Source organism: Dipodomys merriami, unplaced genomic scaffold (assembly GCF_024711535.1).
Source record: "Dipodomys merriami isolate MVZ:Mamm:240054 unplaced genomic scaffold, mDipMer1.0.p SCAF_105, whole genome shotgun sequence".
Lineage (NCBI taxonomy): Eukaryota > Metazoa > Chordata > Mammalia > Rodentia > Heteromyidae > Dipodomys > Dipodomys merriami.
In genome coordinates this window covers 2,222,229-2,291,077 of record NW_027202327.1, presented here as the reverse complement: position 1 = coordinate 2,291,077, position 68,849 = coordinate 2,222,229, and positions in this window count along the sequence as shown.

Below are 68,849 nucleotides of genomic sequence, written 5' to 3'. Positions count from 1 at the left end.
CACCCTAACCATAACCCTAAACCTCAACCTAACTCTCATTCTAAACCTAACCCTAACCCAACACTCACCCTATCCCTAACCCTAAACCTCACCCTAACCGTCACCCTAACCCTCATCCTAACCCTCACCATGAACCTAAACCTCACTGTCAAAATAACCATCATCCTAGCCCTAACCCTCAAACAAACCCTAAACCTCAGACTCACCAGAACCCTAAACCTCACCCTCAACCTCAAAATCACTCTAACCCTAACCCTCACACTAACCCTAACCCGAAAACTCACCCAAACCCTAACTTCACCCTCACACTCACCTTCACCCTGAGCCTAACCCTAACCCAGCACTAATCCTAAACCTATCCCTCACCCTAATCCTAACCCTAAACCTAACCCTCACCCTAACCCTAAGCCTAACCCTATCCCTCACTCTTACTCTAAACCTCACTCTAACCCTAAACCTCACCCTCACACTTACCCTCACCCTAAGCCTACCCCTAAAGCTAACACTAATCCTAAACCTAACCCTAAACCTGATGATAACCCTAACACTAAACCTAACCCTAAACCTCACACTCAGCCTCAACCTCACCCTCAGCCTAACCCTCACCCTAACCCTAATCCTAACCCTAGCACTCACCCTAAACCTCATCCTAACCCAAACCCTAAACTTAAACCTAACCCTCACCCTCACCTTCACCCTAAAACTAATCCTAAACCTAACCTTCACCCTAACCCTCATCCTAACCCTAATGCTAACCCTAACCCTCACCCTAAACCTAACAATCAACCTAAATCTTACCCTCACCCTAACAGTAACCCTAACCCTAACCCTCACAATCACCTTAAAACTCACCCTAAATATAACCCTAACCCTTAACCTCATCCGAACCCTACCCCTAACCCTAACCCTCACACTAAACCTAACCCTCACCCGAAACCTAACCCAACCCCTCATCCTAACCTTAAACTTATCCCTAACCCTAAACCTAACCCTCACCCTAACACTCACCATCACCCTTACACTCACCCTATACCTAACACAACCAATCCCTAACCCTTACCCTCACCCGAACCCTCACCCTCACCCAAACCCTCACCTTCACCCTAAACCTACCCCTCAGACTAAGCCTCAACCTAACCCTAACCCTCACCCTAAAACTAAGCCTAACACTAAACCTAACCCTCACCCTAATCCTAACCCTCACCCTAACTATTAACCTCACCCTAACCCTAATGAGAACCCTAACCTTAACGCTCACACTAAACCTAACCCTCAACCTAACCCTAACCCTTACCCTCACCCTAACCCTAACATTAACCCTAACCCTCACACAAATCCTAACCCTCACCCTCACCCTAACACTAACCCTAAGCCTCACCATAACCCTAACCCTAACCCTCATTCAACCCCTCACACTAAAACTAATCCTAATCCTCACCCAACTCCTCACCCGTTCCCTAACCTTAACACAAAGCCTAACCCTCACTGTCACTCTAACCCTCACCCTAACACTAACCCTAACCCTCAACTTAACCCTGACCTTAAACCTAAACTTAACCCTAACCATCAACCTAACCCTCACCATAACCCTAAACTTCAACCTCACCCTATCCCTCACCCTAATCATTGCCGTAACCCTTACCTTAACCCTAACCCTAACCCTAACCCGAACGCTCACCCTAACCCTAACCCTAACCATAAACCTTAACCTAACCCTTAAAATAACCCTAAACCTAACCCTCACCCTAATCCTCACCCTAACCCTAACGCTAACCCTAACACTCACCCTAACCCTTAACCTCAACCTAGACCTAACCATAACCCTAACTCTCACACTAACCCTAACCCTCACCCTAACCCTAACCCAACCCAGCAGTCTAATCCTCACTCTATCCCTAACCCTAACCCTAAACCTCACACTAACCCTAACCGTAACCCTAACACTCACCCTCACCCTAAACCTCACCATCACCCTAACACTAACCCTAATCCTAAACCTCACCCACACCCTAACCCTCAACCTCACGGAAAACTCACCCTCACCCAAACCCTCACCCTCAACCTAAACATCAACGTAACCCTAACCCTCACCCTCACCCTCACCCTAAACCTAAACCTAACCCTCACCCTGACCCTAACCATCACCCTGACCCTAACCCTAACCGTAACCCTCACCCTAAACCTACCCCTAAACATCACCCTCACCCTCAAGCTCACCCTCAACCAAACACTAGTCTTAAACCAAATCCTTACCATAATCCTCACACTTACCCTCACCTTAACCCTAACCCTAAAACTCACCCTCACCCTCACCCTCACCCTAACCCTTAGCCTTACTCTCACCCTCACCCTAATTCTAACCCTAAACGTAAACCTCACCCACATCCTAACCCTAACCCTAACCCTATCCCTCAACCAACCCTCACCCTAAACCTAACCCTAAACCTCACCCTCACCCTAACCCTCACCCTATCCCTGACCCTCTCCATAAGCCTAACCTAACCCAAAATCTAACCGTAAACCTCAGAATTAACATAACCCTCACCCTAACCCTAACCCTACACCTCAGATTAACCCTCACCCTAACCCTAACCCTAAACCTAATTCTCACCCTATCCCTCACCATAACCCTAACCCACACACTCATCCTAGACCTCACCCTAACTCTATCCCTAACCCTAACCTTCACGCGAACCCTCACACTCACCATCACTGTAACCCTAACCCTACCCCTACCCCTAAAACTCCCCCTTCTCCTTCCCACTCATCCTCAGCCTAACCCTAACCCTAATCCTAATACTAAACCTAACCATCACTCCCACCCTCACTCTAAACCATGTCACACTCACCCTCAACCTAACCCTAACCCTAAAACAAATATTAATCCTAAAAATAACCATTACCCTAACCCTCACCCTAACACTCACACTAATCCTAACACTAACTCTAAACTTCACACTAAACCTAATCCTCACCCTAACCCTAAAACTACACCTCATGCTAACCCTAAGCCTAAACCTAACCCTAACCCTCACCCTAACCCTAAGCCTAACCCTAACACTCACCCTCACCCTAGCCATAACCCTAACAATAATCTTAACCCTAAACCTCGCCCTAACCCTAACCCTCATTCTAACCCTAACCCACACCCTATACCTAACCCTCACCCTAAACCTAACATTCACCCTAACACTTTCCCTAATCGTAAACCTAACAATAACCCTAACACTCACCCTAACCCTAACCGAACCTTAACCCTAACTCTCACCCTAACCCTCACTCTACCCCTAACCCTAAACCTAAACCTCCCACTCATCCTAACCCTCAGCCTAACCCTTATCCTCACCCTCACCCTAACCCTAACATTAACCCTAACATCACCCTAACCCTAAGCCTAACCATCACGCTCACTCTAACCGTCACTGTCACCCTAATCCTCACCCTAACCCTAACCCTCACCCACACACTAACCCTCACCCTAAACTTAATCCTCACTCTCACCCTAACCCTCAACCTAAGTCTAACCCTAACCTTAACACTAAACCTAAACTTAACCCTCACCCTCACCCTCACCTTAACACTAACACTAATCCTCCCCCTAACCGTAACCCTCAACCTAACCCTATCCCTAACCCTAACCCTCACCCTAACACTCACACTCACCGTAACCCTAACCCTAAACCTAACACTCACCCTAATCCTAACCCTAAACCTAACCCTCACCCTCACCCTAAACATCAAACTTTACCTAACCCTCACCCTAACCCTAAACCTAACCCTCATCCTAACCCTTATCCTCACCCTCACCCTCACCCTAAGTCTAACCCTAAACCTAACACTAATCCTAAACCTAACTCTCACCCTCACCGTCACCCTCACCCTAAGGCAAACCCTAACGCTAAACCTAACCCTAACTCTCACCCTCACCCTAGCACTCTCCCTAACCCTAAGCCTAAACCTAACCCACACCCTAACCCTAACCCTAACCCTTACCCTCACCCTAACCCTAAACCTCACCCTCACCCTAACCCTCTCCCTAACCCTTACCCTCACCCTAACCCTAAACCTCACCCTCACCCTAACCCTCTCCCTAACCCTAACCCTCATCCTAACCCTAACCCTACCCCTCACTCTAACCCTATCCCTCACCGTCACACTAACCCTAAACTTCAACCTAATCCCAACACTAACACTCACCCTAATCCTAACCCTCACTGTCACCCTCACCCTCAGCCTAACCCTAACCCTAATTCAAATCCAAACCCTATCCCACACTCTCACCCTCACCCTAACCCTAAACCTAACCAATACCTCAACCTCACCCTCACCCTCAGCCTTAACCTAACCCTAAAAATAACCCTAATCCTAACCCTAAACCTAACCTTCACACTAAACCTAAGGCTAACCCTTAACTTCACCCTAACCCTAACTGTAACCCTCACCCTCACCCTAACCCTAACCCTAACCCTCAACCTAACACTCACCCTAACACTTACGCTATCCCTAACCCTCATTGTCAAGCAAACCCTCACCCGAAACCTTATCCTCACCCTAACACTCACACTAAACCTAAGCCTCACCGTAACACTAAACCTACCCCTCACCATAACCCAAACCGTCAACTCAACCCTAACCATCACCCTAACCCTAAGACTAACCTTAACCCTCACCCTAACCCTACGCCTCACCCTAACCCTAATCCTAACCCTAAACCTCAACCTAACCGTAACCCTCACACTAACCCTAACCCTCACCCTAACCCTAAGGCTAAACTTAAACTTAACCCTCATCCTAACCCCACCCACATCCTCACCCTAATCCTAACCCTCTGCCTCACCCTAACTTCAATCTAAACCTTACCCTTACACTCACCTTAACCCTCAAAATAACCCTAACCCTCATCCTAACCCTAACCCTAACCCTCACCCTCACCCTCAAGCTCATCCTCAGCCTAACCCTAATCCTAACCCTAATCCTTACCCTAACCCTCACAATCAACCTCCCCCTAAATCTCATCCTCAGCCTAACCCTAATCCTAACCCAAAGCCTTACCCTAATCTTTACCCTTACCCTCACCTTAACCCTAACCGTCAAACTCACCCTCACCCTCACCCTCACCCTAATGCTCAGCCTCACTCTCACCGTCACGCTAACCCTAACCCTAACCCTCACCCTCACACGAACCCTAACATTAACCCTAACCCTCAACCAACCTTACCCTAAACCTAACCCTAAACCTCACCCTAACCCTAACCCTCACCCTAACCCTTACCCTCACCCTAAGCCTAAACCTAACCCTAAACCTAACCGTAACCCTCAGACTAAACCTCAACCTCACACTAACCCTAACCCTAACCCTAATTCTCATCCTATCCCTAACCATAAACCTAACCCTTACACTCACCATAGCCCTCATCCTAACTCTATACCTAACCCTAACCTTCACTTGAACCCTCAACCTCACCTTCACCCTAATCCTAAAAATAACTTTAACCCTAACTCTCACCGGAACCCTAACACTAAACCTACCCCTAACCCTAACCTTCCCCTTCCCTTCCCACTCACCCTCAGCCTAACACTAACCCTAATCTTAATTCTAACCCTAACCCTCTCTCCCACCCTAACCCTAACCCTAACCCTCACCCTCACACTAACCCTAACACTAACCCTAACCCTCAACCAACCTTACCCTAAACCTAACCCTAAACCTCACCCTAACCCTAACCCTCACCCTAACCCTTACCCTCACCCTAAGCCTAAACCTAACCCTAAACCTAACTGTAACCCTCAGACTAAACCTCAACCTCACACTAACCCTAACCCTAACCCTAATTCTCATCCTATCCCTAACCATAAACCTAACCCTTACACTCACCATAGCCCTCATCCTAACTCTATACCTAACCCTAACATTCACTTGAACCCTCACCCTCACCTTCACCCTAATCCTAAAAATAACTTTAACTCTAACTCTCACCGGAACCCTAACACTAAACCTACCCCTAACCCTAACCTTCCCCTCCCCTTCCCACTCACCCTCAGCCTAACACTAACCCTAATCTTAATTCTAACCCTAACCCTCTCTCCCACCCTAAACCTAACCCTAACCCTCACCCTCACACTAACCCTAACACTAACCCTAACCCTCAGCCAACCTTACCCTAAACCTAACCCTAAACCTCACCCTAAACCTAACCCTCACCCTAACCCTTACCCTCACCCTAATCCTAAACCTAACCCTAAACCTAACCGTAACCCTCAGACTAATCCTCAACCTCACACTAACCCTAACCCTAACCCTAATTCTCACCCTATCCCTAACCATAAACCTAACCCTTACACTCACCCTAGCCTTCATGCTAACTCTATACCTAACCCTAACCTTCACTTGAACCCTCACCCTCACCTTCACCCTAATCCTAAAAATAAATTTAACCCTAACTCTCACCGGAAACCTAACACTAAACCTACCCCTAACCCTAACCTTCCCCTCCCCTTCCCACTCACCCTCAGCCTAAAACTAACCCTAATCTTAATTCTAACCCTAACCCTCTCTCTCACCCTCACTCTAATCCTAACCCTATCCCTAAACCTCACCCTCACTGTCAACATCACCCTCACCTTAACCCTAACAATAACCCCAAATCTAAACCTAACCCTAACCCTAACACTCACCCTAACACTAACCCTAACGCTAACTCTCACATTAAACCTTACCCTCACCCTAAAGGTAACCCTATCCCTCAGCCTAACCCTCACACTAAACAGAACCCTAACACTAATCCTCACCCTACCCTTAAACCTAACCCTAACCCTATCCCTCACCCTGACCCGCACTGTCACCCTAACCCTAACCCTCAACCTCAACCTCTCTCTAATATAAACCCTAACCTTAATCCTAATTCTAACACTATCCCTCACCCTCACCCTAACCCTAAACCTAACACTAACCCTAACAGTAACCCTCACGCTAACCCTCACCCTAACACTCATGCTAACCCTAACACTCACTCTCACCTTAAACCTCACCCTCACCCTAAACCTTACCCTCACCCTAAACCTAAACCTAACCCTAACACTCACACTAAACATAACTCTAACCATAACTCTAAAACTGCAACTCACACTAACCCTAAACCTAAACCTAACCCTAACCCTCACCTTAACCCTAAAGCTAACCCTTACCCTCACCTTCACCTTAGCCCACACCCTAACCATAATCCTAAACCTAAACTTCACCCTAACCCTAACCCTCAATCTAACACTAACCTGCATCCTAAACCTAACCCTCACCCTAACCCTCACCCTCACCCTCACTCACACACTAATCCTAACCCTAAACTTAAACCTAACATTCACACTAAACCTAAAACTCATACTAACCCTAAACCTACCCCTCAATTAACCCTAACCCTAATCCTAAACCTAAACCTTACTCTCACCCTAAGCCTAACCCTAACCCTCACCCTGACGCTAGCCCTCACATTAACCCTAACCCTAACCCTCATCCTCACCCTCACCCTCAGCCTAACACTAACCCTAACAAATCCTAACACTAACCCTCAGCCTCACCGTCATCCTAAGCCTATCCCTAAACCTCACCCTCACCCTCACCTTCATCCTAACCCTCAGCCTCACCTTCACCAGCACCCTAACCCTAACCCTCACCCTAACACTAAACCTCAACCTAACCCTAACCCTCACTCTCACATTAACCATAACCCAAACCCTAACCTTCACCTTATCCCTCACACTAATCCTCATGCTAAAACTAAACCTCAAATTCACCATAAACCTCACCCTAACCCTTACCCTAACCCTAAACCTAACCATGCCCTAACCCTAAACCTCACCCTAACCCTAACCTTACACCTCAGCCTAACCCTCACCCTAACCTTAACCCTGACTATAATTCTCAACCTATCCCTAAACCTAACCCTAACACTCAACCTCACCCTAGCCCTCACCCTAATTATAACCCTATCCATAACCCTCTTCCGAACCCGAACCCTCACCCTAACTCTCACCCTCATACTAAACATCACCCTAAACCTAACCCTAACCCTCACCCTAACCCTAACTCCAACCCTCACCCTGTCCCTAACACTCAACCTAAATCTCACCCTCAACCTAATCCACAACCTAACCAAAAACAAACCCTTTCATAAGCGAAACCCTCACTCTCACTCTCACCCTCACCCTGACCCTCACCCTAACCCTAACCCAAAACCTCAACCTCACCCACACCCTCACCCTAACCCTAAACCTAACCCGAATCCTCAACCTAACCCTAAACCTCACCATAACCCTAACCCTCACCCTCACCCTAACCCTAACTCGAACCCTAACCCTAACCCTCCCTCTTACTCTCACACTAAACCTGAGCCTAAGCCTAACCCTAATCCTAATCCTAACCCTAAACCTCACTCTCACCCTCACCCTAAACCTAACTCTAACCTTAAACCTCACCCACACCCTAACCCTAACCCTAACCCTAATTCTAACCCTAAACCTCACACGAAACTTAACACTCACCCTAACCCTAACCCTACCCCTCAGCCTCACACTCACCCTAACACTTACCCTAACCTTAAACCTAACCTTCACCCTGACCCTAACACTCACCCTAACACTAACCCTAACCCTAACCCAATCCCTCACTCTAACCCTCATCCTAACCCTAACCTTAACCCTAACACTAACCCTCACTCTCCCTAATCCTCACCCTAACCTTTACCCTCACCCAAACCCTCACCCTAACCCTAACCATAACATTAACCTTAACCCTCACCATAACCATCACCCTAACCCTAACCGTAACCCTCAACCTCAACCTAACCCTCACGCTAACCCTTACCGTCTCGCTAACCCTTACTGTCTCCCTAAACCTAAACTTAACCCTAACCCTAAACCTCACAGTAACCCTAACCCACACGCTCATGATAATCCTACCCCTCGTCCTAACCCTCATACTACCCCTAACCCTAACCATCATTCTTACCCTCACCCTAACCCTAAACCTAACCCTCAACCTAAACCAAACCGTCACCCTCAACCTCACCCTCACCCTCAGTCTAACTCTAACCCTAATCCCACCCTAACCTTCACTCTAACTCTAACCCTCACCCAAACCTAACCCTCAATCTCACCCTGACCCAAACCCTCAAGCTAAACATCACCCTAAACATAACCCTCACCCTAAACCTAACCCTAATGCTCACACTCACCCGAACCCTCAACGTCACCCTAACCCTCACCAGAAACCTAACCCTCACCCTCACCCTAACCCTAACACTTACTCACCCTAAACATAACCTTGAGCCTTAATCTCACCCTCACCCTAAGCCTAACCCGAACCCGAACCCTAATCCTAAACCTAACCCTCACCCTCACCCTCATCCTAAACCTAAACCTAAACCTCACTTAACCTAACCCTAACCCTACCCCACACCCTAACCCTAACACTCACTCTAACCATAACCCTTAACCTCACACTCATCCTAACCTTAACACTAACCCTCAACCTCACCCCAACCCTCACGCTAACCCTAAGGCTAACCCTGACACTCACCCTCACCCTACCCCTCACCCTAACCCTTATCCTAACACTAACCCTAACCCTAACGCTAACCCTCACAGTAACCCTAACCCTCACCCTAACCCGGACCCTACCCCTCATCCTAAACCAAACCCTAAAAGTATCCCTAACCCTAAACCACACCCTAACCTGAATCCTACCCCTAATCCTCACCCTCACACTAAAACTTATCATCACCGTAACCCTCACTCTAAATCTAACCGTCACGAACAACCTAACCCTCACCCTCACCGGAACCCTCACTGTCACTCTAACCCTAACCCTTACCTAAACGTCACCCTAACCCTAACCCTCACGCTCACCCTACCATAACACTCACCCTCACCCGAACCCTAACCCTGAAACTCACCCTAACCCTCAAACTCACATTCATGCTAATCTTAACCCTCTCTCTCAGTCTAAACCTCAGCCTAACCCTTACACTTACCCTAAACCTAACTCTAACCCTAACACTAACCTCACACTAAACATAACCCTCACCCTAACCCTAACCTTAAACCTAGCCCTCACCATAAAACTCACCCTAAACCTAACCCTCACCCTAACCCTAACCCTAAACCTCACCCTCACCATAGACCTCATCCTAACCCTAATCCAAACCCTAACCCTAAACCTAACCCTTACCCTAACCCTAAACCTCAACCTAACCCTCACCCAAACCCTAACCCTAAACCAAACCCTCACCCTAACCCTAACCCAAATGCTAAGCCTAACCCTCACCCTCACCCTAACCCTCATCCTAACCCTTACCCTCACCCTCAAACTAAACCTCACCATAGGCTTAACCATCAAAGTAAGCCTAACCCTAAACCTCACCCTCAACTTCACCCCAAACCTAACCCTAAACCTGAACCTCACCCTAACCCTAATCCTCACACTAACCTTAAACCTAACCATAACCCTAACCCTCACCTTAACCCTTTCCCTAATCCTAATCTTAACACTAACCCTCACCCTAACGCAAACACTAACCCTAACCCTCACCCTTACCCTAACCCTCACCCTCAACCTAACCCTCACCCTAAACCTAAACATAATGCTCACCCACACGCTAAACCTCACTCTAACCCTCACACTCACCCTAACCCTCAACCTCACCCTCACCCTAATCCTAAACCTAACACTAATCCTCACACTAAACCTAACTTTCACCCTCACCCTCACCCTCATCCTTAACCTAACCCTAAACCTAACCCTAATTCTAAACCTAACCCTCACCAGCACCCTAAACCTAAACCTAACCCTAAACCTCACCCTCACCCTCACACACAACCTTACCCTAACCCTCACCCTAACCCTCACCCTAACCCTAACTCTAACCCTCACCCTAACGCTAATCCTAAAACTAACCCTAAACTTCACCCTAACCCTCAACCTAACCCTAATGCAAATCCTAACCCTCACCCTTACCCTAACCCTCTCCCTAAACCTTACCCTCACACTAACCCTAATCCTAACCCTAATCCTCACACTAACCCTAACCCTAACCCTAAACCTCAAACTCAACCTAACCCCAACCTTCACGCTAACCCTCACTCTAAACCTAACCATCACACACAACATAACACACACCTAACCCTCACCCTCACCCTAAACTTAACCCTAACCCTAACACTCACCCTAACCCTAACCCTACCCCTAACTCTAACCCTAAACATAACCCTCACCCTCACCCTAACCCTAACCGTAACCCTATCTCTCAACCTAACTCTACACCTAATGCTATAGCAAAACCTCACCCTAACCCTAACACTCACTCTAACCCTTAAACTCACCCTAACCCTAACTCTAATCCTAAAACTAAACCTCACTCTAACCCTAACCCTAACCCTAGCCCTCACCCTAACCCTTACCGTCACTGTCACTCTAAACTTCACCGCAAACCTAACCCTCACCATTGACCCTAATCCTCACCCTAACCCTAACCCTAACCTTAACCCTAACCCTAACATTCACCCTAAACCTAACCCTAACCTTAACCCTCAACATAACCCTCACCCTCATCCTCACCCTAAACCTAAACATAACCTTAGCCCTCACCCTAACCATAACCCTATCCCTAATGCTATCCCTAACTCTCACACTCACCCTAACCCTCACCTTAAACCTCACCCTCACCCTAACCCTAACACTCACCCTCAACCTAACCTTCATCCTAACACTGACCCTAACCCTAACCCTAACCCTCACACTAAACCTAACCCTGAAACTCACTCTAACTCTACCCCTCAGCCTAACGCTCACTGTAACCTAACCCCACCCTAATCCTCACCCTATCCTTAACCTTAACCCAAAACCTCACCCTAACCCTCACCCTCACCCTAATATTAATGTTAACCCTAACCCTCACACTCACCCTAACCCTCACCCTAACCCTTAGGCTCACCCTAACCCTAACCCTCACCCTCAACCTAACCCTCACCCTAACATTTACCCACACCTTAACCCTCACCCTAACCCTCAACCTAACCCTAACCCTAACACGCACACTAACCCTAAACCTAACCCTCAGCCTAAACTTAACCCTAAAACTAACCCTCACCCTAACCCTAACCCTAACCCTAATCCCTACCGTAACCCTAACCCTCACCCAAACACTAACTCTAACCCTAAACCTAACCCTAACACTCACCCTCAACCACACCCTCACCCTCACCCTAACCCTCACCCTCACCCTAACCCTCAACCTCACCCTAAACATCACCCTAACACTAACCCTCACGCTAACCATAACCCTAAACCTCACCCTAACCCTACCCCTAAACCTAACTTTCACCCTAACACTCACCCTAACGCTAATCCTCGCCCTTACCTTAAACCTCACCCTAAGCTTTACCCTCACCCTAACCCTTACCCTAACACTAAACCTAACCCTCATACTAAACCTAACCCTAAACCTCAGCCTAACCCTTATGCTAACCCTAAACCTAACTCTAACCCTCACCCTAACCCTAACCCTAACCCTCACACTTACCCTAACCCTAAACCTCAGCCTAAACCTCATCCTACCCCTAACTTAAACCCTAAGCCTCATCCTAATCCTAACCCTAACCCTCACCCTCCCCATCACCCTCAGCCAAACTAACCCTAATCCTAACCCTAATCGCTACCCTCACCCTCACCCTCACCCTAACTATATAGCTAAACCTAACCCTAACACTCCCCCTCAACCTCACCCAAACCCTAAACCTCACCCTTTACTTCACCCTCACACTAACCCTAACCCTCACCCGAACCCTCACCCAGACTCTAACACTCACCCTAACCCTAAACCTAACCCTAATCCTAAACCTAACCCTCACACTCAAACTCACCCTAACTGTAACGCTAACCCTCCCCGTCCCCCTCCCCCTAACCCTCACACTCACCCTAAACCTCACTCTAACCCTAACCATAACCCTAACCATAACCCTCACACTAACCATAACACTCACCCTAACCCAAACCCTAAGCCTAACCTTCACCCTTACCCTGACAGTCACCCTCAGCCTAAACTTAACCCTAAACATATTCTTATTCCTAACCCTCACCCTCACCATCACCTTAAAACTAGGTATAAAACTATACCTAACCCTAACCCTCACCCTCACCCTCACTCTCACCCTAAACTTCACCCTCACCCTAACCCTCATCCTCACCCTAAACATCACCCTACCCTAACACTCACCGTAACCCTAACCCTAACCCTCACCCTAAACCTAACCTCACCTTATCCCTCACCCTCACCCTAATACTCACCCTAACCCTCAACCTTACCCCAAACTTCACCCTAACCCTTACCTTCACCCTAACCCTTACCCTCACCCTAACCCTAAACCTCATCCTCACCCTAACCCTCACCCTGACCTTTACCCATCCTAAACCTAAAACTAACCTTCACACTAACCCTAACCCTAACCCTCAGCCTAACACTTATCCTAACCCTAACCCTAACCCTAACCCTAATCGTAACCCTCACACTTACCCTAACCCTAACCCTCAACCTAACCCTCATCCTAACTCTAATACTAACCCTAACACTCACCCACACCGTGCCCGAACCCTAACACTCACCCGAACCCTAACCCACACCCTCACCCTCCCCATCACCCTCAGCCTAACCCTAATCGTAACCCTAATCCTAACCCTCACCCTCAGCCTCACCCTAATTCTAAAGGTCAACCTAACCCTAACACTCACCCACACCGTCAAACTAAACCTAACCCTATCCCTATCCCTCACCCTAACCCTAATTCTCACCCTATACCTCACCCTCACCCTAACCCTCACCCTAACCCTCACCTAACCCTAAAACTAACCTTAACCCTCATCCTCACACTAAACCTCACCCTAACCCTTACTCATACCATAACCCTAACCCTAACCCTAATCCTAACCCTAACACGAACCCTCTCCCACACCCTAACTCTCAAACTCACGCGAACACTCACCCTCACTCTAACATTCTACCTAACACTCACCCTCACCCTAAGCTTAGGGTGAGGGTGAGGATTCGGGTGAGGGTTAGGGTGATGTTTATGGTGAGGGTGAGTGTTAGTGTGAGGGTAAGCGTGAGGGTGAGGTTTAGGTTTAGGTTTAGGGTTTGGGTTAGGGTTAGGTTGAGGATGAGGGTGAGGGTGAGGGTTTGGTTTAGGATTAGGGTTACGGTGAGGTTTATTGTGAGTGTTAGGGTGAGGATGAGGGTTCGGATGATGGTGAGGTTTAGGGTGTGGTCGAGGTTTAGGGTTAGGGTGAGGATTAGGGTAAGAGTTAGGGTTAGGGATATGGTGAGGGTAAGGGTTAGGGTGAGGTTAGGGTGAGGGTCAGGCTGAGGCTGAGAGTTAGGGTTAAAATTAGAGTTAGGGTGAGGGTGAGGGTTAGGGTGAGGGTTAGGGTGAGTGTTAGGGTTAGGGTTAGGGTGAGGGTGATTGTGAGGGTGAGGGTTAGTGTTAGGATTAGTGTTAGGATTAGGGTGAGTGTTAGGTTAGGCTGTTGGTTAGGGTTAGGGTTATGTATATTTTGAGGGTGAGGTTTAGGGTGAGGGTGAGGGTTAGATTTAGGGTTACGGTTATGGTGAGGTTTAGGGTTAGTGTTAGGATTAGTGTTAGGATTAGTGTGAGGGTTAGGTTAGGCTGTTGGTTAGGGTTAGGGTTATGTATATTTTGAGGGTGAGGTTTAGGGTGATGGTGAGGGTTAGATTTAGGGTTAGGGTTATGGTGAGGTTTAGGGTTAAGGTTAGGGTTAGGGTGAGAGTTACGGTGAGGTGTAGAGATAGGATTAATTTGAGGGTTAGGGTCAGGGTGAGGGTAATGTTTAGCATTAGGGATAGGGTGTGGGTTAGGTTGAGGGTGAGGGTTAGGGTGAGTGTGAGTGTGAGAGTTTCCATTGGGTAAGGGTTAAGGTTATTTTTAGGGTGAGGATTAGTTTGAGGTTGAGGGTTAGTGTTAGTGTTAGGGTTAGGGAGAGGGTTACGGTTAGGATTTGGGTGAGGGTTAGGGTTTAGGTGATGTTTAGGGTGAGGTTTAGGGTTAGGGTGAGGGTGAGGGTGAGGGTTAGGGTGTGGATGAGGGTTAGGTTTAGTTTGAGTGTTAGGGTAACGGTGAGGGTTAGGTTGAGGGTGAGGGGTAGGGTGAGGGTTAGGGTTAGGATTAGGGTGAGGGGTAGGGTTAGGATTAGGGTGAGGGTTAGGGTTAGTGTGAGGGTTAGGTATAGGGTTAGGGTGAGGGTAAGGGTTAGAGTGAGGGTTAGGGTGAGGGCTAGGGTGAGTGTCAGGGTTAGGTTGAGGGTGGGGGTGAATGTGAGGTTTTCAATTAGGTAGGGTTAGGTTGAGGTTTAGGGGAGTGTGATGGTTAGGTTGAGGTTCAGATTTAGGGTGAGGATTAGGGATAGTGTTATGGTGAGTGTTAGTGTTAGGGTGATGTTTAGTATGAGGGTGAGGGTTACTGTTAGGTTTAGCCTTAGGGAAAGGGTTAGGGATAGCGTTAGGGGTAGGGTGAGGGTTAGAGTGATGGGTAGGGTTACCGTTATGGTTAGCGTGAGGTGTAGGGTTAGGGTGAGGGATAGGGTTAGGTTTAGTGTTAGGTTTAGGGTTAGGGTGATATTTAGGGTGAGGTTGAGGGTTAGTGTAAGGGTGAGGGTGAGGGATAGTGCGAGGGGGTTGGAGAGGGTGAGGTTGAATGGGAGGTTTAGGATTAAGTTTAGGGTGAGGGTGAGGGTTAGAGTTAGGATAAGGGTTAGGGTTAGGGTTAGACTGAAGTTGAGGGTGAAAGTGAGGGTGAGGGTTAGGGTTAGGGTGAGGGTGAGGGTTAGGGTTAGTGTGAGGGTAAGTATGATTTTGAGGATCAGGATGAGAGTGAGGGTTAGAATGAGGGTGAGGGTGAGGGTGAGGGTGAGGGTTAGGGTTAGGATTAGGTTTAGGGTGAATTTTAGGGTTAAGGTTATGGTTAGTGTTAGGGTTATTGTCAGGGTTAGGGTTAGGGTGAGAGTGAGGGTGAGGGTTAGCTTTAGGGTTAGTGTTAGTGTTAGAATGAGGGTGGGGTGGAGGGTTAGGGTTAGGATTAGGATTAGGGTTAGGGTAAGGCTGGGGGGTAAGGGGAGGTTGAGGGTGAGGGTAAGGGTTATGGTTAGGGTGAGGGCTAGGATCATTGTGAGAGTGAGGTTGAGAGTGAGGATGAGAGTTTCCGTTAGGTAAGCGTTATGGTTACGGTGAAGATTAAGGTGAGTCTGAGGGTTAAGATTAGGGGGAGGTTTAGGTTTATGATGTTTAGTGTGATGGTGAGGGTTAGTGTGATGGTGAGGATTAGGGTGAGGTCGAGGGTGAGGGTGAGGGTGAGGGTTAGGGTAATGGTTAGGTTTATGGTGAGGGTGAGGGTTAAGATTAGGAATAGAGTTAGGGTTAGTGTTAGGCTGAGGGTGAGGGTCAGGTTGAGGGTGAAGGTTAGGGTCAGGTTTATACTTATGTTTAGGGTTATGGTGAGGGTTATGGTTAGTGTGAGCATTACGGATAGGGTTAGGGTTAGTGTTAGGGAGAGAGTAACATTAGGGTGAGGGTTAGGGTGAGGGTGAGGGTTAGGGTTAGGGTTAGGGTTAGGGTGAGGGTTAAGGTTTGGGTGAGGTTTATTGTAAGGGTGAGGGTTAATGTGAGGATGAGGGTTCGGGTGAGGTTTCGGGTGAGGGTGAGTGTGAGGGTTAGGGTGTGGGTGAGGATTAGGATTAGGGTTATGGTTAGCGTTAGGTTTAGTGTTAGTGCGAGGGAAAGGGTTAGGGGTAGGGTTAGGGTTAGGTTGAGGGTTAGCCTGAGGGTTTCGGTGAGAGTTAGTGAGGGGGGAGATGTAGGGTTAGGGTGCAGTTTAGGGTGAGTGTAAGGGTTAGGGTGAGGGTGAGGGTGAAGGTTAGGGTTAGGGTTAGTGTTAATGTGAGTCTGAGGGTGAGGGTTAGGTTAGGATTAGGTTTAGGGTTTGGGTTAGGGTGAGTGTTAGGATGACGATTAGGGTTAGGGTTAGGGTTAGGTTTATGCTGAGGGTAAGGGTTAAGGTGAGGTTTAGTGTGAGGATGAGGTTTAGTGTTAGTGTTAGTGTTAGGGTGAGGGTCAGTGTGATGGTTAGGGTCAGGGTTAGGATTAGGGTGAAGGTAAGGTATAGGGTGAGGGTTAGAGTTAAGGTCAGGGTTAGGGATACATTTAGGGTTAGGGTGAGAGTGTGGGTGAGTGTTAGGGTTAGGTTTAGGGTTAGACTTAGCATGAAGGTGAGGGTGAGGGTTAGGATTAGGGTTAAGATTAAGGTTAGGCTGAGGGTGATGGGGAGGGTGAGGGTGTAGGTTAGGGTTAGGATGAGGTTAAAATTTAGGGTTAGAGTTAGGGTTATGTTTAGGGTTAGGATGAGGTTTAGACTGAGGGTTAGCGTTAGGTTTAGTGTGACGGTTAGGGTTAGGGTTAGGGTTAGGTTTAGGGTGAGGGTTAGGGTTAGGTTTAGGGTTAGTATAAGGGTTAAGCTTAGGGTTGGAGTTAGGGTTAGTGTGAGGGTTAAGTTTAGGGTCAGGGTAAGTGTTAGGGTGAGGGTAAAGGTTAGGGTGAGGTTTAGGGTGTGGATGAGGCTTAGGGTTAGATTGAGGGTAAGGTGAAACTTTTATGTTTGGTTTAGTGTGTGTTAGGGTGTGGGTAAATTTTAGGGTGAGGGTAAGTGTGAGGGTGAGTCTTAGGGTTCGGGTGAGGGTAAGGGTAAGGGTGAGGGTTAGGGTGAGAGTGAGGGATAGGGTGAGGGTTTGGGTTAAGGTTAGGTTTAGGGTGAGGTTTAGGCTGATGGGTAGGATTAGGTTAAGTGTGAGGGTTAGGTTTAGTGTGAGGGTTAGGATTAGGGTTAGGATGACGGTATGTGTTAGTGTGAGGGTTAGGGTGAGTGTGAGGTTTAGGGTTAGAATTAGGATTAGGGTAGGTTTAGTATGTGTGTTAGGGTTAGGTTTATGGTTAGGGTTAGGGTGAGGGTGAGGGTTAGGTTTAGGGATATGGTGAGAGTTAGTGTTAGGGTGAGTGCTAGGGTGAGAGTCAGGTTTAGGGTGAGGGTAAGGGTGAGGGTGAAGTTTTTGGTTAGGTAAGGGTTAGGGCTAGGTTTAGGGTGAGTATTAGGGTGAGGGTGTGGGTTAGGGTTAGAATGAGGGTTAGGGTTAGGGTGAGGGTGAGGGTGAGGGTGAGAGTTAGGGTTAGGATTAATGTGACGGTTAGGATTACGGTGATTGTTAGAGTTAGGGTGAGGGTTAGGATTAGGGTTTGGGTTAGGCTGAGGGCTTGGGTGATGGTGAGGTTGAGGGTGAGTGTTAGTGTTAGGATGAGGGTTAGGGTTAGGGTGAGCCTGAGTGTTCAGGTCAGAGTTAGGTTTAGGGTTAGGGTTAGGGATAGGGTTTGGGTGAGGGGTAGGGTTAGGTTGAGGGGTAGGGTTAGGGTTAGGATGATGGTTATGGTGAGGTTTAGGGTGAGGGTTAGGGTGAGGATGAGATGTAGAGGATTAGTGTTAGGTTGAAGGTGAGGGTTAGGGTGAGTGTTAGGAATAGGGTGAGGATTAGGGTTAGTGTGAGGGTTAGGGTTATTGTTAGGGTTAGAGTGAGGATAAGGGTTAGAGTGAGGGTTAGGTTGAGGATGAAGTGTAGGGTTAGCATTAGGGATAGTGTGAGCCTTAGGGTGAGGGTTAGGTTTAGGGTGAGTGTTAGGGTTAGTTTTAGGGTGACGGTTAGGGTTAGGGTGATATTTATGGTGAGGGTGAGTGTTAGGGTGAGGGTGAGGGTGAGGGTTAATGTTAGGGTTACCGTTAGAGTGATGGATACGGTGAGGGTTAGGGTTAGTGTGAGGTTTAGCGTTAGGATTAGGGTTAGGGTTAGTGTGAACATAAGGGTTAGGGTGAGGGTTAGGCGGAGGGTGAGGTGTAGGGTTAGCATTAGGGATAGGGTGAGCGTTAGGGTGAGGGTTAGGTTTAGGGTGAGGGGGAGGATTAGGTTTAGGTTTAAGGCTAAGTTTAGACTTATGATGAGGAGGAGGGGGAGGTTGAGTGTTAGGTTTAGGTTTAGGTTTAGAGTTAGAATGAGGATGAGCGTGAGTTTTAGGATTAGGGTTAGGATTAGGGTTAGGTTTAGGGTGAGGGTTATGGTTTGGGGTAGGGTTAGGGTTAGGTTTAGTATAAGGATTAGGCTGAGGGTTGGAGTTAGGGTTAGTGTGAGGGTTAGGTTTAGGGTTAGGGTAAGTGTTAGGGTGAGGGTAAAGGTTAGGCTGAGGGTTAGGGTGAGGGGTAGGGTGAGGGGTATGTTTAGCGTTAGGGTGAGGGTTAAGGGTGGGTGAGTGTTAGAGTTAGGTGTAGGTTGAGGGTATGGTTTAGGTTGAGGGTTAGGTTGAGTTTGAGTGTGAGGGTTTCGTTTAGGTAAGGGTTAGGGTTAGGTTGAGTATTAGAGGAGGGTGAGGGTTAGGGTTAGGGTGAGGGTTAGGGTTAGTGTTAGGGTGAGGGTTAGCCTTAGGGTGATGTTTAGTATGAGGGTTAGGGTTAATATTATGGTTACCTTTAAGGAAAGGGCTAGGGTTAGGTTAGGGGTTAGGTTGAGGGTTAAGGTGAGGGTTAGGGTTAGTGTGAGGGTAAGGGTTAGGGTTAGAGATAGGGTTAGTGTGAGGATAAGTGTTAGAGTGAGGCTTAGTTTGAGGGTGAGGTTTTGGGTTATGGTTAGGATTGGGGTGAGGTTTAGGGTGAGGGATATGGTTTGGGGTGGGGGAAGGGTTTGGGTGAGTGTTAGCTTTAGGGTTAGGGTGAGGGTTAGGTTTAGGATTAGGCTTAGTTTTAGGGTGAGGGTGAGGGTGAGGGTGATGGTTAAGGTTAGGCTTAGGGTGAAGGTTAGGTTGAGGTTGAGGGTTATGGTTAGGGTTAGGGTGAGGGTGAGGGTGAGGTTTAAGGTGAGGGTTAGGATGAGGGTAAGAGTTTGGGTGAGGGTTAGGGTGAGGGTGAGGTTTAGGATTAGGCTGAGGTTTATGGTGAGGGTGAGGTTGAGAGTGAGGTTTAAGGTTAGTGTTAGGGTGAGGGTGAGTGTTAGGGTTAGGTTTAGGTTTAGGGATAGGTTTAGGTTTAGGCTGAGCTTGAGGGTTTGGGTGAGGGTTAGGGTAAGGTTTAGGGGTGAGGGTGAGGGTTAGGTTTAGGGTGAGGGTTAGGGTTAGTGTGAGGGTTAGGGTGATGGTGATGTTGAGGGTGAAGTTTAGGGTGAGTGTGAGGAAGAGTGTGAGGGTTAGCTTTAGGATTTGTGTTAGGGTGAGTTTTAGGGTTAGGGTTAGTGTTATTGTTAGGAATAGGGATAGGATGAGGGCTAGGGTGAAGGTGAGGGTTAGGGTTAGGGTTAGGGTTAGGGTGAGGGTTAGGGTTAGTTTTAGGGTTATGATAAGGGTTAGGCTGAGGGTTGGAGTTAGGGTTAGTATGAGGGTTAGGTTTAGGGTTAGGGTAAGTGTTGGGGTGAGGGTAAAGTTTAGGGTGAGGGTTAGGTTGAGGGTGAGGCTTAGGGTTATTTTGAGGGTAAGATGAAATTTATGATTATAGTTAGGTTTAGTGTGAGTGTTAGGGTGTGGATAAGTGTGAGGGTGAGGGTAAGGGTGACGGTGAGTCTCAGGGTTCTGGTGAGGGTAAGGGTAAGGGTGAGAGTTAGGGTGAGAGTGAGGGATAGGGTGAGGGTTTGGGTTAAGGTTAAGGATAGGGCGAGGATTTGGGTTAGGGTTAGGTTTAGGGTGAGTGTTAGGCTGAGGTGTACGGTTAGGTTAAGTGTGAGGGTTAGGTTTAGTGTGAGGGTTAGGGTTAGGGTTAGGCTGATGGTAAATGTTAGGGTGACGGTTAGGGTGAGTGTGAGATTTAGGGTTAGAATTAGGTTTAGGATTAGGGTTAGGAAGAGTATTAGGTTTAGGTTTATGGTTAGGGTTAGGGTGAGAGTGAGGGTTAGGTTTATGGTTAGGGTGAGGTTGAGGGTTAGGGTTAGGGTTAGGGTTAGGGTTATATTTAGGGTTAGGGTTTTGGTGAGGTTTAGGGTTAACGTTAAGGTTAGAGTGAGAGTTACAGTGAGGTGTAGGGATAGGGTTAGGGTGAGGGTTAGAGTGAGGGTGAGGGTTAGGGTTAGCGATAGTTATAGGGTGAGGGTTAGGGTGAGGGTGAGATTTAGAATGAGGAAGAGGTTGAAGGTGAGGTTTTTGGTTAGGTAAAGTTTAGGGTCAGGTTCAGGGTGAGAATTAGAGTGAGGGTGTGGGTTAGGGTTTGGGTTAGGTTTAGGGAGAGGGTGTGGGTGAGCATGAATGTTACGATGAGGATTAGGTTTAGGGTGAGTGTGTGGGTGAGGGTTAGGGTTAGTGTGAGGGATAGGGTTACGGTGAGGGTTAGGGTTAGGGTGAGGGTTAGGGTTATGCTTAGGGTGAGAGTGAGGTTTAGGTTGATGTTTAGAGTGAGAGTGAGGGTTACGGTGAGGGTGAGTGTTCTGGTGAGAGTTAGGGTTAGGGTTAGGACAGGGATAGGGTTAGTGTGAGGGTTAGTGTTAGGGTGAGTCTTAGGGTGAGGGTGAGGGTGTGGTTTAGGGTGAGGTTTAGGGTTAGTGTTAGTGTTAGGGTTAGTTTGCGTGTTAGGGTGAGAGTAAGGGTTAGGGTGAGATTTAGGGTGAGGCTGAGGGTTAGTGTTAGGACGAGGGTATGGTTTAGGGTGAGGGTTAGGGTGAGGGTGAGAGTTAGGGTTAGCATTAGACTTAGGGTGATGGTGAGGGTTAGGATGAGGGTTGGTGTTAGTGCTAGGGATAAGGTGAGGATTAGGGTTAGTGTTAGTGTTAGGGTTAGAGTGAGGGTTAGTGTGATGGTAAGGGTCAGGGTTAGGATTAGGGTGAAGGTAAGGTATAGGGTGAGGGTTAGAGTTAAGGTCAGGGTTAGGGATACGTTTAGGGTTAGGGTGAGAGTGTGGGTGAGTGTTAGGGTTAGGTTTAGGGTTAGAGTTAGCATGAAGATGAGGGTGAGGGTTAGGATTAGGGTTAAGATTAGGGTTAGGCTGAGGGTGATGGGGAGGGTGAGGGTGAAGGTTAGGGTTAGGATGAGGTTAAGATTTAGGGTTAGGGTTATGTTTAGGGTTAGGATGAGGTTTAGACTGAGGGTTAGCGTTAGGTTTAGTGTGACGGTTAGGGTTAGGGTTAGGGTTAGGTTTAGGGTGAGGGTTAGGATTAGGTTTAGGGTTAGTATAAGGGTTAAGCTTAGGGTTGGAGTTAGGGTTAGTGTGAGGGTTAGGTTTAGGGTTAGGGTAAGTGTTAGGGTGAGGGTAAAGGTTAGGGTGAGGTTTAGGGTGTGGATGAGGCTTAGGGTTAGATTGAGGGTAAGGTGAAAGTTTTATGGTTAGGTTTAGTGTGTGTTAGGGTGTGGGTAAATTTTAGGGTGAGGGTAAGTGTGAGGGTGAGTCTTAGGGTTCGGGTGAGGGTAAGGGTAAGGGTGAGGGTTAGGGTGAGAGTGAGGGATAGGGTGAGGGTTTGGGTTAAGGTTAGGTTTAGGGTGAGGTTTAGGCTGATGGGTAGGGTTAGGTTAAGTGTGAGGGTTAGGTTTAGTGTGAGGGTTAGGATTAGGGTTAGGATGACGGTACGTGTTAGTGTGAGGGTTAGGGTGAGTGTGAGGTTTAGGGTTAGAATTAGGATTAGGGTAGGTTTAGTATGTGTGTTAGGGTTAGGTTTATGGTTAGGGTTAGGGTGAGGGTGAGGGTTAGGTTTAGGGATATGGTGAGAGTTAGTGTTAGGGTGAGTGCTAGGGTGAGAGTCAGGTTTAGGGTGAGGGTAAGGGTGAGGGTGAAGTTTTTGGTTAGGTAAGGGTTAGGGCTAGGTTTAGGGTGAGTATTAGGGTGAGGGGGTGGGTTAGGGTTAGGATGAGGGTTAGGGTTAGGGTGAGGGTGAGGGTTAGGGTGAGAGTTAGGGTTAGGATTAATGTGATGGTTAGGATTACGGTGATTGTTAGAGTTAGGGTGAGGGTTAGGATTAGGGTTTGGGTTAGGCTGAGGGCTTGGGTGAGGGTGAGGTTGAGGGTGAGTGTTAGTGTTAGGATGAGGGTTAGGGTTAGGGTGAGCCTGAGTGTTCAGGTCAGAGTTAGGTTTAGGGTTAGGGTTAGGGATAGGGTTAGGGTGAGAGGTAGGGTTAGGGTGAGGCGTACGGTTAGGGTTAGAGGTAGGGTTAGTGTGAGGATAAGGGTTAGAGTGAGGGTTAGTTTTAGGGTGAGGTTTTGGGTTATGGTTAGGATTAGGGTGAGGTTTAGGGTGAGGGTTAGGGTTTGGGGTAGCGGAAGGTTTAGTGTGAGTGTTAGTGTTAGGGTTAGGGTGAGGGTTAGGTTTAGGATTAGGCTTAGTTTTAGGGTGAGGGTGAGGGTTAAGGTTAGATTTAGGGTGAACGTTAGATTGAGGGTAAGGGTTACGGTAAGGGTTAGGGTGAGGGTGAGGTTGACGGTTAAGGTTAGGGTTAGAATGATGGTTAGGTTTAGGGTGAGGTTTAGGGTGAGGGTGAGGTTTATGATTAGGCTTAGGTTTAGGTTGATGGTGAGGGTGAGGGTTAGGGTTAGGTTTAGGGGTCAGGGTCAGGGTTAGGTTTTCTGTCAGGGTTAGGTTTAGCGTGAGGTTTAGGATGAGGGTGAGTTTGAGGGTGAAGGTTCGGGTGAGGGTGAGGAAGAGGGTGAGGGTTTGCTTTAGGATTAGTGTAAGGGTGAGTTTTAGGGTTAGGTTTAGTGTTATTGTTAGGAATAGGGTTAGGATGAGGGCTAGGGTGAAGGTGAGTGTTAGGGTTAGGGTTAGGGTTTTGGGTGATGGTTATTGTTAGGTTTAGGGTGAGGGTTATGTTTAGCGTGATGTTTAGCTTGAGGGTGAGGTTTAGGGTGACGGTGAGTGTGATGGTTAGGCTTAGGGTGAGGGTGAGTGTGAGGGTTTGCTTTAGAAATAGAGTTAGGTTTAGGGTTAGAGTTAGGGTTGGGGTTAGGTTTATTGTGAGGGTTAGGGTTAGGGTGAGGGTTAGGTTTAGAGGTAGGTTTAGGTTGAGTTTGAGGATAAGGTTTAGGGTTAGTGTGAGTGTTAGGGTTACAGTGAGGGTTTAGGTGAGAATTAGGGTTAGGGTTAGGGTTAGGGTGAGGGTGATGGTTAGTGATAGGATTAAGGTTAGGGTTAGGGTTAGGGTGAGGATGAGGGTGAGGGTGAGGGTTAGGGTTAGGTTAAGTGTGAGGGCTAAGTTTAGGGGAGGCTTAGGGTTAGGGTAAGGGTTAGGGTGAGAGTTAGGTTTAGGGTTAGGGTTAGGGTGTGGGTCAAGGTGAGAGTTAGGTTTAGGGTGAGTGTTATGTTTAGGGTGAGGTTTAGAGTTAGCATTAGGTTGAGGGTTATGGTTAGGGTGATGTTCATTGTGAAGGTGAGGTTTAGGGATAGGGTGATTTTTCGGGTGAGGATGAGGGTTATGATGAGGGTGAGGGTTAGGGTTAGATTTAGGGTTAGGGTGAGGGGTATGGTGTGTGTTCAGGTTAGGATTAAGTTTAGGGTTAGGGTTAGGGTTAGGGATAGGGTGAGTGTTAGGGTTTGGAATAGGTTGAGGGTGAGGGAGAGGGTTAGGCTTAGGTTGAGGGTTAGGGTTAGGGTGAGGGTTATGTTTATGGTTATGTTTATGTTAGGTTTAGGTTGAGGGTGAGGGTAAGGGTTAGGGTGAGGGTTAGGGTGAGTGTGAGGGTTAGGGTTAGTGTTAGGGTTAGGATTAGGTTGAGGGTTAGGGTTAGTGTTCGGGTTAGTATTAGGGTGAGGGTGACGGTGAGGGTTAGAGTTAGGGTTAGGGAAAGGGTGAGGGTAAGTTTTAGGGTGAAGGTTTGCGTGATGGTGAAGGTTAGGGTTATGGTTATGGTTAGGGTTAGGTTTAGGCTTAGGGGGATGGGGAGGGTGAGGTTGAGGGTAAGGGTTAGGATTTGGGTAAAGTTGAGGGCTAGGTTGAGGGTGAGGTTTAGGGTTATGTTTAGGGTAAGGGTTATGGTTTGGGTGATGTTTAGGGTGAGGGTGAGGATTAGGGTGAGGATGATTATTTTGGGAAAGGTGAGGATTCGGGTGAGGGTGAGGTTTAAGTTGTGCGTGAGGATTAGGGTTAGTGTGAGGGTTAGTGTTAGGGTTAGGGTTAGTGGGAGAGTGAGGTTTAGGGATAGCGTGAGCATTAAGTTGATGGTTAGATTTAGGGTTAGGGTTAGGCTGAGGGTTAGGGTGAGGGTGAGGGTGAGGTTTCGGTTGAGGGTGAGGGTTAGGGTGTGGGTGAGTGTTAGGGTTAGGGTGAGAATTAGGGTTAGGGTTAGTGTTAGGTTTATGGTGATGGTAAGGGTTAGGGTAAGGTATAGTGTGAGGATGAGGTTTAGGGTTAGTGTTATGTTTAGGGTGAGGGTTAGGTTTAGGTTTAGGGTTAGGGTGAGTTTGAGGTATATGGTGAGGTTTAGCGTTATGGTTAGGTATAGGGTTAGGGTGGGGGTGAGGTTGAGTGTTAGGTTTTGGGTTAGGGTGAGGGTGAGTGTTAGGATTAGGGTAAAGATCAGGGTTAGGCTGAGGGTGAGGTTGATGGTAAGGGTGAGGGTTAGGGTTAGGGTGAGGGTTAGGTTTAGCGTTAGGGTTAGGGTGAGGGTTAGGCTGAGAATTAGTGTTATGGTTATTGTGAGGGTTAGGGTTAGGATAAGGTTTTGGGTTAGGGTGATGGTTAGGTTTAGTTTTAGGGTTATGATGAGGGTTAGGGTGAGGAGTAGGATTAGGGTTAGTGTGAGTGTTAGGTTTAGGGTTAGGGTTTGAGTTAGGTTGAGGGTAAAGTTTAACGTGAGGTTTAGGGTGAGGGTGAGGGTTAGGGTTAGGGTGAGTGTTAGGTTTAGGTTTTTGTTTAGGGTTAGGGTGAAGGTTAGGTTTAGGGTTAGGCTTAGGGTGAGGGTTAGGTTGTAGGTAAGGGTTAGGGTGAGGGTTAGGATGAGGGTGAGGTTTAGGTTTCGGGTGAGGGTAAGGGTTAGGGTGAAGGTTATTGTGAGGGTGAGTTTTAGGGTTAGCATCAGGGTTAGGATGAGGGTGAGGGGTTGTGTGATGGTTATGGTTAAGGTTAAGGTTAGGATGAGGTTTCGGGTTATGGTTAGGTTTAGGGTGAGGGTTCGGCTGAGGGGTAGGGTTAGGGTTAGGATGAGGGTTAGGTTTAGTGTGAGGGTAAGGGTTAGGGTTAGTTTGAGGGTAATGATTAGGGTGAGGGTTAGGTTTAGGTATAGCATTAGGTTTACCGTTAGGGTTAGGATGAGGCTTAGGTTTAGGTTGAGGGTGATGGTGAGATTTAGGGTTAGGGTTAAGTGTGAGGGTTAGTGTTAGGGTGAGGGTTAAGTTTAGGGTGAGGGTTATGGATAAGGTAAGTGTTAGGTTGGGGGTTTTGGTGAGGGTTAGTGTTATGTTGAGTGTTAGGGTTAGGGTAAGAGTTAGGGTTAGGGTGAGAATTAAGATTAGGGTGATATTTATTATGAGGTTGAGAGGTTAGGGTGAGAGTGAGGGTTTGTGTCAGGGTTAGGGTTCGGGTTCGTGTGAGGGTTTAGGTATGGTTGAGGGTAAGATTTAGGGTGAGGGTTAGGGTGATGGTGAGGGTTAGGGTGAGTGTGAGGGTTACGTTTAGAGTTAGGGTTAGGGTTAATGTTAGGGTGAGAGTTAGGATGAGCTGTCGGTATAGGGTTAGGGTGAGGGTCAGGGTTAGTGTGAGGGTTATGCTTAGGGTTTGGGTTAGTGTGAGGATAAGGTTTAGGGTGAGGTTTAGTGTGAGGCTGACGGTTAGGGTTAGCATTAGGGTAAGGGTGAAAGTTAGTGTGAGGGTTAGGGTTAGGGTTAAGGTGAGGGTTAGGGTTAGGGTGATGTTTAGGGTGAGGTTGATGGTTAGTGTGAGGGTGAGGGTTAGGGTAAGGGTGAGGTTGAGCGATAGGATTACGTTTAGGGTGAGGGTGAGGGTGAGAGTTAGAATTAGGAATAGTGTTAGGGTTAGGCTTAGGCTGAGGGTGAGGGTCAGGGTGAGGTTGAAGGTTAGGGTTAGGTTAGGGTTAGAGTGAGAGTATGGTTATGGTTATGCTTAGGGATAGGGTGACTGTAAGGGTTAGGGTGAGCGTTAGTTTGAGGGTTAGGTTCAGGGTTAGGAGTAGGGTGAGGGTCAGGGTTTGGATAATGTTTAGGGTGAGGTTGAGGTTTAGGATGATTAAGAGGGTTCGGGCGAGGGTGTGGGTCAGGGAGAAGGTGAGGGTGAGGGTTAGAGTGTGTGTGAGGATTAGGGTTTGGGTTAGGGTTAGAGTTATGTTTAGGTTTAGTGTGAGGGTGAGTGTTAGGGATAGGGTTAGGGTTTGTTTTAGGGTGAGTGTGAGGGTTAGGGTTAGGGTTAAGGTTAGGGTGAGAGTTAGGATGAGGGTTAGGGTTTGGTTTATGGTTAGGGTGAGGGTGAGGTATAGGGTGAGGTTTAGGGTTAAGGTGAGCTATAGGGATAGGGTTAAGGTTAGGGTGTGGGTGAGTGGTAGGGTTAGGTTTAGCATTAGATTTAGGGTGAGGGTGAGGGTTAGGATTAGGGTTAGGATTAGGGTAATGATTAGGGTGATGGTGAGGGTGAGGCTGTGGGTTAGGATTAGCGTGAGGGTTAGGGTTAGGGTTAGAATTAAGGTTATGATGAGGGTTAGGTTGAGTTTTAGTATGAGGGTTAGTGTGAGGTTTAGTGTTAGGGTTAGGTTTAGGGTTAGGATAAGGGTTAGGCTGAGGGTTAAGGTTAGGGTTAGTGTGAGGATTAGTTTTAGGGTTAGGATAAGGGTTAGGCTGAGGTAAAGGTCAGTGTGAGGGATAGATAGGGTGAGGGTGAGGTTTAGGGTTAGGGTTAATGTTAGGGTGAGTGTGAGGGTGAGGTTGAGGGTTAGGGTTAGAGTTAGGTTTAGGGTGATTTTTGGTGTGAGGGTGAGGGTTAGGGTGAGGTTGAGTTTTTGGTTGAGATTTAGGGTTAGGTTTAGGGTTGGGGATAGGTTTATATTGAGGGTAAGTGTTAGGGAGAGGGTTAAGGTGAAGGTGAAGTTTAGGGTTATGGTTAGGGTTAGGGTTATTGTTAGGGTTAGGGTGAGGTTGAGGGGTAGGGTTAGCATTAGGGTTATGGTGAGGATTAGCGTGAAGGTGAGGGTTAGGGTTTGGCTCAGGGCTAAGGTGAGGGTTAGGGTTAAGGTGATGGTTATGTTTTGGGTGAGGGTTAGCGTTAGGTTTAGGGTTAGTGTGAGGGTGAGGGTTAGGGCTAGGGTTAGGGTTAGGTTGAGGGATACGTTTAGGGTTAGGGTTAGAGTGAGGGTTAGGGTTAGGGTTAGGGTGAGTGTTAGGTTGAGCGTGAAGGTTATTGTGAGGGTAAGGGTGAGGTTTAGGCTGAGGGTTAGGGTTAGTTTGAGGTTGAGGGTTTGGTTTAGGATTAGGGTTAGGGTTAGGGTTAGGGTTAGGTTGAGGGTTAGGGTGAACGTGAGGTTTCGGGTGAGTATGAGGATTAGGGTTATGGTGAGGGTAAGGTTTAGTGTGAGGTTTAGTGTAATGATGAGGGTTAGTGTTAGTGTTAGTCCTTGGGTGAGGGTTAGGGTGAGGGTTAGGGTTAGGTTTAGGGTTAGGGTGAGGTTGAGGTGTAGGTTGAGGGCTAGGGTTAGGGGGAGGTTTAGGGATAGGGTTAGGGTGAGGGTGAAGTTTATGGTTAGAGTTAGGGTGCCGTTAAGGTTGAGGGTTAGGATTAGGGTAATGATTAGGTTTAAGCTGACGGAGAGGTTGATGGTAAGGTGGAGGTTTAGGGTGAGTGTTGGGTTAGGGTTAAGGTTAGGGTGAGGGTTATGGTTAGGGTTAGGTTTAGGATAAGGGTTAGGCTGAGGGTTAGGGTTAGGGTTAGTGTGAGTGTTAGGTTTAGGGTTAGGGTTTGAGTTAGGTTGAGGGTAAAGGTTGGTGTGAGGGTTAGCGTGGGGGTGAGGGATACGGTTAGGTTGAGGGTTAGGGTGAGTGTTGGTGTTAGGGTTATGTTAGGGTTAGGGTGAGGGTTAGGGTGAGTGTTACGTTTAGGGTTAGGTTTAGGGTCAGGCTTAGGGTGTGGGTAAGAGTTAGGGTGAGGCTTATGGTGTAGGTAAGGCTTAGGGTGAGGCTTAGGGTGAGGGTGAGATATAGGGTTAGAATTAGTTTTACCGTTAGGGTTAAGATGAGGGTTAGGGTTCGGGAGAGGTTCAGGATGAGGGTGAGGGTGAGGGTCACTGTTATGGTTAGTGTGACTGTTACTGTTAGGGTGAGGGTTAGGTTTAGGTTGAGGGTTAGGGTTAGGGTAATGGTTAGGGTAAGGGTTTGGGTTAGGGTTAGGGTTAGGGTCAGGGTCAGGGTGAGGGTTAGGCTTAGGTTGAGGGTTAGGGTTAGCGTGAGAGTTAGGGTTAGTGTTAGGGTGAGAGTTAGGGTTAGGGTGATATTTAAGGTGAGGGTGCGGGTTAGGGTAAGGGTGATTTTTTAGGTTAGGGTGAGGGTTAGGGTTACGGTGAGGGTTAGGGTGAGGGTGAGGTTTAGGGAGAGGTTTAGGGTTAGGTTTAGAGTTGGGTTAGGGTGTTCGTTAAGGTTAGAGTTAGGGTGAGCTGTCGGGATAAGGTTAGGGTGAGGGTTAGGGTTAGGGTTAGTGTGATGATAAGGGATAGAGTGAGGGTTAGGGTGAGGGTGAGGTTTAGGGTTAGTTTTAGGGTTAGAGTAAGGGTTAGGATGAGAGTTTGCGATAGGGTGAGTTTTAGGGTTAGTTTTAGGGTGAGGGTTAGGGTGAGGGTGAGGGTTAGGGTTAGGGTGATATTTAGGGTGAGGGTGAGGGTGAGGGTGAGGGTTAGGGTTTGATTTAGGGTGAGGGTGAGCGTGAGGGTTAGGATTATGAATAGGGTTAGGTTTAGGGATAGACTGAAATTGAGGTTCAGTGTGAGGGTGAAGGTTAGGGTTAGGGTTAGGATTAGTTTTAGGGAGAGTGTTAGGGTGAGGGTGACTATTCGCGTGAGGGTGAGGTTTAGGTTGTGTGTGAGCGTTATGGTTAGGGTGAGGATTAGGGTTAGGGTTAGGGTTAAGGTTATGGTGAGGGTAAGGGTTAGGGTGAGGTTTAGTGTGAGGATGTGGTTTAGGGTTTGTGTTAAGGTTAGGGTGAATGTTCGTGTGAGGGATAGGGTTAGGTTTAGGGTTAGGGTGAGGGTGAGGTACAGGTTGAGGGTTAGGGTTAGGGTTATGGTTAGGGTGAAGTTGATGGTGAGTGTTAGGGTTAGGTTTAGTGTTAGTGCTAGAGTGATGCTGAGGGTGATGAGGAGGGTGAGGTTTAAGGTTAGGGTGAGGGTTAGGGTTAGGGTGAGGTTTAGTGTTAGTGTTAGAATTAGGAGAGGGTTAGGCTGATGATTAGGGTTAGGATTAGTGTGAGCGATAGGGTTAGGGTCAGGGTTAGGATTAGGTTTAGGGTTAGGATAAGGGTTACGCTGAGGGTTAGGGTTAGGGTTAGTGTGAGGGTTAGGTTTAGGGTTAGGTTAAGGGTTAGGGTGAGGCTAAAGTTTATGGTGAGGGTTAGGGTAAGGGTGATGTTTAGTGGTTAGGTGAGGATTTGGGTGAAGGTTAGGTTTAGGTTTAGGGTTAGGGTGAGGGTTAAGGTGTGAGTAAGTGTTAGGGTGAGGGATAGGTTGAAGGTGAGGTTTAGGGTTAGGTTGAGTGTAAGGGTTATGGTGAGGTTTAGGCTGAGGGTGAGGGTTAGGGTTAGCTTTAGGTTTAGGGTGAGGGAGAGGTTTAGAGTGAGTGGGTTAAGGTTAAGGACAGGGTGAGGATTAGGGTTAGTGTTAGGTTTAGGGTGATTGTTAGGCTGAGGGATAGTTTTAGAGTTAGTGTTTGGGTTATGTTTAGTGTGAGGGTTAGGGTTAGGGTTATAGTGACAGTAAGGTTAGGGTGAGGGTTAGGGTGAGTATAAGGTTTAGAGTTAGAATTAGGGTTGGGGTTGGTGTTAGGATGAGGATTAGGGTTAGGTTTAAGTTAGGGTGAGGGTGAGGGCTAGGGTGAGGGTGAGGGTTAAGGTGAGCATGAGGGTGAGGGTGAGGTTTTCGGGGAGGTACGGGTTACGGTTACGGTTACGGTGAGGATTTGGGTGAGGGTGTGGTTTAGTGTTAGGGTTAGCGTTAGGGTGAGTGTGAGTGTTAGGGTTAGGGTTAGTGTGAGGGTTAGGGTTACGGTGAGGTTACGGTTAGGGTGAGGGTTAGGGTTAGGGTTAGGTTGAGGGTTAGGTTTAGGGTGATGTTTAGTGTGAGGTTGAGGGTTAGGGTCAGGGTGAGTGTTCGGGTGGGAGTAAGGGTTAGGTTTAGGGTTAGGGTTAGGGTTATATTTAGGGTAAGTGTTAGGATGAGGGTTACGGTGAGTGTTAAGTTTTGGGTTAGGGTGAGGGTTAGGGTTAGGTTTAGGGTTAGGGTTAGGGTGAGGGTGAGGGTTAGGGTTAGGGTTAGGTTTAGGATGAGCATTAGGCTGAGGTTTAGGGTTAGGGTTAGGGTGAGTGTTAAGGTTAGGGTTAGGGTTAGGGTGAGGGTGAGGGTTAAGTTTAGGGTTAGGTTTAGGGTTATGATAAGGTTTAGGCTGAGGTTTAGTGTTAGGGTTAGTGTGAGTGTTAGGTTTAGGGTTAGGGTTTGGGTTAGTTTGAGGGTAAAGATTAGGGTGAGGGATAGGGTGAGGGTGAGGATTAGGGTTAAGGTGATGTTAGGTTGAGGTTTAGGTTTAGGGTTATGGTTAGGGTTAGGGTGATGGTTAGGGTGAGGTTTAGGTTTATGGTTAGGGTTAGGGTGAGGTTTAGGTTGTGGGTAAGTGTTAGGGTGAGGGTGAGTTTTGGGTTATGGTGAGGTTTAGGGTTAGGGTGAGGGTGAAGGTGAGGGTGAAGGTAAGGGTTAGCATTAGGGTTAGGATGAGGGTGAGGGTGAGGGTTAAGGTTAGGGGTAGGGTGAGGATTAGTGTTAGGGTTAGGTTTAGGGTGAGGGTTAGGTTTAGTTGTAGGGTTAGGATTAGGGTGAGGGTTATGCTTAGTCTGAGGTTTAGGGTTAGGGTTAGTGTGAGGGTTAGGTTTAGTGTGAGGGTTAGGGTTAGGTTTAGGGTTAGGGCAAGGGATAGCGTGAGGGTTAGGCTGAGGGTGAGATTTAAGGTTAGCATTAGCTTTAGGGTTAGGGTAAGGATGAGGATTAGGTTTAGGGTGAGGGTGAGGTAGAGGTTGAAGATGAGTGTTAAGTTTGGGTTTAGAGTGACGGTTAGTGTTAGGGTGAGGGTTCGGTTTAGGGTGAGTGTTAGAGTTAGGTTAAGTGTTAGGGTGAGGGTTAGGGTTAGGGTGAGGGTGAGGGGGAGGTTTAGTGTTAGGATTAGTGTTAGGGTTAGGGGTATTGTGAGGGTGAGGTTAAGGGTGAGGGTTAGAGTTAGTGTTAGTGTGAGGGTTAGGGGTAGGGCGAGGGTTAGGTTTAGGGTGAGGGTTACGGTTAGAATAAGGGTTAGGTTTAGGCTTCGGGTGAGTGTGAGGTAACCCTAAACCTAAAGGGTGAGGGTGTTGTTGAGGGTGAGGGTGACTGTTAGGGTTAGGTTTAGTGTGAGGGTTAGTGTTAGGGTGAGGATTAGGTTTAGGGTGAGGTTTAGGGTTATGGTAAGGGTTAGGGTGAGAGTTACGGTTAGGGGTAGGGTGAGGGTCAGGGTGAGGGTTACGGTTAAGTTGAGGGTTAGGGGTAGGTAGAGGTTTAGTGTTTGTGTTAGGGTAAGAGTTAGGGTTAGGGTGATGTTTATTGTGAGGGTGAGGGTTAGGGTGAGGGTGAGTTTTCTGTGAGTCTGAGGGTTCGGGTGAGGGTGAAGGTTAGTGTGTGGTTGAAGGTTAGGGTTAGGGTGAGGGTTAGGGTGATGGTGAGGGTTAGGGTGCGGGTAAGGGTTAGGTTTATGGTTATGGTTATGGTGAGAGTTAGGTTGAGGTGTCGGGATACGGTTAGGGTGAGGGTTAGGGTTAGAGTTAGGGTTAGTGTGAAGGTAAGGGTTAGGGTTAGGGTGAGGGTGCAGGTGAGGGTGAGGTTGAGGGTGAGGGTTAGGATTATGTTTAGGGTGAGGGTGAGGGTTAGGGTTTTGATTATGGTTAGGGTTAGGTTTAGGCTGAGGTTGAAGGTGAAAGTGAGGGTGAGGGTTATGTTTAGGGTGACGGTTAGTGTTATGGTGAGGGTCAGGTGAGGGTGAAGGTTAGAATGAGGGTGAGGGTGAGATTGAGGGTTAAGGTTAGGATTAGGTTTAGGGTGAGTTTTAGGGTTGTGTTTAGGGTTAGAATTAGGGTTATTGTTAGAGTTAGAGTTACGGTTAGGATGAGGGTGAGGGCGAGGTTTAGCCTTAGGATTAGGGTTAGCGTTAGGGTGAGGGTGTGGTTGAGTGTTATGGTTAGGATTAGGGTTAGGGTTAGGGTAAGGCTGAGGGAGTAGGGCGGTTGAGGGTGAGGGTTAGGGTTAGGGTCAGGGTTAGGATTAGGGTGAGGTTTAGGGTTAGGGTTATGTTTAGGGTGAGGTTGAGGTTTAGGGTGAGGGCTAGGATGAGGGTGAGCGTGAGGGTGAGGGTTAGTGTTAGTGTTAGTGTTAGGGTTAGGGTGAGGGTGAGGGTGACGCTTAGGATTAGGAATAGGGTTCGGGTTAGGGTTAGGCTCAGTTGAGGGTCAGGGTGAGGGTGAATTTTAGGGTTAGTGTTCGGGTGAGGATAAGTATTAGGATGAGGGTTAGGGTTAGGGTGAGGGTGAGGGTTAGGGTTAGGGGTTAGGGTGAGGGTGAGGGTTTGGGTGATGTTTAGGCTGAGAGTTAGGGTGAGGATGAGGTTTTGGGTGATGGTGAGGGTTCGGGTGAGGTTAAGGGTTAGGGTGTGGGGGAGGATTAGCCTGAGGGTGAAGGTTAACGTTAGGCTTAGAGTTAGTGTGAGGTTTAGGTTTAGAGGTAGGGTTAGGGTTAGGGTTAGGGTCAGGATGAGAGTTTGGGTTAGCGTTACGGTTAGGGTGAGGGTGAGCGTTAGGGCAGGCTTAGGGTTAGGGTTAGGGTGAGGTTTAGGTTTACGGTGATGTTTAGTGTGACCTTGAGGGTAAGCGTGAGTGTGAGAGTGAGGGTATGGGTTAGGGTGAGGGTGTGGGTGAGGGTGAGGGTAGGGTGAGGATTAGGGTTAGGGTTAGTGTTAGGCTGAGGGTGAGACTTTGGGTGATGTTTATTGTAAGGATGGGTGTTAGGGTGAGGGTGAGGGTTAGGGTTAGGGTTAGGTTGAGGTTGAGGGTTAGGGTTAGGATTAGGAATAGGGTTAGGTTTAGGTTTAGGCTGAGGTTGAGTGTCAGGGTGAGGGTGAAGTTTAGGGTTAGGGTTAGGGTTAAGGTTAGGGTGAGAGTTTCGGTTAGTGTGAGGTTATGGTTAAGGTTAAGGTTAGGGTGAAGGTAAGGGTTAGGGTGAGGGTTAGGGTTTCGGTGAGGGTTAGCGTTAGGATTAGGGTTAGTGTTAGGGTTTGGGTGAGGGTTGAGAGTTAGGGTTATGATTGGGTTTAGGGTTAGGGTAAGGCTGAGGGGGAAGGGGAGGTTGAGGGTGAGGGTTAGGGTTAGGGTTAGGGTGAGGTGTAGGGTGAGTGTGAGGAATAGTGTGAGGGTGATGGATAAGCTGAGGTTAGGTTTAGGGTGAGGGTTATGGTTACGGTTAGGGTGAGGGTTCGGGGGAGGGTGAGGGTTAGGATTAGGGTGAGTGTTAACGTTAGGTTTATGGTTAGTGTGAGGATGAGGGTTAAGGGTTGGTTTAGGGTTAGGTTTAGGGTTAGTGGTAGGGTTAGGGTGAGGGTTAGGGAGAGGGCTAGGGGAAGGGCTAGTGTTAGGGTGAGTTTGAAGGTGAGGGTTAGGTTTAGGATTAGGGTTAGGTTTAGGGTTAGGGTGAGTAATAGAGTAAGGGTTAGTGTTAGGGTTGGGTTAGGTTGAGGGTCAGCATGAGGGTTACAGTTAGGTTGAGGGTTAGTGTTAGGGTGAAATTTAGGGTTAGTGTTAGGGTGAGATTTAGGGTTAGGGTAATGTTTACTGTGAGGATGGGGGTTAGGGTGAGGGTGAGGGTGAGGGTGAGGGTGAGGGTTAGGGTTAGGGTTAGGGTGAGGGTTAGAGTTAGGGTGAGGGTGGGGGTGAGGGTTAGGATTAGGAATAATGTTAGGGTTAAGTTTAGCCTGAGGTTGAGTGTTAGGGTGAGGTTGAAATTTAGGGTGAGGGATAGGGTTAGCCTTAAGGTGAGAGTTACGGTTAGTGTGAGGGTTATGGTTATGGTTAGGGTTAGGGTGAGGGTTAGGGTGAGGGTGAGGTTTAGGGTGAGGGTTAGGGTTAGGGTGAGGGTTAGGGTGAGGGTGAGGTTTAGGGTGAGGGTTAGGGTTAGGGTGAGGGTTAAGGTTTCGGTGAGGGTTAGCGTTAGAGTTAGTGTTAGGGTTAGGTTTTGGGTGAGGGTTGAGGGTTAGGATTATGATTGGGATTAGGGTTAGTGTAAGGCTGAGGGGGAAGGGGAGGTTGAGGGTGAGGGTTAGGGTTAGGGTTAGGGTTATGGTGAGGGCTAGGGTGAGTGTGAGGGTTAGGGTGAGTGTGAGGGTGAGGGTTTCGGTTAGGTAAGGGTTACGGTGAGGATTAGGGTGAGGGTGATGGATCAGCAGAGGATAGGATTAGGGTGAGGGTTATGGTTACGGTTAGGATGAGGGTTCGGGTTAGGGTTCGGGTTAGGGTTATGTTTAGTTTTAGGGTGAGAGTGAGGTTAAGATTAGGAATAGGGTTAGCGTTAGTGTTGGGCTGAGGGTGAGGGGCAGGGTGAGGATGAAGGTTAGGTTTAGGGTTACGGTTAGGGTAAGGGTTACGGCTAGTGGGCGGGTAATGATCAGTGTTAGGGTTAGGGTTAGGGTGAGGATAAGGGTTAGGGTGAGAGTGATGGTTAGGGTTAGGGTTAGGGTGATGTTTAGGGTTAGGTTGATGTTTAGGATCGGGGTTATGGTGAGGATGAGGGTTCGGTTGAGGGTGAGGGTTCAGGTGAGTTTGAGGGTTAGGGTGTGAGTGAGGATTAGGGTTAGGGTGAGGGTTAACGTTACATTTATTGTTAATGTGAGGTTGAGGTTGAGGTTTAAGGGTTGGGTTCGTGTTAAGTTTAGGGTTAGGGTTAGTGTGAGGGTGAGGGTGAGGATTAGGTTTAGAGTTAAGGTTAGGGTGAGTTTGAGGATGAGGGTTAGGTTTAGGATTAGGGTTAGGGTTAGAGTTAGGGTGAGTGTTATGGTGAGGGTTAGGTTTATGGTTGGGTTAGGGAGAGGGTCAGAGTGAGGGTTACGGTTAGGTTGAGGTTTAGTTTTAGGGTGAGGGTTAGGGTTATTGTTAGGATGAGAGTTAGGGTTAGGGTGATGTTTATTGTGAGGGTGAGGGTTATGGTGAGGGCAAGTGTTCGGGTGAGGGTGAGGGTTTGGGTGAGGGTGAGGGTTAGGGTGTGGTTGAGGTTTAGGGTTTGGGTGAGGGTGAGTGTTAGTGTGACGGTGAGGGTTAGGGTGAGGGTGAGGGTTAGGTTTAGGTTTAGGGTTAGGTTGAGTTTTAGGGTTAGGATTTGGCTTAGGGTGAGAGTTAGGGTGAGGTGTCAAGATATGGTCAGGGTGAGGTTTAGGGTTAGTGTGAGGGTTAGGGTCAGGGTTAGTGTGAGGGTAAGGGTTAGGGTGGAGGTTAGGGTGAGGGTGAGGGTTAGAGTTAGGGTGAGGGTTAGGGTTAGGGTGACAGTAAGGGTTAGGGTTAGTGTGAGGGTAGATTACGGTGATGTTTAGGGCTAGGTTGAGGGTTAGTGTGAGGGTGAGGTTGAGGGTATGGGTTAGGTGAGGTTGCAGGTGAGGTTGAGGTTGAGGGTGAGGGGTAGGATTATGGTTAGGGTGAGGGTGAGGGTTAGGGTTTTGATTAGGTTTAGGGTTAGGGTTAGGCTGAGTTTGAGGGTGAAATTTAGGGTGAGGGTTAGGGTTAGGTTTGGGTGAGGGTTAGGGTTAATGTGACGGTTAGTGTTATGGTGAGGATCAGGTGAGGGTGAGGGTTAGATTGAGGGTGAGGGTGAGAGTGAGGGTTAGGGTTATGATGAGGTTTAGGGTGAGTTTTATGGTTCTGGTTAGGGTTAGAATTAGGGTTGTTGTTAGGGTTATTTTTACGGTTAGAGTGAGGGTGAGGGCGAGGTTTAGCCTTAGGTTTAAGGTTAGGGTTAGGTTGAGGGTTTGGTTGAGTGTTAGGGTTAGGGTTAGGGTTAGGGTTAGTGTTAGGGTAAGGCTGCGGGGGAACTGTGGTTGAGGGTGAGGGTTAGGGTTAGGGTTAGTGTTAACATTAGTGTGAGGGGTAGGGTTAGGGTGATGTTTAGGGTGAGGTTGAGGTTTAGGGTGAGGGCTAGGGTGAGGGTGAGGGTTAGGGTTAATGTTTGGTTTAGGGTTAGTTTGAGGGTGACAGTGACGGTTAGGATTAGGAATAGGGTTAGGGTTAAGTTTAGGCTGAGGGTGAGGGTCAGGGTGAGGGTGAATGCTAGGGTTAGTGTTAGGGTTAGGATAAGTATTAGGTTGAGGGATAGGGTTTGGTTGAGGGTGAGGGTTATGGTGTGGGTGAGGGTTAGGGTTAGGGTGAGGGTTAGGGTGAGGGTTAGTTTTAGGATTAGGTTGAGGGTTAGGGTTAGGGTAAGGGTAAGGGTTAGGATGAGGTTTATGGTGAGGGTTAGGGTTAGGTTTAGCATGAAGTTTATGGTGAGGGGAAGGGAGGATTATGGTGAGCATTAGGGTTAGGGTGAGGCTTAGGGTGAGGATTACGGTTAGGGTTAGGGTTAAGATGATGTTGAGGGTTAGGGTTAGTGTGATATTTAGGGTGAAGGTGAGGGTTAGGGTGAGTGTGAGTGTTCAGGTGAGGTTGAGGGTTAGGTGAGGGTGAGGGTTAGGGTTAGGGTGAGGTTTAGGGTGACGGTGAGGGTTAGGCTGAGCGTGAGGGTTAGGGTTAGGGTTAGCATTAGGGTGAGTGGTATGGTTAGGTTTAGGGTTAGGGTGAGGGTTAGGATGAAGTTGAGGGTTAGGTTTAGGGTTAGGGTTAGGGTGAGGTTTAGGGTTAGGGTTAGGGTTAGAGATAGTTGAGGTTAAGGTTTATGGTGAGGTTTAGGTTGAGCATGAGGGTTAGGGATAGCATTGCGGTTATGGTAAGGTTTAAGGTGAGTGTGAAGATGAGGGTCAGGGTTAGGCTGAGGGTTAGAGTTAGGGTTAGTATTAGGGTTAGGGTGAAGGTTAGGGTTAGGGTTAGGGTTAGGGTTATTTTTAGGTTTAGAATTAGGGTAAAGTTGAGGTTGAGGGTGAGGTTTAGGTTTAGGGTTAGGTTTAGGGTGAGGTTGAGGGTGAGGGTTAGGGTTAGGTTTAGGTTTAAGTTTAGGCTGAGGGTGAGGGTAAGGGTAAGGGTTAGTTTTAGTGGGATATTTATTGTAGGGTGATGGTTAGGGTGAGTGTGAGGGTTCGGGTGAGGGTGCAGGTTAGGTTGTGGGTGAGGGTTAGCGTGACGATGAGTGTTAGGGTAATGCTGAGGGTGAGGGTGAGGGCTAGGGTTAGGATTAAAGTTAGGGTTAGGGTTAGGCTGAGGGTGCGGGTGAAGGTGAGGGTTAGGGTTAGGGTGAAGGAGAGGGTTAAGGTTAGTATTAGGGTTAGGGTGAAAATAAGTGTTAGGGTTAGGTTTAGGGTAAGATTGAGGGTTATGGTTAGCTTTAGCTTGAGCGTAAGGATGAGGGTTAGGCTTAGTGGTAGGGTTGGGGTTGGGTGAGGGTTAGGGTTACTGTGTGGGTTAGGGTTAGGGTTAGGGTTAGGATGAGGGTTAGGCTGCGGGGTAAGTTGGGGTTAGAGTGAGGGTTATGGTAAGTGTGTGGGTTAAGTTTAGGGTTAGGATGAGGTAAGGGTTAGGGTGAGGGTTAAGCTGAGGGTTAAGGATAGGGTTAGGGTTATGTTTAGGGTTAGGTTTAGGGCTAGGGTTAGGATTAGGTTGAGGGTTAGGTTTAGGGTTAGGGTTAGGATGAGGGTTAGGCTGAGGGTTAGGTTTGGGGTTAGGGTGAGGGTTATGGTTAGTGTGTGGATTATTTTTAGCGTTAGGGTAAGGGTGAGGTTAAGGGTTAGGGTGAGGGTTCTATTGAGGGTTAGGGTGACGGTGAGGGTTAGGATGAGGGTGAGGGTTATGTCTAGGGTTAGGGTGAGGGTAAGGTTTATTGTTAGGTTTAGAGTGAGGGTGAGGGAGAGGGTGAGGGATAGGGTTAGGATTAGGGCTAGGGTTAGGGTTAGGCTGAGGGTTAGGTCTAGGGTGAGGGTGAGGTTTATGGTTTGCTTTAGGGTGAGGGTTAGGGTTAAGGTTTGGGTTAGGGTGAGGCTTAGGATGGGGGTTATGTTTTGGGTTAGAGTTAGGGTTAGGTTTAATGTGAGGATTAGGGTTAGGTTTAGGGTTAGGCTTAGGTTGAGGGTAAGTTATAGGGTGAGGTGTACAGTGAGGGTGAGGGTTAGGATTAGGGTTAGTGTTACATTTAGGGTGAGGGTGAGGGTGAGTGCTAGGGTTATGGTGAAGTTTAAGGTTTGGGTTCGGTTTAGGATGAGGGTAAGGTTTATGATGAGGTTTAGGGTGATGGTTAGGCTGAATATTAGGGTTAGGGTGAGGGTGAGGGTGAGGTTTAGGTTTAGGGTTAGGGTGAGGGCAACTGTAAGTGTGAGAGTTAGGGTTGGGGTTAGGGTGAGGGTGAGGGTTAGGGAGAGGGTAAAGGTTAGGCTTAGGCTTAGGCTGAGAGTTAGGGTGACGGTGACGGTGAGGGTCAGGGTGAGGATGAAGGTTATGTTTAGGGTTAGGGATAGGGTGAGGATTAGGGTTAGGGTTAGGGTTAGGGTGAGGTTTAGGGTGCTGGGTAGGGTTAGGGTTAGGGTGAGAGTTAGGGTTAGTGTGAGGGTTAGGTTTAGGGTTACGTTTAGGGTGAGGGTAAGGGTTAGGGTGAGGGTTAGTGTTTCTATGAACATTAGGGTTAGGCTTAGGGTTAGGGCGAGGGTGAGGGTCAGAGTTAGGTTTAGGGGGAGCTTTTTGATTATGGTTAGGGTTACGGTGAGGGTGATGATGATTGGTAGGGTTAGGGTTATTTTAGGCGGAGGGTTTGGGTTAAGGTTAGGATTTAGTTGAGTGTGAGAGCTAGTGTTAGCATTAGGATAAAGTTTAGGGTTGGGGTGAAGGTGAGGGTGAGGATTACGTTTAGGTTTAGGATTAAGTTTAGGGTTAGGGTTAGACTGAGGGTGAGGGTGAGGTTGAGGGTGATTGTTAGGGTGAGAGTTAGTTTTAGGGTGAGGGCTAGGGTGAGGGTGAGGGTTAGGGTGAGGGTGAGGGTTTCGGTTAGGAAAGGCTTAAGTTTAAGGTTAGGGTGAGGTTTAGGGTGAGGGTGATATTTAAGGTGAGGGTTAGGGTTATGGTTAGGTTGACGATTAGGGTTAGGGTAAGGGTGAGGGTTTCAGTTAGGATAGGCGTAGGGTTATGCATTAAGGTTAGGTTGAGTGTTAGGGTGAGGGTTAGGGTTAGCATTAAGTTTAGGGTGAGGGTTAGGGTTAGGGTTAGGGTTAGGATTAGGGTTAGGCTGAGTGTTAGGGTTAGGGTTCGGGTGAGTGAAAGGTTAGGTTGAGGGTTAGGTTTAGGCTTAGGTTTCTGGTGAGGGTTAGTTTTAGGGTTAGGGTTAAGGTTAGGTTGAGGGTTAGGCTGAGAGTAACGGTTAGGGTGAGGGTTATGTGAGGGTGAGGGATAGGGTTAAGGTGAGGGAAGGGTTAGGGCGAGGTTTAGGGTATGGTTGAGGGTTAATGTTAGCATTAGGTTTACGGTGAGGGTGAGGGTTAGGGTGAGGTTGAGGGTAAGGTTTAGGGTGAGGACTAGGGCTAGGGTGATGGTTAGGGTGAAGGTTCCTGTTAGTGTTAGGATTAGAGTGAGGGTTAGGGTTAGGATATGTGTGAGGATTAGGTTTAGGGTTAGGGTTATGGTGAGGGTAAGGGTTAGGGTGAGGTTTATGGTGAGGGTGAGGGTTAGGGTTAGCGTGAGGGTTAGAGTGATAGTTACGTTGAGGGTTAGGGATAGGGTGAGGGTGACGTTTAGGGTTAGATTTAGGGTGACGGTGAGGTTGAGGGTGAAGGTTAGGTTTAGGATTATGATTAGGGTTGGGGTTAGGCTGAGGGTGAGTGATAGGGTGAGGGTGAGGGTTAGGGGGAGGGTTAGAGTGAGGGTGAGGGTTAGGTTTCGGGTTAGGTTTAGGGTTAGAGTGAGGGTTATGGTTAGGGTGAGGGTGAGGGTTAGGGTTAGGATTAGGCTTAGATGTAGGGTTAGGCGTAGGGTGAGGGTGAGGGTGAGGGTCAGAGTTAGGTTTAGGGTGAGCTTTTTGCTTGTGGTTAGGGTTAGTGTGAGGGTGATGGTGATTGTTATTGTAAGGGTGAGGGTCAGGGTGAGGGTCAGGGTTAGGTTTAGGGTGAGGGTTACTTTATGGTTAGGGTTAGGGTAAGGTTGAGGGTGAGGTTTAGGGTGAGGTTGATGGTGAGGTTGAGGGTGAGGGTGAGCTTTAGGGTTTGGTTTTTGTTTAGGGTTAGGTTTAGTATGAGAGTTATGCTGAGGGTTAGCGATGGGGTTAGGGTGAGGGTTAGCGTTAGGGTGAGGGTGAGGGTTAGGTTTTGGTTTAGGGTTAGGGTGAGGGTTAGGCATAGGGTGAGGGTTTTGCTTAGGGTTAGGTTTAGAGTTAGGGTGAGGGTGAGGATGAGGTTTAGGTTTTGGATTAGGTTAGGGTTATGATTAGGCTGCGGGTGAGGTTTACGGTGAGGTTGAGGGTTAGAGTTAGGGTGAGGGTTAGAGTTTGTGGTAGGGCTAAGGTCAGAGTGAGGGTTAGGTTTAGGTTTTGGTTTAGGATGAGGGTTAGGCTGAGGGTTAGGGTTAGTGTTCGTGTGAGGGTAAGGGTTAGGGTGAGTGTTAGGGTGAGGATTTGGGTTACGTTTAGGCTTAGGTTTCTGGTGAGGGTTAGGGTGAATTGCAGTGTTAGGGTTAGAGTTTGGGTTAGCGTGAGGGTTAGGGTATGTGTAAGGGTTAGGGTGAGGGTTAGGGTGAGGGTGAGGGATAGGGTTAAGGTGAAGGTAAGGGTTAGGGTGAAGTTTAGGTTGAGGTTGAGGGTTAATGTTAGCATTAGTGTTAAGGTGAGGGTGAGGGTTAATCTGAAGGTTAGGTTTAGGGTTAGGGATAGGGTGAGGATTAGTGTTAGGGTTAGGTTTAGGTTGAGGATTTGGCTGAGGGGTAGGGTTGGGGTTAGGGTGAGTTTGAGGGTGAGGTTAAAGGTTAGGGTGAGGTTTAGGGTGATGTTGAGGTTTAGGGTTAGTGTTTGAGTTAGGGTGAGGGTTAGGATTAGGGTGAGGTATAGGTTTAGGGTTAGGGTGAGGTGTTTGGGTGAGGTTTAGGGTTAATGTGAGGTTTAGGGTTGGGGTTAGCGTTAGTGTGAGGATAAGGTTTAGGGTGTGCGTTAGGCTGAGTGTGAGGGTTAGGTTTAGGTTTAGTGTTAGGGTGAGGTTTAGGGTGAAGGTTAAGGTGAGGGTTAGAGTTAGTGTGAGGGTGAGGGTTAGAGTTAGGTTTAGGGTGAGGGTTAGAATTAGGGTGAGGTTTAGGGTTGGGTTAGGTTGAGGGTGAGAGTTCGGGTGAGGGTGAGTTTTAGGGTGTGGGTTATTGTTAGGGTTAGGGTGAGGGTTATGGTGTTGGTGAGGGTTAGGTTGAAGGTGAGGGTAAGGATTACGGTGAGTATTAGGGTTAGGGTTAGGGTTATGGTGAGTGTAAGGGTTAGGATGAGGTTTAGGGTGAGGGTGAGGTTTAGGGGTAGCGTTAGAGTTAGTGTGAGGGTTAGGGTTCGGGTTAGGCTTAGGGTGAGGGTGAGGGTTAGAGTTAGGGTTAGGGATAGGGTTATGGTGATGGTAAGGTTTAGGTTGAGAATTAGGGTGAGGGTGAGGGTTAGGTTTAGTTTGAGGTTTAGGGTGAGCGTTAGGGTGAGGGTTAGGTTTAGGGTTATGGTTAGGGTGACGGTTAGAGTCAGGTTTAGTGTTAGTGTTAGGTTTAGGGTTAGGGTGAGTGTTAGGGTGATGGTAAGGGTTAGATTGAAGGTTAGGGTGAGGGTGAGAGTTTGGGATAGCATTAAGTTTAGGGTTAGAGTTTCGGTGAGTGTTAGGGTTAGGGTTAGGGTATTGGTGATTTTTAGGGTTAGCTTTAGGGTTAGGGTTAGGGTGAAGGCTAGGGTTAGGGTTAGGTTTAGGATGAGGTTTTGGTTTAGGGTAAGGTTGAGGGTTAGGTATAGGATTAGGCTTAGGTGTAGGGTTATGCTTAGGGTGAGGGGGAGGGGGAGGGTCATAGTTTTAGGGTGAGTTTAGGGTTATGTTTAGAATTAGGGTGAGGGTTAGGGTTAGGGTGATGGTGATTTTGAGGTTGAGGATGAGGGTGAGGGTTAGGGTTTGGGTGAGGGTTAGGTTTAGGGTTAGGGTTAGGATGAGGGTTAGGCTGAGGGTTAGGTTTAGGGTTAGGCTGAGGGTAAGGGTTAGAATGAGGGTTAGGGCTAGGGTGAGGGTGAGGGTTAGGGTTAGTTTTAGGGTCAGGGTTAGGGAGAGGGTTAGGTATAGGGTTAGGGTTAGGGTGAGGGTTTTGGTTAGAATTAGGTTTAAAGTTAGGGTGAGGGTGAGTGTGAGGTTTAGGGTTTGTATTAGGGTTAGGGTTAGGCTGAGGCTGAGGCTGACGTTGAGGGTGAGGGTGAGGGTTAGGGTTAGGGTGAGCGTGAGGGTTAGGGTTAGTGTTGGGGTTAAGTTTAGGGTGAGGGTTAGGGTTAGGTTTAGGGTTAGGCTGAGGGTTAGGGTCTGGGTTAGAGTGAGAGTAATTGTTAAGGTGATGGTTAGGGTGAGGGTGAGGGTGAGGGTTCGGCTTAGTGTTAGGGTGAGTTTTATGTTGAGGGTAAGGGTTAGGGTGAGGGTTAGTGTGAGGGTGAACGTAGGGTTAAGGTGAGGGTAAGGTTTAGGGCGAGATTTAGGGTGAGATTGAGGGTAATTTTTAGCATTAAGTTTATGGTGAGGGTGAGGTTTAGGGTGAGGGTTAGGGTTAGGGTTAGGGATAGGATGAGGATTAGGCTTGGGTTTAGGTGTAGGGTGAGGGTTAGGCTGAGGGGTAGGGTTAGGTTTAGGGTTAGCATGAGGGTTAGGTTGAGGGTTAGGTTTAGGGTTAGGTTTAGGGTGAGTTTGAGGGTGAGGGTAAGGGTTAGGCTGAGTTTTAGGGTGCGGTTGAGGTTTAGGGTTAGTATTAGTGTTAGGGTTAATTTAGGGTGAGGGTTTGGGTTAGGGTCACGTTCAGGGTCAGGGTTTCGGTTAGGAAAGGCTTAAGTTTAGGGTTAGCGTGAGGATTTGAGTGAGGGTGATGCTTAAGGTGAGGATTAGGGTTGTGGTTAGAGTGAGGATTAGGGTTAGGCTTAGGGTGAGGTTTAGGGTTAGGGTGATGTTTAAGCTGAGGGTGAGGTTGAGGGTGAGGGTTAGGGTGTAGGTGAGGTTTAGGGTTAGGGTGAAGTTAAGGGTTTGGGTGAAGGTGAGGGTTAGGGTTAGGTGGAGAGGTCGGGGGAGGGGTAGTTTTAGGGTTAGGTTGGGGGTTAGGTTTATTGTGAGGGTTAGGGTTAGTGTTAGGTTTAGCGTGAGGATAAGGGTTAGGTTGAGGGTTAGGGTGAGAGTGAGGGTTAGGTTTATTGTGAGGGTTAGGGTTAATCGTAGGGTTAGGGTGAGGATAAGTTGGAGATTAACATCAGGGTTAGGGTTAGGGTTAGTAGGAGGTTGAGGGTTAGAGTTAGGTTTAGGGTGAGGGTTAGGGTTAGGGTGAGGTATAGGGTATGGTCAGGGTGAGGGTGAGGGTTCGGTTGAGGGTGAGTTTTAGGGAGTGGGTGATGGGTTGGGTTAGGGTGAGAGTTAAGGTGACAGTGAGGGTTTGGATGAGGGTGAGGGTTAGGATTTTGGTGAGGATTAGTGTTAGGGTTAGGCTTAGGCTTATGTTGAGGGTTAGGGTTAGGATGAGGTTTAGGGTGAGGGTGAGTTTTCGGGATATAGTTAGAGTTAGGGTGAGTGTTCGGGTGAGGGAAAGGGGTCGGGTTTCGCTTAGGGTGAGGGTGAGGGTTAGAGTTAGGGTTAGGGTTAGGGTTAAGGTGAAGGGTAAGTTTTAGTGTGAGGGTTACGGTGAGGGTGAGGAATAGGGTGAGGTTGAGGGTTAGGGTGAGCGTTAGGGTGAGGTTTAGGTTTAAGTTTTGGATTATGGTGAGGGTTAGGGTGAGGTTTAGTGTTAGGGTTAGGGTTAGCGTTAGGATGAGGATTAGGGTGAGGGTAAGGGTTAGCATGAGTTTTAGGGTGAGGGTGAGTTTTAGGGATAACATTAGGATTAGGGTTAGTTTTAGGGTGAGTGTTAGGTTTAGGATTAGGGTTAGGGTTAGGGTGAGGGTTAGGGTTACCATTAGGGTTAGTGTTAGGGTGAGGGTGAGGTTTTAGGATTAGGGTTAGGGTGAGGGTTAGGGTTAGGGGAAGGGTTAGGGTTATGGTGAGGGTTAGGGTTAGTGTTAGGGTTAGGGTGAGTTTTAGGATTAGGGTGAGGGTGAGTGTTAGGTTTAGGATTAGGCTTAGGTGTAGGGTTAGGCTAAGGGTGAAGGTGAGGGTGAGGGTCAAAGTTAGGTTTAGGGTGAGGGTTAAGGTTATGCTTAGGGTTAGGTGAGGGTGAGGGTGAGGGTTAGGGTGAGGTTGATGGTCAGGGTGAGGTTGAGGGTGAGGGTTAGGTTTAGGGTGACTGTTAGGGTTATGGTTAGGGTGAGGGTGAAGGTGAGGGTGATTTTGAGGTTGAGGGTGAGGGTGAGGGTTAGTGTTTGGATGAGGGTTAGTTTTAGGGTTAGGGTTAAGGTTAGGGTGAGTGTTAAGGATAGGATTAGTGTTAGGGTGAGGGTTAGGCTGAGGGTTAGCATTAGGGTTAGCGTGAGGGTACGGTTAAGTTTGAGGGTTAGGATTAAGATTAGGGTTAAGGTTAGGGTGAGGCTTAGGGATAGGGTTAGGATTAGGGTGTGTGTTTTGTTTAGGGTTAGGTTTAGAGTTAGGGTGAGTGTGAGGGTGAGGCTGAGGGTGAGGGTTAGGTTTAGGGTGAGGGTTAGGGTTAGGGTTTGCGTTAAGGTTAGGTTGAGGGTTAGGGTTAGGGTTAGGTTTCGGCTTAGAATTCAGGTGAGGGTTAGTGTGAGAGTTAGTGTTATGGTTAGGGTTAAGGTTAGGTTGGGGGTGAGGCTAAGGGTAACGATTAGGGTGAGGGTTATGGTGAGGGTGAGGGATAGGGTTAAGATGAGTGAAGGGTTAGGGCGAGGTTTAGGGTATGGTTGAGGGTTAATGTTAGCATTAGGTTTACGGTGAGGGTGAGTGTTAGGGTGAGGGTTAGGGTTAGGGATAGGGTGAGGATTAGGTTTAGGGTTAGGTTTAGGATGAGGGTTAGGCTGAGGGGTAGGGTTAGGGTTAGGGTTAGTTTGAGGGTTAGGGTGAGGGTTAGGTTTAGGATTAGGTTTAGGGTTAGGGTGAGGTTGAGGGTGAGTGTAAGGTGTAGGGTGAGGGTTAGGGTGAGGTTGAGATTTAGGGTTAGCATTTGGATTAAGGTGAGTGTTCAGGTTCGGGTTAGGGTGACGTTTAGGGTGAAGGTGAGGGCTAGAATTAGCATTAGGTTTAGGTTTACGGTTATAGTTAGTGTGAGCGTGAGGTTGAGGTTTAGGTTTCAGGTTAGGATTAGGTTTATGTTTAGGGTTAGACTGAAGGTGGGGTGAGGTTGACGGTGAGGTTTAGGGTTAGGGTTAGTTTTAGGGAGAGGTCTAGTATGAGGGTGAGGTTCAGGGTGAGAATGAGGGTTTCGGTTAAGAAAGGTTTAGGGTTAGGATTTAGGTGAGGGTGAGGTTTAAAGTGAGGGTTAGGGTTATGTGTTGATTAAGGTTAGGGTTAGGGTGAGGGTTATGGTTAGGGTGATGTTTAGGGTGATGGTTAGTGTTAGGTGTGCAAGATGGTGAGAGTGAGGGTGTAGGTGATGGTTAGGGTTGAGGTGAGGGTTAGGGTTATGGTGAGAGTTACGGTGAAGTTGGGGGTTAGGGTTAGGTTTAAAGTGAGGGTTAGGGTTTGTGTTAGGGTGAGTGGTAGAGTGAGGGGTAGGGTTAGGGTTAGGGTGAGGGTTAGGTTTATTGTGAAGGCTAGGGTTAGGGTTAGGGTTAGAATGAGGATAAGGGTTTTGGTGAGGGTTAGTGTGAGGGTGAGATTTAGGGTGAGGATTAAGGTGAGGGTTAGGGTGAGGATTAAGGTGAGGGTTAGGGTTAGTATCAGGGTGAGGGTTAGAGTTAGGTTTAGGGTGAGGGTTAGGGTTAGGGTGAGGTTTATGGTAGGGTTAGGGTGAGGATGAGTGTTTGGGTGAGGGTGAATTTTAGGGTGTGTGTGGCGGTTAGGTGTAGAGTGTGGGTTAAGGTGACGGTGAGTGTTAGGGTGAGGGTGAGCCTTAGGGTGAGGGTGAGGATTAGGGTTAGGGTTAGGTTTAGGATTTTGGTGTTGGTAAGGGTTATAATGTGGTTTAGGGTGAGGGTGAGATTTAGGGATAGCGTTAGAGTTAGGGTGAGGGTTAGGGTTCAAGTTAGGCTTAAGGGTGAGTGTGAGGGTTAGAGTTAGGATTACAGTTATGTTTAGGGTGAGGGTAAGGTTTAGGGTGAGGGTTAGGGTGAGGGTGAGGGTTAGGATTTGGTTGAGGGTTAGGATGAGCGTTAGGATGAGAGTTAGGTTTAGGTTTAGGGTTAGGGTGAGGGTAAGGGTGAGGTTTAGTGTTAGGGTTAGTTTTAGGGTTAGGGTGAGGATGAAGGTTATGGATAGCATTAGGGTTAGGGTTAGGGTGAGGGTTAGTCTTAGGGTTAGGGTTAAGGTGAGGGTGAGGGTGAGGGTTAAGTTTAGCATTAGGGATAGGGTTAGGGTTAGGGTTGGGGTGAGGGTGAGGGATAGGGATAGGGTTAGGGTGAGGTTGAGCTTGAGGGTTAGGGTGAGGGTTAGGTTTAGGTTGAGGATTAGGGTTAGGGTGATGGTGAGGGTAAGGGTTAGGGTGAGGGCTAGGATTAGGCTTAGGTTTAGGCTGAGTTTTATGTTTGTGTGAGGGTGAGAGTGAGGCTTAGTTTTAGGATTAGGGTTAGGTGTAGGGTTAGGCTTAGGGTGAAAGTGAGGATGAGGGTCACAGTTAGTTTTAGGGTGAGAGTTAGGGTTATGGTTAGGGTTAGGGTGAGGAAGAGAGTGAGGTTTAGGGTGAGGGTCATGGTGAGGGTGAGGGTGATGGTTAGGTTTAGGGTGAGGGTTAGGGTTATGGTTAGGTTTAGGGTGAGGGTGAGTGAGAGGGATAGGGTCAGGTTGATGGTGAGGTTGAGGGTGAGGTTGAGGCTTAGTGTTTGGATGATTGTTAGGGTTAGGGTTCGGGTTAAGGTAAGGGTGAGGGTTAGGGTTAGGGTTAGGGTTAGTATGAGGTTTCGGGTGAGGGTTAGCCTTAGAGTTAGGGTGAGGTTAAAGGTTAGGGTAAGGGTGAGGGTTAGGTTTAGGATTAGGTTTAGGTTTAGGTTGAGGGTTAGGGATAAGGTTAAGCTTAGTGTGACGGTTTTGTTTAGGGTTAGGTTTAGAGTTAGGGTGAGGGTGACGGTTAGGGTTTGAATTGGGGTTAGTGTTAGGGTTAGGGTGAGGTTGAGGTTGGGGCTGAGGGTGAGGGTTAGGGTGAGTTTTAAGGTGAGGTTTAGGGTTAGTATGAGGGTGAGGGTTAGAGTTAGGTTTAGGGTGAGGTTTAGGTTTAGGGTGAGGTTTAGGGTAAGGTTATGGTGAGGGTGTGGTTTCCGGTGAGGTGAGTTTTAGGGTGTGGGTGACGGTTAGGGTTAGGGTGAGGGTTAAGTTTAGGGTTAGGGTTCGGGTGAGGGTGAGTTTTAGGGTTAGGGTGAGGGTTAGGGTTAGGGTTAGGGTTAAGGTTAGGATGAGGGTTAGGGTTAGGGTTAGGTTTCAGATGAGGGTTAGGCTGACGGTTAGGGTGAGGGTTTGTGGGAGTGTAAGGTTTAGGGTGAGTGTTAGGGTGAGGGTGAGGTTTAGGGTGAGGGTAAGCGTTAAGGTGAGGGTTAAGGTGAGGGTGAGGAATAGGTTTAAGGTGAGGGTAAGGGTTAGGACGACGTTTAGGGTGGTTTTGAGGGTTAAATTTACCATTAGATTTATGGCGAGGGTGAAGGTTAGCGTGAGGGTTAGGGTTAGGGTTAGGTATAGGGTGAAGATTAGGGTTAGGGTTACGTTTAGGGTGAGCATTAGGCTAAAGTTTAGTGTTAGGGTTAGGGTTAGGGTGAGGGTTGGAGGAGGGTTAGGGTTAGGGTTTGTGTTAGGGTTAGGTTGAGTGTTAGGGTGAGCGTTAGGTTGAGGTTTAGGTTTAGGTTTTGGGTTAGGGTGAGGGTTAGCGTGAGGTTTATTGTTAGTGTTAGGTTTAGGGTTAGGGTGAGTGTTATGGTGAGGGTAAGGGTTAGAGTGAGGTTTAGGGTGAGGGTGAGAGTTAGGGATAGCATTAAAGTTAGGGTTAGAGTTTGGGTGAAGGTTAGGGTTATGGTTAGGGTGATGGTGAGTGTTAGGGTTACCTTTAGGGTTAGGGTTAGGGTTAGGGTGAGGTTTAGGTTTAGTGTGAGTGTAAGGGTTAGGTTTAGGATTAGGCTTAGGTGTAGGGTTATGCTTAGGGTGAGGGTGAGAGTGAGGGTCATAGTTATGTTTAGGGTGAGGATTAGGGTTAGGGTTAGGGTGAGGGTTAGGTTTAGGGTGATGTTTAGTGTGAGGCTGAGGTTGAAGTTGAGGATAAGAGTTTAGGTTTGGTTTAGGGTTAGGTTGAGGGGTAGGATGAAGGTGAGGGTTAGGGTTAGGGTTAGGGTGAGGGTTAGGATTACGGTTAGGGGTGTTGTAGGGTGAGGGGTAGGTTTAGGGTTAGGTTTGGGGTTATGGCTAATGTAAGCGTTAGGGTTAGTGTTAGGGTTAGTGTGAGTGTTAGTGTTACGGTGAGGTTTAGGGTAGGATTAGGGTCAGGGTGAGGGTGAGGGTGAGGGTGAATTTTAGGGACAGTGTGATGGTTAGGTTTAGGGTGAGGGTTAAGGTGACAGTGAGAGTTAGGTTGAGGGTGAGGGTTAGTATTACCGTGAGGATTAGGGTTAGGGTTAGGGTTAGGGATATGTTGACGATAAAGGTTAGGATGAGGTTTAGCGTGAGGGTGAGTTTTAGGGATATCATTAGAATTAGGGTGAGGGTTTGAGTGAGGGTTAGGCTTCAGGTTAGGTTTAGGGTTAGGGTGAGGCTTAGAGTTAGGGTTTGGGTTAGGGTGAGGGTGTGGGTAAGGTTTAGGGTGAGGGTTAGGGTGAGGGTGAGGATTAATGTTAGATTGAGGGTTAGGGTGAGCATTAGGGTGAGGGTTATGTTTAGGTTTAGTGTTAGGGTGAGGTTTAGGGTGAGGTTTAATGTTAGGGTTAGTGTTAGGGTTAGGGTGAGGGTTAGGGTGAGGGTTAGGGTGAGGGTAAGGGTTAGAGTGAGGGTTAGAGTGAGGGTGAGGTTTAAGGATAGCATTAGGCTTTGGGTTAGAGATAGGGTGAGGGTTAGAGTTAGGGTTAGGGTTATGGTGAGGGTGAGGGTGAGGGTGAGGTTGAGGGTTAGGGTTAGCATTAGTGTTAGGGTTAGTGTTAATGTGAGGGTTAGTGTTAGGGTTAGGGTGAGGGTTAGGGTTAGTGTTAGGGTGAGGGTTAGGTTTAGGGTGACGGTGAGGGTAAGGGTGATGTTAAGGGTGAGAGTGAGTGTTAGGGTGAGGGTGAGGGTGAGGGTGAGGGTGAGGGTGTAGGTGATGGTTAGGGTTAGGGTGACTGTGAGGGTTAGGGCTAGGGTTACGTCAAGGTGAGGGTTAGGGCTAGGGTTACGGTGAGGGTTAGGATTAGGTTTAGGGTGAGGGGTAGGGTGAGGGGTAGGTTTAGGAATAGGGGGAGTGTTAGGGTTTTAATGTGAGGGTTATGGTTAGGTTTAGATTTAGGGTGATATTTAGGGTGAGGGTGAGGGTTAGGGTTAGCGTTAGGTTTAAGGTGAGTGTTGGGTGAGGTTTAAGGTGAGAGTTTGTGTTAGTATGATGGTAAGGGTTAGAGTTAGGTTTAGGGTGAAGGTTAGGGTGAGGGTGAGGTTTAGAGTAGGGTTCGGATGAGGGTGAGGGTGAGGGTGAGGGTGAGTTTTAAGGTGAGGGTGATGGTTAGGGATAAGGTAAGGGTTAAGGTGATGGTGTGGGTTAGGTTATGGGTGAGGTTAAGGATAACAGTGAGGATTAGGCTTAGGGTTAGTGTTAAGGTTATGGTGAGGGTAAGGGTTACGATGAGGTTTAGGGTGAGGGTGAGGTTTAGGGATAGCTTTAGAGTTAGGGTGAAGGTTATTGTGAGGGTTAGGATTCGGGTTAGGCTTAGGGTGATGGTGAGAGTTACAGTTAGGGTTAGGATTAGGGTTAGGGTGAGGGTAAGCTTTAGGGTGAGAGTTAGGGTGAGGGTGAGGGTTAGGGTTAGGTTGAGGGTTAAGGTGAGCATTAGGGTGAGAATTAGGTTTAGGGTGAGGTTGAGTGTGAGGGTTAGGTTTAGGATTAGGCTTAGGTGTAGGGTTAGGCTTAGGGTGAGGGTGAGTGTGAGGATCAGAATTAGGTTTAGGGTGAAGGTTAGGGATATGGTTAGGGTTAGGTTGAGGGGGAGGGGGAGGGTTAGGGTGAGGGTGTTGTTGAGGTTGAGGGTAAGGGTCAGGATGAGGGTTTGGGTGAGGGTTAGGGTTAGAGTTAGGGTTAGGTTGAGGATGAGGTTGAGCGTGAGGGTGAGGGTGAGAGTTAGGGTGAGGGTGAGGGTTGGGTTAGGGTTAGGGTTATGGTTAGGTTGAGGTTTAGGGTAATGGTTAGGGTTAGGATGAGGTTTAAGCTGAGGGTTAGGGTTAGGGTTCGGGTGAGGGTAAGAGTTAGGGTCAGGTTTTGGATGAGGGTGAGGCGAGGGTTAGGCTTAGGGTTATGGTGAGCTTTGGGGTGAGGGTAAGGCTTAGGGTGAGGGTTGGGGAGAATGAGAGGTTAGCGTTTAGGTGAGGGTAAGGGTTAGCGCGAGGTTTAGGGTGAGGTTGAGGGTTAATGTTAGCATTAGGGTTACAGTGAGGGTGAGGGTTAGGGTGAGGGTTTGGGTTAGGTTTAGGGTTAGGGTGAGGCTGAGGGCTAGTGTTAGCATTAGGGTTAGGTTTAGGGTTAGGATTAGGGTGAGGGTGAGGGTGAGGGTTAGGGTTAGAGCTTGGATTAGGGTTAGGGTTAGGGTTAGGCTGAGGGTGGCGGTGAGGTTGAGGTTGAGGGTTAGGGTTATGTTTAGTTTTAGGGTGAGAGCTAGTGTGAGGGTGAGGGTTAGGGTGAGGTTTAGGGTGAGGGTGAGGATTTCTGTTAGGAAAGGCTTAGGGTTAAGGGTAGAGTGAGGATTAGGTTGAAGGTGAGGTTTAAGGTGAGGGTTAGGGTTAGGTTGAGGATTAGGGTTAGATTTAGAATGAGGGTTAGGGTTAGGGCGATGTTTAGGTTGAGGGTGAGGAGGAGGGTGAGGGCGAGTGTTAGGGTGAGGGTTAGCGTGTAGGTGAGAGTTAGGTTTAGGTTGAGGGTTAGGGTTAGGGATAGGATTAGGGTTACGGTGAGGGTAAGGTTTAGGGTGAGGGTTAGGATGAGTGTGAGGTTAGGGTTAGGGTTAGTATGAGGGTTAGTCTTAGGGTTAGGGTGAGGTTAAGGAGTAGGGTGAGGGTGAGGGTTTGGTTTAGGATTAGGTTTAGGGTTATAGTGAGGGTTAGGGATAGGGTTAGGTTTAGCGTGAGGGTTTTGGTTAGGGCTAGGTTTACAGTTAGGGTGAGGGTGAGGGTTAGGGTTTGAATTAGGGTTAGAGTTTGTGTTAGGCTGAGGTTGAGGTTGAGGCTGAGGGTGAGGGTTGGGTTTGGGTTAGGGTTAGGGTTAGGTTTAGGGTTAAGGTTAGGGTGAGATTAGGGTTAGGTTTAGGATGAGGGATAGGCCGACAGTTAGGTTTACGGTTCGGGGTAGGGTAAGGGTTAGGGTGAGGGTTAGGGTGAGATTGTGCCATAGTGTGAGGGTAAGGGTTAAGGCAAGGGTTAGGGTCAGGGTGAGGCATAGGGTTAAGGTGACGGTTAGGATTAAGGCGATATTTAGGGTGAGGTTGAGGGTTAATGTTAATATTAGATTTATGTTGAGGGTGACGGTTAGGGTGAGGTTTAGTGGTAGGTTTAGGGTTAGGGTGTGGGTGAGGGTGAGGGATAGCATTAGAGTTAGGGTTAGGGTGAGGGCTATTGTTAGCGTAAGGGTGAGAATTAGTGTTAGGTTGAGGGTTAGGGATAGGTTTGAGTTAGAGTGAGGGTCAGGTTAGGGTTAGTGTTAGAGTGAGGATGAGTGTGATCGTTAGGGTTAGGATTAGGGTTACGGTTAGGGTTAGGTTGAGGGTGAGAGTGAGGTTTAGGGTTAGTGTTAGGGTTTGTTTGACGGTTAGGGTTAGGGTTAGGTTGAGGGTTAGGGTTAGGGTTAGGTTGAGGGTTAGGATTAGGGTTAGGAAGAGGGTTTCGCTGAGGTTTATGGTTAGGGTTAGGGTGAGGGTTAGGGTTAGTGTGAGGGTTAGGATTAGGGTTAGGGTTAGTATTAGGCTGAGGGAAAGGTTTAGGGTGCGTTTTAGGATGACTGTGAGGGTTAGGGTTAGGGTGAGGGTTAGGGTGAGTGTTAGGGTTAGGCTGAGGGTTAGGGTGAGGGTTAGGATGAGGTTTGTTTTAGAGATAGGGTTATTGTTATGGTAAGGGTGAGGGTTAGGTTGAGGGTTAAGGTGAGGAATAGGCTTAGGATGAGGGTGATGTTTAGGGTTGGGCTTAGGGTCAGGCTTAGGTTGTGGGTAAGGTTTAGGGTGCGAGTTAGGTTTAGGGTGAGAGTAAGGATTAGAATGAGGGTTAGGGTGAGGGTGAGGGTTAGGAATAGCAGTAGGGTTAGGGTTAGCGTTAGGGTGAGGGTTAGGGTTGCGGTTAGGGTTGGGGTGAGGGTAAGGCTGAGGGATATGTTGAGGGTTAGGGTTAGGGTTATGGTTAGGGTTAGGGTGAGGTTTAGGTTTAGGATTAGGGATAGGTTGAGGGTGAGGGTTAGGGTTAGGCTGAGGGTTAGGGATAGAATTAGGTTTAGGGTTAGATATAGGGTGAGGGTTATGGTTATGGTTAGGGTTAGGATGAGATTGAGGGTTATGTTGAGAGTTAGCGTTCGGTTTAGGTTTAGGGTGAGTGTGAGGGTGAGGATTAGGGTTAGTGTTAGGGTTAGAGTGACGGTTTGGTTTAGGGTTAGGGTGAGGGCTAGGTTTAGGGTTAGGGTGAGAGTGAGGTTCAGGGTGTGGGTTAGGTTTAGGGTGAGGGTTAGGGATAAGGTGAGGGTTTGGGTGAGAGTGAGGGTTGGGTTGTGGGTGAGGATTAGGGTAAAGGTGAGGGTTAGATTGACTGGGAGGCTTAGAGTGAGGGCGAGGGTTAAGGTTAGGTTTAGGGTGATGTTTAGGTTTCGTATTAGTGTTAGGGTGAGGGTTAGGGTGAGGGGTATATTTAGGGTTAGGGTGAAGGTTAGAATTGGTGTGAGGGTTAGGGTTAGAGTGAGGGTAAGGTGTAGGGTGAGATTTAAGGTGAGGTTTAGGGTTACTGTTAGCGTTAGGGTTAGGTTGAGGGTTAGGGTGAGGTTTAGAGTTACGGTGAGGAAGAGGGTTAGGGTTAGGGTGAGGGTGAGTGTTAGGGTTAGGGTGAGAGTTAGAGTAAGGGTTAGGGTGAGGGTGAGGTTTAGTGTTAGGTTTAGGGTGAGGGTTAAGGTGAGGATGAGGGTAAGGTTTATGTTGAGGGTTTGGGGGAGGGGGAGGTTTAGGGTTAGGGTTATGTTTTGGGTGATGTTTAGGGTTATGGTTAGGGTTTGGTTTAGGTTTATGGTTAGGGTTATGTTTAGGGTAAGGGTTATGTTTAGGGTTAGGTTGAGGGTCACGGTTAGGTTTAGGGTGAGGGTTATGTTTAGGGTGAGGATTAGAGTTAGATGTAGGTTTAGGGTGAGGCTGAGCGTGAGGCTTAGGGTTAGGATTAGTGTTTGGGTTAGGGTGAAGTGACGGTGAGGCTTAGGGTTCGATTAGCGTTTGGCTTAGGGTTAGGCTGAGCATGAGGGTGAGGGTTAGGGTTAGCGTGAGGGTTAGGGTTAGGGTTAGGTTTATGATGAGGGTTCCGGTGAGGGTGAGGGTTAGGGTGTGTTTTAGGGTTAGGTTTAGGGTGTTTGTTTGGGTGATGTTGAGTTTGAGGGTTAGATTTAGGGTTAGTGTTAGAGTTAGGTTTTGGGTGAGTGTTAGGATTAGAGTTAAGATTAGGTTGAGAGCTAAGGTGAGGGTGATGTTTAGGGTGTGAGTGAAGGTGAGGGTGAGGGTTAGGGTGTGGTTTAGGGTTAAGGTTAGGCTCAGGGTTACCGTTAGGGTGAGGGTTAGGGTTAGGTTTAGGGTTAGGTTGAGGTTGAGGCTGAGGTTGAGATTTAAGTTGAGGGTGAGGGTGAGTGTGAGGGTTAGGATTAGGGTTAGGTGAGTGTTAGGGTTAGCGTTAGGTTTAGAATGTGGGTTAGGTTGAGGGGTAGGGTTAGGGTTAGTGTGAGGGGTAGGGTTAATGTGAGGGTTAGATTTAGGTTTAGTGTTACCGTGAGAGTAAGTGTAACGGTGAGGGTTAGTATTAGGGTTTGGGTTAGGGTTAGGGTTAGGGTAAGGGGTAGGGTTCAGTTTAGGTTTCAGGTTATGGTTAGGGTAGGTTGAGGCTTAGAGTTAGGCTAAAGGTTAGTGTTAGGGTGAGGGTTAGGGTTAGTGTTAGGGTTAGGGTTTGGTTGAGTGTTAGGGTGAGTGTTTGGGTTAGGCTTAAGGTTAAGTTGAGGGTGAGGGTTAGGGTGAGGGTTAGGGTTAGTGTTAGGTTTAGGTTTGGTTTAGGCTGAGGGCTAGGGTTAGGGTGAGGGTTAGGGTGAGGGTTAGTGTTAGGCTGATAGTGAGGATGAGGGTGATTTTTTGGGTTAGGTTTAGGATTAGTGTGAGTGTTTGGGTTAGGGTTAGGGTTAGGTTGAGGTCTAGGGTGAGGGGTAGGGTTAGGGTTAGGTTGAGGGTGAGGGTGAGGGTGAGGTTTAGGGTTAGGGTGAGTGTTAGGGTTAGGGTTAGGGTGAGGGTGAGGGTTAGGGTTAGGTTTAGGATGAGGGTTGGTGTGAGGAGTAGGGTTAGTATTAGTGTGAGGGTTAGAGTTAGTGTGAGGTTTAGGGATAGGTTTAGGGGTAGGGTTAGGGTGAGGGTTAGGGTTAGGGATAGTGTTAGGCTGAGGGCTGGAGTGAGTGTGAGGTTTAGGGTGAGGGTGAGGGTAAATGTGATGGTGAGGGTGTCGCTGAGGGTTAGGGTAGGGTGAGGGTTAGGGTGACGGTGCGGGCTAGGGTGAGGGTGAGGGTTAGGTTTAGGGTGAGGGTCAGGGTGCGGATTAGTGTTATGGTTAGGGTTAGGATGAGGGTTAGGGTGAGTGGTAGTTTTAGGGTTAGGGTTAGGGTTATTGTGATGGTAACGTTTAAAGTGAGGGTGAAGGTTAGGTTTAGGTTTAGGGTTAGGATGACAGTAATTGTTAGGGTGTGGGTTAGGAAGAGGGTGAGTGCTAGGGTTAGGGTAAGGGTTAGGGTGATGTTTAAGGTTAAGGTTTGGGTTAGGGTTAGGGTTAATTTTAGGGTGAAGGTTAGGGTAATACTAAGGGTTAGTTTGAGGATGCGGATTAGGGTTAGGGTTAGGGTTAGTGTGAGGGGTAGGGTTAGGGTTAGAGTGACGGTTAGGTTTAGTGGGAGGTTATGGTTACGGATAGGGTTAAGGTGACGGTAAGGGTTAGGATGACGGTAGAGTGAGATTGAGTTTCAGGGTTAGCATGAGTGTTAATGTGAGGGTTAGTGTGAGTGTTAGGGTTAGGTTTAGGGTGAGGGTGAAGGTGAAGGTTAGTGTTAGGCTTAGGATCTGGGTTAGGGTTAGTGTGAGAGTTAGGGTTAGGGTTAGGGTTACGGTGAGGATTTGGGTGTGGGTGAGGTTTGGGTTGTGGGTGAGGGTTAGGGTAAAGTTGAGGGTTAGATTGAGGGTGAGGGTGAGGGATAGGGTTTGGTTTAGGGTTAGGATGAGGGTTATGGTAAGGGGTATAGATAGGGTTAGGGGTGAGAATTAGGGTTAGTGTGAGGGTGAGGAATAGGGTTCGGATAAGGGTTAGTGTTAGGGTTAGGCTGAGGGTCAGGGTGAGTGTTTGGGTTAGGGTTAGGGTTAGGGTGAGTGTTAGGTTTAGGCTTAGGACTAGGATGAAAGTTAAGGTGAGGGTAGATTTAGGGTTAGGTTGAGAGTTACTGTTAGGATGAGGATAAGGGTTAGGGTGAGGGTGAGGATTAGGGTTAGGATGAGGGTTAGGGTTAGAGTTAGGATTAGGTTGAGGGCTAGGATGAGGGTGAGGTTTAGGGGGAGGGTGAGGGTGAGGGTGAGGGATAGGGGGTGGGTTAGGGTTGGGTTTAGGGTCAGGGTTATGGTGAGGGTGAGGGTTAGGTTAGGGTTAGGGTTAGCGTGAGGTTTAGGCTGAGGATGAGGTTTAAGGTGAGGGTGAAGTTTGGTGTGAGTGTGAGGGTTAGAGTTCGGGTTAGGGTTAGGTTGACCTTAAGGGTGAGGATTAGTGTTTGGATTAGTGTTAGGGTTAGGGTGAGCATGAGGGTGAGTGTGAATGTTAGTGTTAGGGTTAGGGTGAGGGTTAGGTTTATTTTGAGTGTTACGGTGAGGATGAAGGTAAGGGTTAGGTTCAGGGTTAGGGTGAGGGAGAGGGTTAGGTTTAGGGTTAGTGTTAGGTTGAGGGTTAGGGTGAGGATTAGGGTTAAGTTAAAGTTTAGGTTTACGGTGAGAGTTAGGGTTAATGTTAGCCTTATGCTTAGGGTAAGTTTTAGGGTTAGTGTGAGGGTTAGGGTTAGGGTGAGGTTTAGGTTTAGGGTGAGGGTTAGGGTTAGTATTAGTGTTAGGGTGAGGGCTAGTGTGAAGGTGAGGGTTAGGATTAGGCTTAGGCTTAGGGTTAGGGTTAGGGTTAGGGTGAGTGTGAGGGTGAGGGTTATAGTTAGGGTTAGGGTCTGGGTTAGGGTTATGGTAGGGTTAGGGTTAGGGTTAGGGTGAGAGTGAGTTTGAGGGTGAGGGTTAGGTTTAGGGTTAGAGTTAGGGATAGGGTGAGGCTTGGGTTGTGGGTGAGGGTTAGGGTAAAGGTGAGGGTTAGGTTGAAGGGGAGGGTTAGAGTGATGGTGAAGGATAAGGTTAGGTTTAGGGTGGTGGTTAGGTTTCGTATTAGTGTTAGGCTGAGTGTCAGGTTGAGTGTTAGGGTTAAGGTTATTGATTGGGTGAGTGTTAGGTGTAGGCTTAGGGTTAGGATGAGGGTTAAGGTGAGGGGTAGGGGTAGGTTTAGGGTGAGGGTTAGGGTTCGGATGAGGTTTAGGGTTAGAGTTAGTTTTAGGGTAAGGTCTAGGCTGACTGTGTGGGTTAGCGTGAAGGTGAGTTTGAGGGTGAGAGTTAGGGTTAGGTTAAGGGTTAGGGTGAGTGTTAGGGTGAGGGTGAGGGTTAGGGTTAGTGTTAGGGTTAGGGTTTGCGTGAGTGTTAGGGGTAGGGTTAGGGTTAGGGTTAGGGTAAGGTGAGGGTAAGTTTTAGGGTGTGGGTTAGGTTTAGGTTGAGGGTAAGGGTGAGGGTGAGGGATAGGGTTAGGTTTAGGGTTAGGGTGAGGATTAAGGTGAGGGGTATAGTTAGGGTTAGAGTTAGGTTTAGAATTAGGGTGAGTGTGAGCATGAAGAATAGGGTTCAGTTTTGGGTTAGGGATAGGGTTAGGCTGAGGGTCAGGGTGTGTGTTAGGTTTAGGGTTAGGGTGAAAGTTAAAGTTAGGCTTAGTGTTAGTGTGAGGGTCACTGTTAGGTTTAGGGAGAAGGTAATGTTTAGGGTGAGGGTTAGATTTAGGCTTAGGGTTAGGGTGAGGCTGAGGGTGAGGCTTAGGGTTAGGATTAGTGTTTGGGTTAGGGTGAGGGTGAGGCTTAGGCTTCGATTAGAGTTTGGCTTAGGATTAGGCTGAGCATGAGGGTGAGGGTTAATGTTAGCGTGAGGGTTAGGTTTAGGGTTAGGTTTAGGATGAGGGTGAGGGTGAGGGTGTGGGTTAGGGTTTGGGTGAGGATTAGGGTTAGGGTGAGTGTTAGATTTAGGGTTTGGGTGAGTGTTAGGGTTAGAGTTAGGGTTAGGGTGAGGGCTAGGTTGAGGGTGAGGGTGAGGGTGAGGGTAAGGGTGTGGGTTAGTTTTAGGGTTAGGGTCAGGGTTACCATTAGGGTGAGGGTTATGGCTATGGTTAAGGTTAGGTTGAGGTTGAGGCTGAGGCTGAGGTTTAAGGTGAAGGTGAGGGTGAGGGTGAGGGTGAGAGTTAGGGTTAGGATTAGTGTTAGGGTGAGTGTTAGTTTTAGTGTTAGGTTTAGTATGAGAGTTAGGGTGAGGGGTAGGGTTAGGGTTAGTTTGAGAGTTATGGTTAGTGTGAGGGTTAGAGTTCGGGTTAGGCTTACCTTGAGGGTAAGTGGAATGGTGAGGGTTAGGATGAGGGTGACGTTTAGGGTTAGGCTGAGGCTTATGGTTAGGGTGAGGGTGAGGGTTAGGGATAGCGTGAGTGTTAGGGTTAGGATTAGTGTGCGGGTTAGGGTTAGGTGATGTTTAGTGTGAGCGTGAGGTTTAGGGTGAGTGTTCCTGTTCGGGTGAGGGTGAGGGTTATGTCGTGGGTGAGAATTAGGATTAGGGTGAGTGTTAGTGTGACGGTGTGTTTGAGGGTTAGGTTTAGGTTTAGTGTTATTGTTAGGGTTTGGGTGAGTGTTAGGGTCAAAGTTAGGATTAGGGTGAGGAGTAGTGTAAGGGTGAGGGTTAGGGTGAGTTTGAGGGTGAGGGTGAGGGTTAGGGTGAGGGTGAGGGTTAGGATTAGGCTTAGGGTTAGGGTAAGTGTTAGGGTGAGGGTGAGGGTTAGGGTTAGGTTTAGTGTTAGGGTCTGGGTTAGGCTTAGGATGAGGGTTAGGGTTAGGGTTATTGTGAGGGTGAGGTTGAGGTTGTGGGTTAGGTTTACGGTTATGGTTAGGGATTGGGTGAGGGTTTAGGTGAGGGTGAGGGTTGGGTTGTGGGTGAGGGCTAGGGTAAGGGTGAGGGTTAGATTGACGGGGAGGGTTAGAGTGAGGGTGAGGGTTAAGGTTAGGGTTAGGGTGATGGTTAGGGTTCATATTCGTGTTAGGGTGACGTTTAGGGTGAGGGGTATAGTTAGCGTTAGGGTGAAGGTTAGGATTGCTGTGAGGGTTAGGGTTAGGTTTAGGGTTAGAGTGAGGGTAAGGATTACGGTGAAGTTTAGCTTGAGTTTTAGGGTTTGTGTTTGAGTTATGATTAGGTTAAGGTTTAGAGGTTAGGGTGAGGTTTAGAGTTAGGGTAGAGGGTGAGGGTGAGGCTTAGGGTTCGGGTTTGGGTTCGGGTTATGGTTAGGGTAGGGTGAGGGTTAGGGTTAGGCTAAAGGTTAGTGTTAGAGTAAGGGTTAGGGTTAGTGTTAGGGTTAGGGTTTGGTTGAGTGTTAGGGTGAGTGTTTGGCGTAGGCTTAGGTTTAGGGTGAGGGTGAGGGTTAGGGGGAGGGTTAGGGTTAGTGTTAGGGTTAGTGTATGGGTTAGGCTGAGGTCTAGGTTTAGGATGAGGCTTAGGGTGAGGGTGAGGGTGAGGGTGAGGTTTAGGGTGTAGGTGAGGGTTAGGCTAGGGTGTGGGTTAGGGTGAGGTTTCGTGATAGGCTGATAGTGAGGGTGAGGGTGAGGTTTAGGGCTAGGTTTAGGATTAGTGTGAGTGTTAGGGTTAGGGTTAGGCTTAGGATGAGGTTTAGGGTAAGGGGTAGGGTTACAGTTAGGTTGAGTTTGCGGGTGAGGGTGAGGTTTAGTGTTAGGGTGAGTGTTATTTATAGGGTAAGGGTGAGGGTGAGAGTTAGGGTTAGGTTTAGGATGAGGGTTAGTGTGAAGGGTAGTGTTAGGGTTAGTGTGAGGGTTAGGGTTATTGTGAGCGTTTGGGATAGGTTTAGGTTTAGGGTTAGGCTGAGGGCTAGGGTGAGGGTGAGGTTTATGGTGAGGGTGAGAGAGAAGGTGAGGGTGAGGGTGTCACTGAGTGTTAGGGTAGGGTGAAGTTTTGGGTGACGGTGAGGGTTAGGGTCAGGGTTAGGTTTAGGTTAAGGGTTAGGGTGCGGGGTAGGGATAGGGTTAGTGTGAGCCTTAGTGTAAGTGTGAGGGTTAGGATTAGGTTTAGGGTTAGGGTTACAGTGAGGGTAAGTGTAAAGGTGAGGGTTCGGATGAGGGTGAGGGTTAGGGATATGTTTAGGGTGAAGGTGAGTGTTCAGGTGAGAATGAAGGTTAGGGTTAGGGTTAGGGTGAGGGTTAGGGTTAGGGTGAGGATGAGGGTTAGTTTTAGGGTTAGGGTGAGGCTTAGGATTAGGGTTAGGTTAAGGGTTTGTGTGAGGGTTAGGGTGAGGTTTAGGGTTAGGGTTTAGTTTAGGGTTAGGGTGAACGTGAGGGTTAGGGTTAGGGTTAGCGTGAGTTTTAGAGTGAGGGTTAGGGTTAGGTTGAGGGTTAGGTTTAGGGTGATGTTAGGGTGAGGGTGAGGGTGAGGGTTAGGGTTCGGATTACGGTTAGGGTTAGGTTTAGACTGAGGGTGAGGGTGAGGGTGAGGGTTTGGTTTAGGTTGAGGGTAAGTGTTAGGGTTAGGTTTAGGGTGAGGGTGACGGTTAGGGCTAGGGTTATGGTTAGGGTTAGGATGAGGGTTAGTGTGACGTGTAGGGTTAGCTTAGGGTGAGGATGAGGTTGAGTGTGAGGTTTAGTGTTAGGTTTAGGATTAGTGTGCGTGTTAGTGTTAGGGTTAGTGTTAGGATGAGGTTTAGGTTGAGGGGTATGTTTAGGGTTAGGTTGAGGGTGAGGTTGATGGTGAGGTTTAGGGTTAGGGTGAGGGTTAGGGTTAGGGTTAGGATGAGCGTGAGGGTTAGGGTTAGGTTTAGGATGAGGGTTAGTGTGAGGGTTAGGGTTAGGGTCAGTGTTAACCTTAGGGTTAGTGTGATGGTTAGGGTTAGGTTAAGGGTTAGGGTAATGATTAGGATTTGGTTTAAGGTCAGGCCGAGGGCTAGAGTGAGGGTGAGGGTTAGGGTGAGGGTAAGGGTGAGGGTGAGGGTTAGGGTGTCGTTGAGGTTTAGGGTAGAGTGAGGATTAGGGTGACAGTGATTTTTAGATTGAGGGTGAGGGTAAGGGTTCGGGTTAGGGTTAGGGACAGGGTGAGGATTAGGGTTACTGTTAGGGTTAGGATGAAGCTTAGGGTGAGGAGTAGTTTTATGATTGGGGTTAGTGTTATGGTGAGGTTAAGGGTTACGGTGAGGGTGAGGGTCGGGTTTCGGATTATGGTGAGCCTAATTGTTAGGGTGAGGGTTACGATGAGGATGAGGTTTAGGGTTAGGGTAAGGGTTAGGGTGATGTTTAAGGTTTAGTTTAGGGTTTGGATTAGGGTTAGGGTTAGGGTGAGGGTTAGGGTGAGGGTAAGTGTTAACTTGAGAGTGCAGATTAGGTTTAGGGTTAGGATTAGTGTGAGGGTTAGGTTTAGGGTTAGGGGGAGGGTTAGGTCTAGTGTGAGGGTTAAGGTTAGGGATAGGGTTAGGGTGAGGGTAAGGGTTAGGATGAGGGTAGGGTGAGAGTTAGGTTTAGGGTTAACATGAACATTAGGGTGAGGTTTAGGGTGAGGTTTAGGGTTATGGCTAGAGTTAGCATTAGGTTGAGGGTTAGGATGAGGTTTAGAGTTAGGGTGAGGTTGAGTGTTAGGTTTAGGGTTAGGGTTAGGGTGAGAGTTAGAGTTAGGGTTAGGATTAGGTTGAGGTCTAGGGTGAGGGTGAGGGTTAGGGTGAGGGTGAGGGTGAGGGTGAGGGTTAGGGTGTGGGTTTTGGGTTAGATTTAGGATTAGGGTTTCGCTTTTGCAAGGGTTATGGTTGGGGTTAGGGTGAGGTTGATGCTGAAGCTGAGGTTTAAGGTGAGTTTGATGGTGCGTGTGAGGGTGAGGGTTAGGGTTCGGAATAGGATTAACTTGAGGGTGAGGGTGAGGATTAGTTTTTGGATTGGTGTTAGGGTTAGGGTTAGGCAGAGGGTGAGCGTGAGGGTGAAGTCGAGGGTTAAATTTATGGTGAGGGTTAAGGTGAGGATGAGGGTAAGGGTTAGGTTGAGGATTAGGGTGAGGGTGAGGGTTAGGGTTAGTGTGAGGATGAGGGTTAGGGTTAAGTTTAGGTTTAGGGTGAAGGTTAGGGATAATGTTAGTGTTAGGTTTAAGGTAAGGGTTAGGGTTAGGGTTATGTTTAGGGTGAGGGTTACGGTTAGGTTTACGGTGAGGGTTAGGGTTAGGGTGAGGGTTAGGGTTAGGTTTAGGGTTAGGGTGGGGGTGAGAGTGAGGGTTAGGTTTGGGATTAGGGTTAGAGTGAGGGTGAGGGTGAGGGTGAGGCTTAGGGTTAGGATTAGTGTTTCGGTTGGGTTTAGGCTGAGGGTGAGGTTGAGGGTTAGCGTGAGTGTTAGGGTTAGGGTTAAGTTTAGGTTAAGGGCTAGCCTGAGGGTTAAGTTTAGGTTTAGGGTGAGTTTGAGGGTGAGGGTTAGGCTGAGGTTTATGGTTAGGTTGAGGTTTAGGGTTAGGGTAACTTTTAGGTTGAGGGTTAGGGTGAGAGATAGGGTTAGGCTTAGTGTGAACCTTAGTGTTAATTTGAGGTTAGGATTAGTGTTAGGGTTAGGGTTACCGTGAGTGTAAGTGTAAGGATGAGGGTTAGGATGAGGGTGAGGGTTAGGGATAGGTTTAGGGTGAGGGTGAGTGTTAGGGTGAGGATGCGGGTTAGGATTAGGGTTAAGGGTAGGTTTAGGGTTAGGGTTAGACTGAGGGTGAGTGTGAGGGTGAGGTTTTGGGATAGGGGGATGGTTAGGTTTAGGGTGAGGTTGACAGTGAGTGTTAGGTTTAGGTGTAGGGTTAGGATGAGGCGTAGGGTAAGGCATAGGGTTACGGTTAGGATGAGGGTTAGGGTTAGTGTGAGGTATAGTGTTAGGGTTAAGGTGAGGGTAAGGATTACTGTGAGGGTTAGGGTGAGGGTGAGGGTAGGGTTAGGGTTAGGTTGTGGGTGAGGGTTAAGGTTAGGGTGAGTGTTAGAGTGACGGTGAGTTTGAGGGTTAGGTTTAGGGTAAGGGTTAGGGTGAGGGTGAGGTTTAGAGTTAGTTTTAAGGTTAGTGTGAGGTTTAGGTTTTGGGTGAAATTTAGGGTTAGGGTTAGGTTTAGGATAGGGTGCAGGTAAGGTTTAGGGTGAGGGTTAGGGTTAGGCTGAGGCTGACGGTGAGGGTGAGGCTTAGGTTTAGGTTTAGGGTTAGGCTGAGGTTTCAGGTGAGGGGTATAGTTAGGGTTAGGGTTAGAGTTAGAATTAGGGTGAGTGTGAGGGAGTGGGTTAGTTTTAGGATTAGGGTGAGGGTTAGGGTTTGGGTTAGGCTGAGGCTCAGGCTGAGTGTTCGGGTTAGGGTTAGGGTTAGGGTGAATGTTAGGGTTAGGTTTAAGGTTAGGATGAGGGTTAAGGTGAGGGGTAGGGTTAGGGGTAGGTTGAGGGTTAGGGTTAGGGTGAGTGTTAGGGTTAGGGTGAGGGTAGTGTTTAGGGTGAGGGTTAGTATGAGCGTGAGGTTTTGCGTTAGGGTGAGGGTTAGTTTTCGAGTTAGGATTACTGTGAGGGCTAGGGTGAGGGTGATATTTAGGGTGAGGTTGAGAGTGAGGGTGAGGATTACGTTGTGGGTTAGGTTTAGGGTTTGGGTCAGGGTTACGTTTAGGGTTCGGGTTAGGGTTCGGGTTAGGGTTAGGGTTAGGGTGAGGCTGAGGCTGAGGTTTAAGTTGAGGGTGAGGGTGAGTGTGAGGGCGAGGTTTCGGTTTCGGGATAGGGTTAGGTTGAGGGTGAGGGTGAGGGTTCGTGTTTGGATTAGGTTTAGGGTTAGTGTTAGGCTGAGGGTGAGCATGAGTGTGAGGGTGATGGTTAGTGTTAGGGTTAGGGTGAGGGATAGCTTTACTGTGAGGGTTATGGTAAGGATGATGGTGAGTGTTAGGTTTAGGGTTAGGGTGAGGGATAGGGTGAGGGTAAGTGTGAGGGTTAGGGTGAGGGTTAGGGTTAAGTTAAGGGTTAGGTTTAGGGTGAGAGTTAGGGTTAATGTTAGGGTTAGGTTTAGGGTAAGGGTTAGGGTGAGGATGAGGGTTAGGGTTAGGTTGAGGTTTAGGGTTAGGGTAAGGGTTCGGGTTAGGATTTTGGTAAGGGTTAGGGCTGGGTGAGGGTGAAGGTTAGGATTAGGCTTACGGTTAGGTTGAGGTTTAGGGTCAGGATTAGGTTTAGGGTTAGTGTGAGGGGTAGGGTTAGGGTTAGGGTGAGGATTAGGTTTAGTGTGAGTGTTATGGTTAGGGATAGGGTTAGGGTTAGGGTGAGGGTGAGGTTTAGGGTTAGGGTAGGGTTAGGGTGAGTGTTAGGGTTAGGCTTAGGTTTAGGATGAGGGTTAAGGAGAGGGGTAGCTTTACGGTTAGGGTGAGGCCTAGGGTTAGTGTAAGAGTACGGGTTAGGGTGAGGGTTAGGATGAGGGTGAGGGTTAGGGTGAGGGTTAGAGTTAGGGTGATGGTTAGGGTTAGGGTGAGGACCAGGGTCAGGCTGATGGTTAGGGTTAGAGTTAGGATTAGGTTGAGGGTTAGGTTGAGGTTTAGAGTTAGCGTGAGGTTTCGGGTTATGGTTCAGTTTAGGGTGAGTTTGAGGCTGAAGCTGAGGTTTAACGTGAGGTTGAGGGTCAGGGTTAGGTTTCAGGTTAGGGTTAGCTTGAGGGTGAGGTTGAGGGTTAGTGTTTGGACTAGTGTTAGGGTTAGGGTTAGGCTGAGGGTGAGCGTGAAGGTGAAGGTGAGGTTTAGTGTTAGGATTAGTGTGAGGGTTAGGTTTCTTGTAAGGGTTAGGGTAAGGATGAGGGTAATGGTTAGGTTGAGGTTTAGGGTGAGGGGGAGAGTTAGGGTTAGGGTTAGGGTGAGGGTTAGGGTGAGAGTTAGGGTTAAGTTTAGTTTTAGGTTTAGGGTGAGGTTTAGGGTTAATGTTCAGGTTAGGTTTAGGGTAAGGTTTGGGTTAGGGTTAGGGTTAGGGTGAGGGTTACGTTTAGGTTTAGGGTTAGGGTTAGGGCGAGGGTGAGGGTTAGGGTTAGCTTTAGGGTTAGGATGAGAGTTAGCATGAGGGTTAGGGTTACAGTTAGGTTTAGGTTTAGGGTTAGGGTGAGGGTGAAGGTTAGGTTTAGGCTTAGGTTTAGGGTGAGCTTTAGGGTTAGGGTTAGGTTTAGTGTCAGAGTGAGGGGTAGGGTTAGGTTTAGGGTGAGGGTTAGGTTTATTGTGAGTTTTATGCTTAGGGATAGGTTTAGGGTGAGGGTAAGGGTTATGATGAGGGTAGGGTGAGAGTGAGGTTTAGGGTTAGCATGAGTGTTAGGGTGATGGTTAGTGTGAGGGTTAGGTTGAGGGTAAAGTTGAGGGTGAGGTTGAGGGTGAGGGTTAGGGTTAGGGTTAGGGTTAGGGATAGGGTGAGGGTTTGTGTGAGGGTGAGGGTTGGGTTGTGGGTGACAGTTAAGGTAAAGGTGAGGGTTAGGTTGGCAGGGAGGGTTAGAGTGAGGGCAAGTGTTAAGGTTAGGGTTTGGATTAGTGTGAGGTTTAGTTTTAGGTTTAGAGTGAGGGTAAGGGTTAGGGTGAGGTTTAATGTGAGGTTTAATGTTAGGGGTAGAGTTAGTTTTAGGTTGATGGTTAGGGTGAGGTTTAGATTTATGGTGAGGGTAATGGTTAGGGTTAGGGTTAGGGTGAGTTTTAGGGTTAGGGTGAGAGTTAGAGTTAGGGTTAGGGTGAGGTTGAGGGTTAAGTTTAGGGTGATGTTTAGTGTGAGGGTGATGGTTAGGTTGAGGGTGAGCGTTCGGGTGAGGGTGAGGGTTAGGGTGCGGGTGAGGGTTAGGGTTAGGGTGAATGTTAGAGTGACAGTGAGTTTGAGTGTAAGGTTTAGGGTAAGTGTTAGGGTGAGTGTGATGGTTAGGGTTAGGGTTAGTGTTAGTATTAGGATTAGGGTTTGGGTGAGTGTTAGGGTTAGGTTTAGGTTTAGGGTTAGGGTAGGGTGAGGGTAAGATTTAGGTTGAGGGACAGGCTTAGGATGAGGGTGAGGGTGAGGGTGAGTGTTAGGGTGAGGTTTAGGGTTAGGGTGAGGGTTAGGGTGAGGGGTATAGCTAGGGTTAGGGTTAGGGTTAGAATTAGGGTGAGTGTGAGGGTGAGGAATAGGGTTAGGATTAGGGTGAGGGTAAGGTTTAGGCTGAGGGTCAAAATGAGTGTTAGGGTTAGGGTTAGGTTTAGGGTGCGTGTTAGGGTTAAGTTTAGGGTTAAGTTGAGGGTGAGGCTGAGGCTGAGGTTTAAGGTGAGGGTGAGGGGCAGTGTGAGGGGAGGGTTAGGTTTTGGGTTAGCGTTAGGTTTAGGGTGACTGTGAGTGTTAGTGTTTGGATTAGGGTTAGGTTTTGGGTTAGGTTGAGGGTGATGGTGAATGTGAGGGTGATGGGTAGTGTTAGGGTTAGGGTGTGGGATAGGTTAATGGTGAGGGTTTGGGTGAGGATGAGTGTAAGGGTTAGGTTTAGGGTTAGGGTGAGGGGCAGGGTTAGGATTAGGGTTAGGGTTAGGGTGAGGGTTATGGTGAGGGTGAGGGTTAAGTTAAGGGTTCGGTTTAGGGTGAGAGTTAGGGTTAATATTAGGGTTAGGTTTAGGGTAAGGGTTAGGGTGAGGGTGAGTGTTAGGGTTAGGGTGAGGGTTAGGGTTAGGTTTAGGGTTAGGGTGAGTGGTAGGGTGAGGGTTATATTTAGTGTGAGTGTTATGGTTAGGGATAGGGTTACGGTGAGGGTAAGGGTTAGGATGAGGGTGGGTGAGAGTGAGGTTTAGGGTTAGCATGAGTGTTAGGGTGAGGGTTACTGTGAGGTTTAGGGTTAGGGTTAGGTTGAGGGTGAGGTTGAGAGTGAGGTTTAGGGTTAGGGTTAGGGTTAGGGTTAGGGTTAGGGATAGGGTGAGGGTTTGGGTGACGGGGAGGGTTGGATTGTAGGTGAGGGTTAGGGTAAAGGAGAGTGTTAGGTTGACAGGGAGGGTTAGAGTGAGAGCGATGGTTAAGGTTAGGGTTACTGTGAAGGTTAGGGTTCATATTAATGTTAGGGTGAGAGTTAGGGTGAGGGGTATAGTTAGGGTTGAGGTGAGGGTTAGGATTAGTGTGAGGGTTAGGATTAGTGTGAGGGTTAGGGTTGGGTTAGGGTTAGAATGAGGGTAAGGGTTAGGGTGAGGTTTCGGTTTCGGTTTAAAGTTAGGGTTAGGTTGAGGGTTAGAGTAAGGTTTAGATTTAGGGTGAGGGTGACGGTTAGGGTTAGGGTTAGTGGGAGGGTTAGGGTTAGGGTGAGAGTTAGAGTTAGGGTTAGATTGAGGGTGAGGGTTAGGGTTAGGTTTAGGGTTAGAATTAGGGTGAGGGTGATGATCAGGTATAGGTTTATTATTAGAGTTAGGGTTAGG